This window comes from Saccostrea cucullata, unplaced genomic scaffold (genome assembly GCF_032062105.1).
Source record: "Saccostrea cucullata isolate Sc308-1 unplaced genomic scaffold, CSIRO_AGI_Scuc_v1 ctg2174, whole genome shotgun sequence".
NCBI lineage: Eukaryota > Metazoa > Mollusca > Bivalvia > Ostreida > Ostreidae > Saccostrea > Saccostrea cuccullata.
In genome coordinates this window covers 2423-74511 of record NW_026919847.1, presented here as the reverse complement: position 1 = coordinate 74511, position 72089 = coordinate 2423, and the positions used below count along the sequence as shown (strand labels likewise).

Here is a 72089-nt window from a genome sequence, read left to right as displayed (position 1 = left end):
TAAATGTTTTAATTTTAAAACGCTATTCTTCATTGACTTGATAAAAAAAAATGAATACATGTACTTATGCTCATTCATATTGTATTCATGCTTAGCTATCAGATTTCTAATCGTGGCTATTTACGTACACATATGAAAAGATACAGACCACATATCATTTCAATTAGCATTTAGCATAACAACTGATTTAAATTAAGCATGTGGAATTTGACAATAATTTACGAAAGCCCAATGGGCTCATTTTCGTAGGTTAAAAAAAATAAAATTTTCGCGTTATAAAGCGAAACCTTTGCGAATAAACGCGAATCTTTCGCAAATAAACACGTTGATTTTGCGTTATAACGCGAAACTTTCGCGAATAAGCGCATTACTTTCGCGTTGTAACGCGTAACATTCGCAAATAAACGCGAAACTATCGCGTTATTTCGCTAAATTATATGCATTTATCAATGTTTTCCAGAAGCCTTGATCTTCACTGACAGATAAGAACATGAACGCTGACATGATCTTTCTTGAATTTATTAATAAATTATCGTTTCCTTAGAAGATGTCCTAGAGAAATGACGCTAGAATGGTTCGATAATAGATTAGATTAGTCATCTTTTTTATTATTATTTCAAAACCTTACCAATTAATAGGGGTGGGACGATACACAGATCTTGCTATACGATATGTATCTCGATATATTAGCACGATACGATACGTATCTCGATATTATGAAAAATAATAAAAATATTTTTAAAAAGTATTTTATTTCATTTTCTGTCTTGACATTAAATCAACTGTTACATGATAAATTATAAAACTATTCAAAAGAATAAGTATTTCATTTCACTTTTTATGTCTTGACATTAAATCAACAAATTATTCTTAGACTATATAAAATCATGTGTGCTTTGAAATTAATACTCGAAGTTCATCAATTTCATTGACTATAACTTTACAAAAACAATAATACATGTACATATTATTGTTACGAAATTTCTATTTACAAGTTGTTTACAAACATTTGTGTAGTTCATCAAAGAACACTGACTAAAATTTCATTAAAAAACATCACATTTACATTATAATCAATTGCTGAAAGTCTGTAGGCTAGTTGAGATTACAAAAAGGCACGAGATGGACTAACAATTTATAATATCAAATGTTCTGGAAACGATACCATCGTTTTCACATGGTAAAATTATTCTGATGGACCATTAATTGGAAAAGAAAATTATTTCACTATTCGTCTTCACTCGCAGTGCTGTGTGTATAGCACGCTTTACATACTGAACTTTTATTGTCCAATCCTCCGAGGCTGCTTAAAAGTAAAAACGTTTACCCCTAATCAACGACTTGTAGGTTCTACAGTATGTTTTTAATATCATTATCATCTCTTCGCTTCGTACAAGCCGCCATTTTCCAAGAACAGTACTTTCATTTTCAATTTTTGGATAGGTCGTTCGTATATCGTTTCGTACCGATATTTGAATGCTTGTATCGTAAACCGTATCTTAGAGGAAAATATCGATATGTATCGGTGTATCGGTATATCGTCCCACCCCTACCAATTAATAAAGTGAATTTCACCTTCTTGTACATGTTTTTAAGTTGTTAAATTCAAGAAATTCTTTAGACTGATTATTTTATTGAATGAAAGTCTCCACTTGACATTTTCTCAAGCATTTTTTATCAGTAACATTCACTGCAATTGTAACACTAATAAATTAAGCAATCCATCATTTTTAAATAAAAAATTATACCTTGTAGAAACATAGCGTAAACATAGCTTAAAAGTGATTGAACAATGTATCATTTCATGAGCTTAACGTCATATTATGTTTTTAAGTAATAAATATAAATGGATATTGTTAATTAGAAACTGGTTGAGGAGGAGGGGTCTACTTTTTAAAAAAAAAAATTCTCGAATATTTATATATCTGAGGGGTATTGAAAAGTTTGCGGACTAACGCCATAAATCAAAACTATTAAGGATCTACAGCAAACAAAGAGTTTTTACACTTTGAATTAATTGTGAATGTTTTCGTGAGCAACGGAATGACAACGTGGTGCAACCTCAAAATACGATGTCGTATATCTACAGTGAATCTAACGAAGATAAATGAAAATTTCACATCCATTTTTCACCCATGTGGTGGGACACACACAATTTTACCTTTGGTAATTTTCTGAGATCTTAATCTTAACAATTTTATTTCAGATTCTCTTGAGAGTGTAAAAAAGACGTCTGAAAAGGTTGGATTCAATAGCAAGAAAACTAAAAATTGTAGCTTGTGATGGACCAAGATCAAAATGGCCTTTTGCTTTTCTTTGTAATGAATAAACTAGATCACAAAATCAAAAGAAAGACTTATGCAAATAAATATCTTGGTTGAACAGCAAAAGTTTCGCGTTATAACGAGAAACTTACGTGTTATATCGCGAAAGGTTCGCGTTATAACGCGAAAGCTACGCGTTTATTCGTGAAAGTTTCGAGTTATGAAAGGTACGCGTAATATCGCGAAAGGTATGAGTAATTAAGCGAAAAAATATTTTTTAACCAACGAAAGACAGATCATGGGCTTTCGCAACAATTTGAAGGTAAAAATTCTATCTGAATATTTCATACAGTAAGTAAGCACTACCCTCCACACATTTCAATTTCTTTTAAGAAGCAGGTCTTTTTACACTTTTTTCTAAAATAAAAATTTTCCAGTGATGTATATTACACATATTTCTAACTTATTTCTATCCCCCCCCCCCACACAAAAAAAATAAGATGTTAATTCAGTTTATCAATAAAATCATAAAACCTGATTGCTGAATAAGTATACGTTGTCACAAATGCACATCTCTTTATCCCTGCAGAGAAAAGTTTTTTCCTAGAAATCATTGAAAGCCTTAGGATAAATAAACTTTTATCAAAGTATTTCATAGTATGTCTTGCTCCGGACTTTTATTAGATGAGTGAAAACAAATATCAAAAATAAATATTGATTAAAGTATTAAATTATATCATACACTTGTAACATTAATCAAATACTATTGTGCACAAAACTGCAGTAAAATACTAATTTTATTTGTTTGTTTAAAATATCTTTTATGCATTGAATTGGATTAAACACCAGGCATAAATATCTATGATCGTTCTCTCCGTAATTTTATTTGTTCAGAGTATTATTTGCTTAGTGTCGGTGTCAATGACTGTCGAGAGCTTTTTAAAAATCAATTCAAATGTAGACCTGTTTGTGTCACCTTGATTTAATCGCTCTGACCACTGGATCAGTTTACATTTCAGTTGTGGTTATTCTTTATCTCCTGTATCAAAGGGAATTTACTATTTATGCTTTAATTTGTGTAATCGCCTTGTTATCATAAGACATAAACTCATGTGTTTTCCTTTGACTGCAATGTCTGATGAGTGGGACATCAGGATGTAAAAAGTATGCACTCATCTCTTGAAGTTGTTGTAATAAAAAGAACTTAAACCTAAAAATCCAACACCTTGAATTTATATTTATTTAATTTACACTTGATAAATTGTATACTTCTATGATCAAGCTTTCTTGCGAATTTTAATGAATTTTTATTGTATAGGTACTCGAGAGTAAACAGAGTTCTTCAAAAACATTATTTTCTTTTTTTAATTGCAGTGGAATTTTATTTTATCTATTGTTAATGGAAATTAACACTAGAGCATTGAAGCCATCATCTGATTTAAAACTTATATAAAGAAAATGAAATGGACGCGACATGACAATTTTACTTACTGCAACGTATAGAGCCAATCGCAAAACCCCTAAAGGATTACATTGTTTGTGACGAGCTGACGCTTTGCTTGTCGAGAACTTTAAATTCTACGTCACATTCTCGCCACATCAAAGGAAGTAGCCAAGATAGCGTCTCTCCCACGCTAAAGTCGGTCAGCTGCAATACACATCGCCGACGTTTAACGAGTTTACAAAAGGGGACAGAAAACACAAATCTTATTAAACAGTTTAAAAAGAGCATTATTTATATTATATGCATTTTTTAGAGTCCATAATAAATTAAAGCCTTGAAAATTTAATTTTATAGCATTTACCATTTGTGTATATGGCACGGTATACATGCGATATAAAAGGATGTACATGATCAATTTAAATTGCTGGATTTTAAGTATTCGTCCTGGTCATTCTTGGATTATGTAGTATTTTAATTGTTTCAAGTCACTAGTACTGTTGATGTGAAATGATTTTTCTGTGGAAAAGAGAAATATTCCGTTTAAGTATCAAACCATGAACTTAAGAACTTAGTATACATAGATTTTTTTTTTACACGTATATCCCAAACAGCCGTATTATATCAGTATAATATGTACTTGTACTTTAAGTATCCATATATAAAAGAACATTTCTGTCAAGAAGAGAAGTATGTCTATTCACAATTGTCAATAATTATGTCAAAATACTAAATTAGAACGGGTGCATAGTTTTGCTTTAAAAAATACACACATGAATAATAACTCTCTCTCTCTCTCTCTCCAGGAAACGTTTCAGTGGATATATATGTATTTCACTGTTGCATCAGTGATGTTTAAAATATGATCAGGTATTTTCGTTAATTTAGCACTCAGTCTCTGATTTTTTAATTATCAGTAAGCACACATTAAATCCATTCTGATTGATCATATACGACATACATGCACTGCTGCAGAGTTTTTTAAATACTGTGCATTATGTAGAAAAGTACTCAAAAGCACATTTTTTGCAATCCTTTATAAAACTGAGATTTCTATAAGAACATGTAAATACCCATAACAGGGAACCCATACTGAGCACTACGTACGCAGAGTTTTTTTAAACAGCAACATATCCTCCATATATGGGGGGGGGGGGGGTGTAGCATGGAAAAAAAAGCAGGTGCGATTTCAGCAACTGTGGGACAACTTTATCAAATGCTAAGACAACTTTTAATAATTATGCGATTCAATGAATATTTATATTGTACTAACGCAGTGGAACTACAAGAGGCCCATGGGCTACATCGCTTACCTGAGCACCGTGGCTAAGAAAATAGCAGTAATCAGCTTAGTATTGAAAGTTTAAATCCATTAAATCCATAAGTGGTCCCAGGGAGTATATGTGAACAGACTTTAATCTTCACTTCTTGAAATTTTCTTCCATAAGTTTCAACATTCTTGGCACTGCGTTTCTTGAGATGATTTTTAAAACATGTCATCAATTGCAAATTTTCATATTTTCTGAATTATCTCCTCTAAGAAGTCAACCTTCATTTGAAAAGACTTGAATACCGTTTATTGAATACCGTTTACCAAAAAATGCTTTGTTGCAAGTTTGCTTAAAATTGGCCCAGTGGTTCTAAAGAAGAACTCGAAAATGTGAAAAGTTTAAAAACGGATAAACGGACATCGGGCAAAATGTGATCAGAAAAGGTCACTTTGAGCTTTCAGCACAGGTGAGATAATAAAGACTAATTGATATCAACTTTGTTGTGTTACATACAGCACAGACAAGTAAATTGGCGACAAAAGTGTAAGGGGGAGGGGGTATGCTCTCGTTTAAATCCGATTCGTTTTTCCCTTCAAATACGTTAGATCTGACGGGCACATAACATAAGGGCCAGCCCTCTACCCACCCTACTTTTTTTTCGTTTCAAACATATTGTTCGAAAGGTTCATTGAAAGGCTTAACGTTTTAAGATACTTTACAACCGCTTAAGTAAACAGTTTCATGTTATTTTAGTACATGTATATACTAAAAATATCAAATCGTGAAAATTATTGTGCATTTATTTTTAATTTTTTTCGAGAACAGTCTATTTATTTTTCAAAATCTGCAAGGCCCATCTCTAGGAATTAGATTTAGGCTTTTTGACATAGGCGTCGAAACCGGCCAGCTGAGAGTGTGTGTGTGTGTGGGGGGGGGGGGGGGGGCTTATCCAAAGTTAGACTTAGTATAGACATTGAACATTGCTGCGTAGGTATACCCACGAGTTTTGTGTTTTGAAAATACACATCCCTTGTTTTTGTTTGTGTGCTGGTTTTTTTTTTTTGCTTCTCAGGTTATTTTGGGAGGTCTAAAAAATTTCTTAGCCCCCACTTTAATTTGCTTCCGACGCCCATAATAATTAGATATTTTCCGTCGTTTGGTATTAATTACCTTGTACATACAACATTCGTTAAAACTTAAAAATAAATTGAACTTCAATCGTTAAAATTTGAAGATAAATAGACACGTCTTCCCAGGTCTTCCCTCTTTATCTTTTCTCTCGAATATACGCATAAAGAGGGTATCAATTATTCACCAGTATATTTGTACCAAATTGCAACAATCTCAGCATGCATGACTTGGGTTGATACGGGTAACTAATAAAACTAATGATCAATGAATCATGCACTACTCGACTTTTATACTTGTTCGCAAATATGAAAAAAAGTAAATTTTGCGATAATAGAATAAAATAATCGACCAATGAAATATTCGTAATGGACTGAAAAAAATCTTTACATTTTTAAATTCAAGGTTTAAAAAAACTTTTTGTTTAATTCAAGGTTAAAAAAACTTTAAACTTTGCAGGTAACATTCAAGAAAACGACATCGTGACTGTCTACTCCATTTTTTGAACCCCGAAAACAAGCTGTATGTTGCAGCTGACCGACTTTAGCGTGGGAGAGACGCGATCTCGGTTACGTCCTTTGATGTGGCGAGAATGTGACGTAGTATTTAAAGTTCTCGACAAGCAAAGCGTCAGCTCGTCACAAACAATGTAATCCTTTAGGGGTTTTGCGATTGGCTCTATATACATTTACATAATATGCATTTCAAAATTACATGTGGTAGCTATAAAACTCTGAATAGGATAAAAAGTTCAATGAGATGTTCCTTATCTAAAAAGGGGGTAAACCAAAGCTTGCTGCAAAATATCTCATTAACCTCATCAAATAAGCCTTACGTCGCGGGTTCGAATCCCACTGTGGGACGTGGAGACCGGTCCTTCGGATGAGACCGTATAAACCGAGGTCCCTTGTCGCAGTAGGTGTTGGCACGAAAAAGATCCCTCCCTGCTCAATGGCCCTGAGTGCCGAGTATAGGACAAAATTTGCAGCTCTCCACCGGCAAGTGGTGGCGTCTCCATATGAGTGAAAAATTCTCGAGAGGGACGTTAAACAATATACAATCAATCAAGCAATCATCAAATAAGAAGGATTTTGAATTTTATACATGCTTAAATCACGGAAGTCACATCTGTTTTTATATTTATACTATTGAATGGCACAAAAGATCAACTATAGCCAGCCACCATTTGCCGGATTACATCTCTTCAATTCCATTCAATGGAAAGAGATTTTGTTAGGATAGGTTGCATGGTGAGAATAATAATAAAAAAAGTATGACATTCAATTTTCAAAATTAATCTGTGGAATAAAATATGATGAGAACAAACAGTAATAAAGCCAGCAAAACAATACAATTTGGAAGCAGAGCAAACACGGACCTCTAAAAGCATCAAAGATGTGATCAGGTGGAATGAGCAGTCACACTCATCGCGTGTTCCCTTTTATGATCGGCGGAATGGGGGAAATCGACGTCAATTCCAATTTACAACTCTTCATCTAATATAACTGCCCTAAGTTTAAAAATATTAATAGGGCAGTTTTGTTAGTTTAAGAGTTGTTGTAAATTGTACTTTCTAAATAAAATTAATTTCATTACAAAGTGTATTGGCAACGATCCTCTAGTAAAACTAATTTCCTAATAACACTGTGATCTTGTTTCAATTATCACAGTGATATATATCACATAATTTTAAAATATCTATCGGGCTCGAGATTAATTATTATATAACCCGGGTATGTTATTGAAACAATTAGATAGAACTGGTTCTCTGCCCTTGATTTCGGGGCGCTTGTCCTGGTACTAGCTAGTCTACGAAAGATATTTGTTTCATTTTTCTCTCTTAAAATCTTTGCAATTGTGTAAAATACGATAATAAAACTGTGAAAATTATTGATACTGTGCAAATGCATTCGATTTTTCAAAGTGATGGACATTTATATTCATAGATTGGATTAGATTGAGAACACGTGCTTAGGTTGAACAATTCAGAATTAAGTGTTTCAGGAGAACATGTGCGGTCATTTTGGTATGCAGAACTTGACGGAAGAAAGTGAAAGAAATACTGCGTCAATGATGCGGTTTGAGTGCATGAGAATTGCTTCCTTTCGTAATTTTCCCGATTATCTTCTAGTCAGCTCATTCCGTCTTGCCAGAGCTGGGCTTTACTACACCGGATATGGCAGTGAGTGCCGATGTTACTTCTGTGGATTTCGTCAGGATGACTGGAACCGCCGGATTTCTCGAAATCACTGCGATCATTCTTTGGATGGTACACCGGGTGCCAGCGAATATAGTCCATTACAGCTGCAGAGAAATGATGAATCGGCAAATAACTCAAATGTTGCTCTTAGTAGATCGGTTCTTCTAATTAACAATAACCGATATAGAGACAGATTAGATAGTTTCAGAAATTGGCCAAGGCAAATTACCCTGAGGCCAGATGAGTTGTCTGCGGCTGGATTTTTCTACTCAGGGTGTGGAGATAGGGTTCAGTGCTTTTCCTGTGGTGGACAACTGCGCGGATGGGAACGAGATGACGTGCCTTTTCATAGGCACCTCCGTTGGTTTCCTGATTGCTCATTCATCAAGCAATGTTTTCAGCAGGTATAGTGATGATTGTTAGCTTTGATTTAGCTTCGCTGCATTTTCACACATGTAATACAATATATTAATGTTTACAGTTATAATGTCCTCTTTCAAATAATTTTTTTATTCAAACAGAAGAAACGCGTATCTTTCATGTGAAACGAACATAAACATCTATTTATAGATTTATATTATTATAGGGTTTTAAAATATTAGTCTAGATGGTAGGTTACATTGTAAAGGAAGACTTTTTCGTATTAAATTACAGCCACTAAGCTTTGCGCCTACAAGTGTGCCGTCAGGTGTCGACCAAAGAGTAATTAGAGAGGTATTACAATGTGGATTCCACCAGACAGACATTGAGAAAGCAATCTGTGAACTTAGCATCAGAATGAGTAAGTGTAATATCAAACAAACTAAAGACTAAATATGTTTTAATTCATTTAGCCATGAAAATTAAACTCCTTATTTTACATAAATGAAAATAAAGCCTGATTTTAAGTGAATTTTTCGGTGCTCAGTGATTAATTTAGATTTTCCAACATCTGCTGAGAGAGAAATGCATATGTTATTGTTTAAAATAAACCTCAGTTAAATTTTGAAAAAGGCAGACATTTTTATTAAATGTACATTCGTTATGGTTCTTTCAGAATAGTACAGTACATATGTATCACTTATTTTAAAATAGTCACTGAAGAAATCACTGCCATGGAGATTCTGCAGTTTCTCTATCAGGGAGAGCAGGAGACTGAGGACTTTCATCATTCAAGTGAGAAAAGGCTTAATTATATTGATGATTAATTTCTACTTGTATTATGAAAAATTTCCTGATAGTGAAACACCCTTTTTATGTCTATTTTTCCTTATAGTTGTGGGACCTTGTGTTGTGTGTGTCAGTGAAGAGAGGGGCACGCTGTTCTTACCTTGTACTCACATCTGCTGCTGTCGTGGTTGTGGACAACGGTGCTATCTATGTCCACTTTGTAGAGCCAGGGTAAAGGCGCGGATCCAGGTTTACATTTAAGGAAGTAATACCATATGCATAACTATACACCTCTGATGTTACAGATTTTCTATTTACAGTGGGATATTCCCTTAATGCTGTGTATATATCGATTTATAAATTTTATAAGATAACTTACCATTTGTTTACTTTTTTACAGTTTGTATATCTAGTCATCAAACAAGATTGATATACAAAAAACGATGAATGGATTATATTTTTCTAGTCCTGTTATGTTAATTTCTGTATAATCATAATTGTTATATATCTTGCCCCATAAGGCTCTGTTATAAAAATTTATTTTGCCTTTTTTCCATTCCAAAGATTTTTGTTAATTTTTGCCAAAGTTATGTATATCTGTAATTTTACATTGTTTAAATATCCAAAGAAATCCATGTCTTTCTCACAAATTTTATACATAGGAATTGACTTATTTTTTGGTACCTATGAATGAAAAATGTTAATGTTGAACATATATTGTATGTTAAGTTTCATTTGTTTCGTTTAGGAGAAAAATATCGTAATTTTTAGCCGGGCTTATTGCTCAAAGAGCAATTGCCGGCTTATGTGATCCTGTTCAAGGCAGGATGTTGACCCCATAGTCGCCATTTTAAATTTACGTGCAAAAATATAGTTCTTACTCTCAACCGCTTTTGAGATAAAACAAACACTAAATAAAGCAACAAAAATAAAACGAAGTTTTATCTGTATAAAATAAACATTAGTAGTAATGACTTTGAAAACTTCAAAAGTCAAAGAACATAGTTCATTAGCGTAAGGATTTTTGATAATCAGTATTACCGTAGTTCTCTACACATACGAGGTAAAGCAGGAGAGGTAACCAGACTGGCCTGTTTGTTTACATTCAGCTGCGTTACCAGATTAATTCTGATTCTGACAAAATCGGACCGTGGTAATAGGATTGAAAAACTCACTGTCAGTGTCTTATCATTTATATTGATAGTTTCAAAATAATTTTTTAATCAGAATATAAACGTGATTCATGTAAGAAATCCATTCTACTCTGTAAATGAGCCCGGCTCTCTGTACTTCTGAGTACTTTGATTTATTCAATGTAGTACTGTTGTGTAGTTTTCTCATACTCAGGTTGATACTGCCAATATGTTGTAGTTGTTTAATTGCTGACTCAATTAAATACAGTTTGTTGTTTGTTCAACAGTATATAAAGTTGTGGGGTTATGCAATTAAATGACTATATTTACAAACCAATTGTCTTTCAAGGCATTAATTATACGCAATTTTTAATTGTAGTTTAATCCTGTTTTGAGTTTTTATTCAAATGTACGGGATTTTTTAAAATACATTTTTATGGCAGATTAAAACTACATTTTATTAAATTTGACAATCCATGTTGTTGAGTTATTTATTTGTTCAAATATTAAATGCACATTATTTTATCACTGCTTGAATCTAACCACTTATAACAGTTTGTAGCATTTAATGAGGATATGTGAAGATAACGGATAGTGCTCAATAGATGAAAAAGTAACACATAATGCAAATCTATAAACAAGGCATAAAGATCGAGTCCCTTTCAATTCCAGAGATAGGTTTAATAAAAATGAATAAACAGAAAACATTTATTAATAACAAATAGTTTATTCATATTCATTTAATAAACCTTTGAGGAATCTACATGGATACAAACGACAAGGGATGCTTACTTCTCCATGGCACCTGATCCCACCTGTCTGTGGTGTTTTAGAGGTCCTTGTTTACTTCGTTTCTGATTTGTTACCTTTTGATAGACCTATGAGCTTGGTGACTGTTCCTTATTTCCTCTTTATGTCAACCACGTTTTAAGACGGGGCTCTTACTAAAAATATTTAGCCTATTTCTGAAGTTTTGCAAATATATAAATGTATACATAAACTTTCTTATAATGTCGATAATCCATAGAAGTTTTAAACTACACTACGGTATATTTATTTATGTGTGTTGGTTTCAGATAATCTCACCTTGGCGAAAAGGAATTAGTATACGGTGGTCAGATTTAGGTAAAATGCAAACTTTGACAGCATAACTGATAGTATTTTTCCCATTTCTGCATCATACATTTAAGTTTTAACAATAAAGAACTTGTCCCAGAAAAGTTCTTGTTACTCATCCAGGAAATGTGTCAGATTCAGCACCAAAAGCTATTATGAATATATATATATATATCATTTAGATAGATAGAAATTATTTAGGAATGGTCCTGCTGAAAAATCTGTGTCGCTGACATCTGCACCAAAGATACCTGGTATGTACACCATGAGCTTTTATTATTTATTAGCCCTATCTGGACCGAATTTACATTGATACATGGTATAGTTTAAGCTTATTTTATACCTTTACCTGGACCATATTTGCACTGATGATGCATACTAGGAGTACATATTAGAGAGCTTGCATCTGATACATAATCGTGATGTTATCATTTTGGACAGCTGGGTTTTTAACAAATTAACATGTCTATTTCCAAGAAAGAAAATAAGATCTATCTTGATTTAAAATACATGAATGCTGCATTTAGGGATGCAAACTATCAATATTGCTATTTTAAAATGCTATATATGAGTACATTTTCCGGTTAAATGGCAAAGTGATTATTGTTAAAGCATGTCCACTTTCAAAAAAATTGTAAGCCCTATAGCGACCAAATATTTATAAAGAATGTACTATAATTAGTGAAAGGCCTGGAACTATGTCATTTATACAGTTGATCGCATGACAATGTGTCTTCCAGCAATCAAATCCACTTTGGATACTAAATTTACAATTCCTTTGATGAAAAAACATATTTTGTGTGAAAAAGTCTTCAGTGCTTAGATATCGAACATCTGATACATAATTTTCACATTTGTTTATGTTCATTTTTATTCTATACATGTAGATCTAATTATAGTCCTGCTGGACATGTCAGTACAGGTGATGTATAAACATACTGAGTAGTTAATAATAAGGACCTTTAATCCCTTATTTGAAAAGGAAAGAAATTTAGAGAACCCCGTTCTTTCAACTGGCGTCATAATTCTATAAATTGTGTGATGAGTAAAAAATAGAATATTTAATGTATTGAAGGAGAAACTTCAGGAGTATTGTACTGCACTATATTTAAGAAGTAGTGTAAATCAGATATGGATAATATACTTAAGACTCCAACATGTCCAAATTTTTTAACTTTTAAAACATATGAAATCACCATAGTTTTTACTAAAGTCAGCATCATCAAAACGACCGACTTTTGAACACGTTATACAACCATTCCCCACGAAAAATTAAGATCCTGGCTTTTTGGCATCACAAAATCAGCTGCATGCTCTTTTAAAAATATAACTCGTAAATATACCTTCCTCCCCAATGGTCATTTGCAAAATTATTTTGTTAAAAAGCATTCTGGTTGTACACATAAGTTGACATCAAAAAGATGCAAGTTTGAGTTTCTGATTCTCAATATTTATGTAGCTTTTGGAAATCGATCAGTTCTTCCTACAATCTGTTATCCAGAAATCCTATCATGTACCGAATGCGACCCGTTATTAGCAGACCTATATTTGTATTCATATGAAGTAGAATTTATTCAAAAACCTATACAAGAAGAAGAAAACACTTGCTGTAGCTTTCAACTCCGCATTTTGATTTATCGACGACATATTATCAATTAAGTTACAATTCTATTCATATGTCAACTTGATATATCACAGTGAGCTTGGAATAAAAGATACCATAGAGGTCAGACACATCTGTTTCATAATTAGATATTTTACTAAAAGACAAATTAATGGTAACCTAACAACAAAACTTTATACATGATTGTAATAAACATGAAAACTAACTTCAATTTTTCAGTCATCAATTCCCCTTCCTCATGTAGGAATAAACCCTCATCAGCTGCACATTGGGTTTATATCTCTCAGTTGATCTAATACGCAAGAGCATGCTTTATGCATGAACAATTTCTAAAACAAGTCAAGCTATTGAATTCAAGTTAATAAAACAATGATATCACCAGTCCCCCTTGAAGTTTTATCATTTTACAAGTTTTATGGTCTATACAATGACCTTGTCAGCACATACAAGTACAACCTATCATTGAGTTCAATACCGACTGACGTTTTCATGAAACATATGGAGATAACAAACAGTATTCAAGATCAAAAGTCCATAAAACAAACAGAAAGAGGCAATCAAAATGATTTGGTATTACAAGAAGAGCAAAAGCTTTCGAAATTCGACAAAGATTGTTTTTTATGTTTTCCAGTTCAAGTACGATGAAACATGTGACAATAACGAACAGTTTTCAAAATCAAAAGTCCATAAAACAACACAAAACAGAAGCAGAGCAAAAGTAAACCTCCAAAACATCAGAGTTGGGATCAGGTGCCACGGAAGAGTATTTTGTAATAAATAAAAAATCAGAATAATCTACAGCTACACACACATTCGTTTCTTCCCTCATAAAACATAGAATTGAGAAACAATTGAAAGTATGACTACGTCAAAGAATTCGAAATCTCATGTCATATTTGATGGAGGTATTTTTTATTTTGTTACGGATGAAAAACGTACAATTCATTTCAAGATTTTCAAAACTTAAGCTATGAATTGGAGCTGTGAAATTCGTTGAATACAGTAAAGTCACAGAAAAACATTTGTTAACTTGGAAAAGAGCCGTCATGGGAAAGAAAAAGAATCCTACACCAGACAATTCTTTTATATTTATTTGGAATGCCTTGAAAGAAACAGATTTGTCACCTTATCTATAGAACAAAAATTTTTGAGAACAACAATCCTCGTTTCAAGGAAAAAAACGCATGCAGTTTACTTCAATTGTCAAACGGAGAGTCAGTATTTATGGCAGATATTGGGGGATATGGTTTGAGGATTCTTGCTGTTTTTAAGATAATTTTTTAATTAGCATTACTAGAAATTCTGCTTCTTAGAAATATCAGTATAAGTTAATACCAGTAGGCTATTAAAGAGGTCCAATATAAAGATACTGCCCTGTTCACGGGTTTGTATTATTTGCAGCTTGTTTTGAGATATACATACTACAATCAACTTTTTTCATAAATTCCGATGGGACGATGGCGGCTGCAGACTATATAAATGCAGTGAATTTATTGTGTAAAAGAAGCTCGATTTCAAAAGTTCTTGAAACTTTGAAAGACAAGTTTAAGAATGTCTTACATATATGTTCAAGAGACATTTTATGTATTATTTAGAGTACGAGTTTCCTACTGTATCAGAGATACAGGGCGGGGCTTGAGGCGAGAGCGATAGCTCGAGCCGGGCCCCGCCCTGTATCTATGATACAGTAAGAAACGAGTATTCTAAATGACTTGTGACATGACCTTTCCAAGGACCTCACTAATTTACATGCGTATTTGGGTACATACCTCCCAACCAATCAGATGATTTTGCAGAAAGTTGATTTAGTATCCCATTTTAAGCATTCGCAACTGAAATGCAGAGTGAGATGGACGTGCAGGTATCTATCATTTTAAAATAATTATTTAAGGGATGCATAAATTAATTTGTTCTCCAAAAATTTTCTTTAGATTTGATTGCGCAGGGTTTTTTTTTCTCTATGCAGCTTTTGCTGACATTTTTTTTTCAGTTTAAGCTACGATTTAATGCAAAACATTTTGATATATAAGAATCATGTGGGAATATTTTTGAAACAAAAATGCTTCGAGAGATCGTAGATTCTGAGAGAAATGTCCGACAATGTCCTCCACCGGTCGTCATATACAAAATTGAAATAAGCAGATGAAAGGAAAAGGGGGGGGGTATTTTACGATCATGTTTTCATTAAAATGTAGAGTAACTATAAAAAGGGGAATACAGCACTCACTGGTGCCCCCATCTCACCTCCTTTGAGTTTTTTTTCTTTTTCGCTTTCGTAAATAATTTTTTTTCCTAATCTTGTATATATACGCTTTTTAATTCGTCAACAAGTAACGAAATGACGCACATAGGCGTTGGTTGATTATAAATATAACCCCACGGAATACGATTTTCCGTTTTTTTTTTTTTTTGGGGGGGGGGGGTCAAAGTAATAATTTGTGAACTTCCCCACTCCCTCCTTTCTAAAATTTTTGAATCCGACAATAATACCTTTACGTTGTAAATTTTTATTCTTAATTCACCTCAATTTTTGAGTAAATACTAACAGTTCTATGGCGAATTGAACGATTGGTATGTCTGTATATGGATACAGCTTTCCGTCATCGCTAAATATAAACCGTACTGTATCGTTGATATTTTGCAGATACAGTACAGTTTCTGCTCATTTGCATAAGAAACGCCCACAAAAAGTGTTCTGTATCGCAGTTACAGTATGCTTGACTTCAAAGGAAAACTCACTGGGTCATGTCACAATTAAGTGATAGATCTCGAGAATATAAAAACAGAACGATGTATTTTTCTACAGTGTTTGACGTCCCGTTAGTTAATGTAAATGCTGACAAATATACTTGAAAAGCCAATAGCTTTGTTAGGAACACATTATTAAAAATATTAAATATTATCGTCGCATTTTTCTTTATTAGTATTGTAGCCTTTAGCAAACCTTTGATACATTTAATTATGTACAATGTCTTTTTTATTACTATGTACATTCATCATAAAAGGAAAACAGCTTACATTACCCTCTTAAAATCAAATTAAATTTAAAAAAAAACAAAAATATTTATGTAATATATTTATTTCAATTGAAACATATTAACCATACGGGACATGTTTCATATATAAATCGACATAATTGCAAAAATGTTTTTTCATGTTCACTGAAAATCAAAATCTATAAATTGATTTTGATTACAAAAAATTAAAAAAAAATCAAATACAGAAAAATGCATAAGAATGAGTTTTTCGTTGGATTTTTTTGGTAAGTATATAACATATAAATAAAAATCCTCTAGTATTACACATATGTTAAAATTCAATAAAACCACTCGAGGGAAAATGCACACATTAAAAACTGCCTCAATAACAATAACATATTCTGAATCAAAAATTTCTTATTTTGACATTTACAATAGACATGCTTAAATTATGCTTCATTTTGTACAAATAACTTATCTATCAAAAGGCGACATGTTGAACATATAAATCTTTTATATAGATGCTACGACCCCAAAGTTTATAACTGTACATGTGCCATGAACATTACAGTCAAATTATAATTTTAGTAATGATTTATGAAATACTACTGAAATTTGAATTTGAGTTATCGCTCTTTTTATTTGGAGTGTTCGTTATCTCCATGAAACATATGGACATAACAGTATTTAAGTTCAAAAGTACATATAACAATACAAAGTATGAGCAGACCAAACAGGACCTCCAAAACATCAGAGGTGGTATCAGGTAACATGGAGGAGTGAGCATCCCCTGCTGACCATATGTTTCACACATAAAAAGAATAATGAACAGTTAGCAAAGAATTCAACTGAAAAACATTACATAAACTGTAGTTTAATATCTAGTGTTTTTTATCAATGCTCCGAAAAATGTAATTTACTGCCTTTAAAATGACATTGTTATTGACCTGATAAAAAAGATTTGAAAACAAATGCAATAATTTTTCTCGATGATTACATTTTCTTTTCCTCTTTTATGTATGGGGTTACTTTCTACCCAACATACACACGGTGCACGGCTTTGATGTACTGAGAACAGTAGGGACACTGCTCTGCTTCATGTTCACATTCTTCACAACATCCATGACGACATGGTAGGAACATTACACACACTACACGATCACAACACATGCAGCACACACAGCTGTCTGTAATATGTATTTATCATTATATTACAATACAATGAAATTTAGAAAGCTGATTTTTTTTTCATCAATTATGAGATATTTAAACAATAAAAGGTAATTTAGTATGCTTAAAATGAAAGGGGGGTCACTTAGTCATGTTTTTTTTTTTCTCCAGGTATTTAACATGAATATCGTCACATTTAAAGCCTCAACAACAAAAATGTAAGTTTGACAAAACACACCTCCACTGAAGGCTTCCTCCTCCTCCTGGTCAGCCTCAAAGAAGAACCCCAGTATGTCTGTAGACGTCAAATCTCGAATGTCTGAAAAAAGGGTTTTGAAAGGTCTTATGTAATATCAGCAAAAAAGTAGAAAATCTTAAATAAATTCGTGAAAAATTGGTGGTCAATAAGTATTATTTAGAGTACGAGTTTCTTACTGTATCAGAGATACAGGGCGGGGCTTGAGGCGAGAGCGATAGCTCGAGCCGGGCCCCGCCCTGTATCTCTGATACAGTAAGAAACGAGTATTCTAAATGACTTGTGACATGACCTTTCTAAGGACCTCACTAATTTACATGCGTATTTGGGTGTATACCTCCCAACCAATCAGATGATTTTGTAGAAAGTTGATTTAGTATCCCATTTTAAGCATTCTCAACTGAAATGCAGAGTGAGATGGACGTGCAGGTATCTATCATTTTAAAATTTTTAAGGGATGCATAAATTAATTTGTTTTCCAAAAATTTTATTTAGATTTGATTGCGCAGGGTTTTTTTTCTCTATGCAGCTCTTGCTGACATTTTTTTTTTCAGTTTAAGCTACGATTTAATGCAAAACATTTTGATATACAAGAATCATGTGGGAATATTTTTGAAACAAAAATGCTTCGGGAGATCGTAGATTCTGAGAGAAATGTCCGACAATGTCCTCCACCGGTCGTCATATACAAAATTGAAATATGCAGATGAAAGGAAAAGGGGGGTATTTTACCTTCACGTTTTCATTAAAATGTAGAGTAACCAAACGGGGATACAGCACTCACTGGTGCCCCCATCCCACCTTTGAGTTTTTTTTCTTTTTCGCTTTCTTAAATTTTTTTTTCTAAACTTGTATACATACGGTTTTTAATTCATCAACAAGTAACGAAATGACCACATAGGTGTTGGTTGATTATAAATCTACCCCCCACGGAATACGATTTTCCGTTTTTTTTGGGGGGGGGGTCAAAGTAATAATTTGTGAACTGCCCCACTCCCTCCTTTCTAAAATTTTTGAATCCGACAATAATTCCCTTATGTTGTAAAATTGTATTTTTAATTCACCTCAATTTTTGAGTAAATACTAACAGTTCTATGGCGAATTGAACGACTGGTATGTCTGTATACGAATACAGCTTTCCGTCATCGCTAAAAATAAACCGTACTGTATCGTTGATATTTTGCAGATACAGTACAGTTTCTGCTCATTTGCATAAGAAACGCCCACAAAAAGTGTTCTGTATCGCAGTTACAGTATGCTTGACTTCAAAGGAAAACTCGCCGGGTCATGTCACAATTTAAATCTGGGAATACTGCTGAGAAAATATAATACCAAGTGCTTGGGATAACGTGTTGTAAGCTCGAAGAATGTCGTCAATATTAAAAGAGAAATCGAGCACTTCTTTTAAAGAATCCAGATGTTTTACATGATCCAGTGTAATGGTTTCCCTTGTTGTTTGTTGATTTTCTAAATCCTGAAATTAACGAACAAATTATGACAATTAAGTTAACTCAAAAACCTACGGAAGCGTTGTATAATTCAAGTAGATTGCAATAATTTCAGATTAATGTTATGCATATTCTTGTATTTTTTAAAATTAATTCGTCGTTGTACCTGGTCCTGTTGTCTTTGACGGTATTGCTGGACAAATTTACACTCTGGAGAATGCCTAGCGTGTTCCTCCAATGGTATATCACTTGACTCCCATTGCTTCAAACTGATGTTACAAAATGGACAACGCACACAATCAATTCGTCCTGTGTAATAAAATCCAGAGTCCGCCAAATCCATCGGGCGCTGTCTTAAGTAGGGTGGCCAGTTGTGAAATGTTGCCAACCTTTCTGTAAATGTTTGTGGTATGTCTTGTGTATTCCTCACAGATCGGCTCATTGGAGGACATTTTTGTCCTAGAATATCTTGGTCTTTTCTTCTAAGTATTCCATAATCTGACAGATTGTTAGACTTCCTCGTGCCATGATCTAAAGAATCAAATGAACCAGATATATCAAGACTTTGTCCTTGATCAAAACCACTTAAATCAACCGAGTCTAGACTTCTTCGATTTAGCCCATGCTGCCGCAGGCTATTTGCATAATCCTCAGATTCTGATTTCATATGATTTGACTCTTGTGTAGATGTAGAACTATGAGAACTATTGCTAGTTTCAGATGCAGCAACTTCAAGTTTATTTTCAGATTTATTCTCCATCTGTTTAGGCTTTTTTCTTGAGTTCTGTATTAATAACGGTTTATTGACAGATGGATGCAAAACCCGACTTGTCTGTTCCTGTGATAACTGGTTATTTTCTTCCCCTGGAGAACATATACCATTGCCTTCATTTATGGGAATTTTGCTCTCTATCATGTCCCTTGTGGATTGATTTGAGGTAACATTGCTATTTTCTGACGATAAAAACCGAGAGTTTGTCTCTTCACAAATTCGTAAATGTTGGTAAATGGTTGAATTGCTTTCTCTGAAATGAGGCTGGTGACCGGAAGTAAGAGAGTCTAAGGTTTGTATTCTGAGCCAGGTGAAGACATCAGGATCGTTCTGAGGAGGGTTAATATTTAGAGATTGTCCCCGAAAAGAAGCACCTATTCCTTCCCAGAGGCGATTAAAAGAATGTGTACTTGCTGAAAAAGAAATACATTCTGCCTGGGATGAAGGGGCTTGATTAAATTGTGTTGATAAATCATTATCAGCAGAAATATTTCCTTCGAGGTCATGATAAATCGGTTCGTTCGTTTCCCTCCTAAAATTTTCATCACAATGAAATGGAAAATATTCTTGTGTCCAGTTACTTTGTTCATAGCCACAAAAAGTACAACGACAAAGACTCCCTCTACCTGTGTAATAAAATCCCGACCGGGCAAGGCGAATGGTACTCACTGATTGGTGATCAGGAAAAGTATCAAAGCTCAAAACTCTTCTCCACTCATTTCGCATAACAATTTGATCCTCTTCAAACTCAAAATCAGTGGCGGATTTAAGGGGGGGGGGCGCACCCGGCGCGCGCCACCCTAAAATTGTCAAAGTTAGCGTAAATCAAATATGTCTACTTGGTAGACCTCATTTTTACCCTTCAAAATCTCTAGAATCCAGGAGCTTCCGGGGGCTTCGCCCCCTGGGCCCCCACCAGGGCTTTGGTAGACCTCATTTTAACCCTTCAAAATCTCTAGAATCCAGGAGCCCCTGGGCCCCCACCAGGGCTTGGCCCTGGACCCACTGGGGGCCTCAAGGCGGCCCCCAGACCCCTTGCCTATTTTGGCGCCCCCCTAACTCAAGATCCTGGATCCGCTCCTGAAAATGTTCATTACCGTCGGCCATCTTTGAAGATAGACAACCCTTTTCTGTTATTATCTAAACTGTCTATTGAACATGTTAAAGAAATAATCTCGCAAAACTGTCATATTAACACGTTAGGCAAAATCAACTTATTTACGTACTAAAAAGCTTAAATCTTTGAAGACGTTATCGAATAGTTTTGTTTTTTCTTTAATTCCTCTTTCTTTATCCTCACCACAAACCTAGCTTCTTTACCGTATTCTCTACTGTTCACTGTTTGTTTACAACACCTACACAAAGAAAAAATAGTTTTTAATACACTATAAAATAAAAAACTTCATATTTGTTTAAGCCATTTAGACAATGCTTAAAGTAAAATGTTCATGAAGAAAACTTTATAAACGTTCTGTTTTGTTTGAAACACATTTTTCCCTTTTGATTGTTGTGTATCAAAAATAGTTCATGTGTATTGATATTGTACTTGACGCTTGACCTACCAGTGTATGCATGTATAGCGATACGTTTGTATCACTGAGCGACCTATTGCGGGAACATTTAACAGAGGCCTCATACTTAACATAATTAATTTGAGGCGGGTTTTGTTGTGGGGTTTTAATTGCTAAATTTATTATACTTGTTAATAAATACTGATTATATGCTGTTCTGAACCTTTTTTCAGTGCGTATACTCAAACGTATAACGTACCCCAATACTTTCAATTTACTTCTCATGATAGGAAAAACTGTTGGCAAATGCCTTTAACTATATCTTTAACTTAACGTTTTGCAAAAGACTTCGAAAATTTATGTTCAGAGGGAATTGACGAGAACTTCAAAGTACAACAAAGATGTATGCTCCATGTAAAAAACTCGTTACTATCAAATACTATATCAAGTTAAACACTCTTATTCAGGAAACATCTGATACTTAACGGTCGAAGCGTGGCGAGGTCATATTTCCTACTTAAAACACAACAATGTATTTTAGAGGAACTTGGATTTCATTCTACAAGCCAAACAACCAAAATAAATTATAAATACCATATCTATAATGAATTCCGAAAATTCATACAAATTCTTACAAAGATACATAGGGGATTCCAGTAAATGTTCAACCAAGCCTTTTTGAAAATTTTCAAATCCCAAAATTTTACAAAAGTCAACACCTTTAAGACTGATTTTTCAACTTTTTACACCGCTATTCCCGACGAAAAATTCAAGTCCAGGTTTTTTATATCATTTCTATAAAACATATTCGAAATTCACTTATCTTAAGTTGTCATTGGCCATTTGCAAAATTATTTTGTTAAAAAAACATTTTGATTGTTCACACAAGTACTCTGAAATTGACATTAAAAAGGTGCTTGAGTTTCTGATTGACAATATCTATGTGGTTTTTGGAGACCAGGTCTTCCAACAGTCTATTGCGATTCCTATGGGTACCAATTATGTCCCGTTATTAGCAGACGTATTTTTACATTCATATGAAACAGAATATGTCCAAAATCGTATGTGAAAAGAAGAAAATATACTTGCTGTGACCTACAACTCGACATTTAGCTATATTGACGACGTCCTGTCAATTAACAATGATTATTAACATTCTCATGTCGATACGATATATCCCAGTGTGCTTGAGATGAAAGATACTACAACATCTGACACATTTGTTTTAAATTGGATATTTTACTGCTCTAGATTTGTATGGTTTCAATGACCCTTTGAGCTTGATTACTGTTCTTAATCCTTATATTTCATCTATAGTTTTCTTTATTTAATTCATTCCGTCCAATCTTTAATTCAACTGTACTTATAATCAAATCATTTGAAGAGATGAAAATATCTTAATATGAACATAGGTACATTTTTTTTTTCAATTTGGCCTTCCACATTTTTCCAGAGTACTCAGTAAATAGTCAATGTATGGCTGAACTGTACTTGCTTCATGTGGGCCTGAGTCATTTTTCAAGTACGATCAAGTTTTGAACTGAGGGAGGCAATTGACAGATAATTATAAATTGATGTTACACAGGAGTTTCAGAAATTCTGTGGTCGCTATTATGACATTGTAAGCAAATATAACCTAACCAAGGGTCGAATTTTGCATGACGTATATCGTACATTTCTTGTGTTTTTTCTTAAGTTTTCTCATTTGATTTTTTTTTTAAATAAAAAAAGTTCTGAAGACCTTTAATCTTTAAACCTTTAAATGGTATAAGGCATCAATGCGCAATTTCATACATATATTTTAGATCTATCGATATCACTTTTCGTCATCTTCTTCCTTTTTTAATGGTATAATAGCCTATGCAAATGTTAAATGTCTCATTTTTGTACGCGGTGCTATCTATTTCCTATGCTGTTGATTCTATGATAATTGTTTAATCTGATGAACCATTTGCTTTTAATGATAATAATAACTGGGGAGTTTTAATGTAGGAATATTTATGAAAGATTTTTTTCAGGAGGCCCTCTTTAACAGAACGAAGATTTTTTTTTATTTAGATTTATTTAATTATATATTTTATATTAAAACAAATTTAAAGTTTTTTAAACATCTTTTACAAAAAAAAAAAATGAAACAATTTGGAAAGCATAACACGGTGTCTAAATCGCAGTGTTTCTGTGATATCATGTATGTCATTGTTCATTTAATCCCCCAAATAAATTTAGACAGGATCATACCACTGGAGTCTATTAAATTGCCACTTTGACATAAAAACGATAAAGCGCTCTCATTACCTACTTGTATCTGTTTACATAAAGAAGGATATGGAGATAACGAACAGTATTCAATCTCAAAGTCTATTAAACAATATACATTTATTAAACAATATACATTTATTAAACAATATACATTTCAAACATTCAGATTATATGGCTGGCGTATATTAAACATGTATATGCAGGATATGTGTAACCACTTTATCATAAAACATTGTGCAATGTTTGTGTTGGTCAAGTCAAATTATATATGGCGCATATATCTTAATTTATCATTATCGAATCATGTAAACTTCACACATCTTTGTTTATGCAAGTGAATATAATAATAGACTGGTTTAAAAACAACCTCCTTCAAAAAAGCCTGCATGGTCCTTGTCATGATAGGAAATACTGAGTAACGGAAAAATCCATCGACAATTCTGTGTTTAAATTATGGTGTAACAACTAGAATGAAAAACATCAGTGAGCATTTGACTTCACGATAGATTGTATTTGATGACAAGGTCAGTGAATCAACCAACAGACTTGCCATATTGTGACTTTAAACTAAACTGCTGATATTCTTGTTTCACCGACTTGTTTGTCAATAACTTACCTCGTTTAAAAAATTGTTCATACATACAGATTCACTAGCATATCAAATCAACAAAGAGATATAATCCCTATGTTTGCATCTGATAAGGGTGTATATTGTTGCATAAGTAAGGGAAGTTGACGATTGAAAAATTAAAGCCAACACCTTTATCATAAAGCTTGGTTCTTCGATTACCATTAACTTTTTTTCTAGTAAAATATCCAAATATGAAGCAGATATGTCAGAATCTGTGGTATCTTTTATTTATGCTCACTGGGATATATCGTGTTGACATATGAATGGAAATAATTATTGTTAATTTACAATACGTCTCGATGTATCTAAATGTCGAGTTGAAGATCACAGCAAGTGGTTTCTTTTTCACGTAACCTATAAGACTTTGACTTTCTACTTCATAGGAACACAAAAATAGGTCTGGAAATAACGGGACACAATTGGTTTCATGGAAATTCCCAATAGATTGTTAAAAGATCTAGTCTCCTAAACCCTACATAGATATTATCAATCAGAAACTCAAGCAGCTTTTAAATACCACCTTAAGAGTATTTGAATGTACAATCAAAATAATGTTGCAAATGATCAATGACAAAAAAAGTTAATTTACGGGTTCCATTTATATTGAAAAAGCAAATCTCTATGATGTCAAAAAGCCAGGACTTTAATTTATAGTTGGGAATAGAGTAGAAATAAAATACATGCTCGGATTTGTGGTTATGGATATTGCAAAGCAAAGGCTTTTCGAACCGCGCTGTTTTTAAGTGAATGCAGCTGAAAAAAAGTTTTTCTTTAGAATTCAATATGCCATTAAAGAAATTCACTCGGTTAATATACGAGGGCTGTTCAATAAATAATGTCCTGAACTATATGACATACATTACAGATACCATATGACATTAAACTTGACTTTCTCTCATTATTGAATCTTTCATGAATTTAAAACAGTTTATGTGACCACTTTTCATCACATATTTTCATCGTGAGAAGCTAAGAAACAAGGGCTTTTCGAGACACTGCATTAAAATTGAATGGTAAAGAATCAGTAAACTAGAGTGAAAATAAAAGCTTCATTAAAGCTGCCGTAAACTTGTTAAAAATCCCAAACAAATATTCGCTGAAATATGTGACATTTACAGCAACAAATGCCTGTTTCATAGACAAAAGAGCAGGTAAATTTCAATGATAAAAAATTATATAATGGGCATTAAAAATGGGTACCCTCCTTGCCAACAAAAATTATAACAACTTATGTACTGTTCGCCAAATTTCAACAAATAATATTTGATGATGCATGATTGACTTTAAGACACATAGCAAATTTGATAGACATCACATCGGGGGTAGTTTACACTGTATTTAAGAAACTTTTGACGGTAAAAAAGCTTGATACCCAAATGTCACCCTATATTTTGAAAAATGAGTTAAAAAGACAGCGTGTACGAAATTCTTAACAATTATTTTAAAATATCAGTAATTGTAGTTATCCACGTCTGTTTTATTTTCAAAAAGATATTGGAACATGAATATATTGCTTAAAGCCCTAAAACCAAAACTTACCATAAGATGTACTTGATAAAAACGGCGAATGTCTGATGATTGCACAGGTATGCAAGAGCACAAATACAGATTTATATGTAATTTTCTTAAACATTAGTGGTATTGCTGTTCAAAACCGTATTCGGAGAGACAGTTTAATTTCTGGAGGAGTCTAGAAAGCATTTTTTGGCCAAAAAATCAAAAGGTTTATTAGAGGAAGGACCCAGAATCAGGAATCCACTACACTGAATTTCTTCAAGACAGCGTCCAAACCCGCATACCCAGAAGAGTAAAGGGGTTTTCGGGATAAACAGAAAGTTAATGTTTTTTCACATAAACAATATTCGCTAGATCTTTGACCGTTTGACTTGTTTCTATTTCCAAGCTTGGAAAAAACACCTTTCAGAAGGAAGAAACAAGTCCGGGAAATCATTGGATCTGCCATTTTCCAGTATACTAAGGGTCATACCCAAAAATGAGTTCTAAAAACGACCAGAAATTGGATGAAAAATGTTACGGACATATATTTTACTTAAAAGAGGTTAATTAGTAAAATCATGAAGACTAAATCATTGAAAAGCGTCTTTTGCTTCTTTCTGAGCACCGAGGACATTATTTATTGAACAGCCCTCGTAAGTAATATTCTTGATCACATTAGGGACCAGCCTTGTATTCCACCAAATTTCAAGTAGAAGACTACACCTACAAAAATACATAGACTATATTTCTTCTAAACTATTCAATTGCAATAAAAACTTTCATAGCCTGGATATTGAATTTCTGAAACACAATCCATCATCGTGTTTATGTTCTTCTTCAACCTACAACTAAAGTCTTGCTGGATACGTCCTTACAGGTGAAGTTAATATAGTTAATCAATGAGGACCTAAAATCATTGATTTGAAGAGTACCTAAATTAAGGGCACCCCGATATATTAATAACTGGCGTCATAATATCATACATATATCATGAATTCAGTGGAAGATTACATCAGGCAATGGGCAAGATATGAAAAAGAAGACATTGATCGACACTTTTTCAAAATGGATTCAAAAGTTTAAAGGTTCCCTAAATTTTGGCCTTTTTAAAATAAATAATTTAAGGGGGTCGACTGTGGTTTGCATTGCACAATATTTCGCGCATCATAGTAAAATGAAGCGTATTTACTGTGATAAAGCATTTTTAACTATATTTGCATCCATAACAATTGGAACTTACTTAAATGTTTGCTTTAATAAACCCGTTGTGAATTGACTTCATCAGGGACGTATACATACATGTATACACAGCAACTGTATACTGTATAGGCTTCACTTTCCCATGCTATGTAATAATAATAATAATAATAATAATATGTGATAATAGAAACAAACTAGTGAGACTGCAGATGATTTAATCTGCATTCATCATCAAAGTTAATTTAAATTTAACATCTGAAAATTTCACAACAATTCTAAGCTAAAAATTATATATGAATTTCAGAAGAATCCATAATCAATTAAGTCGTACGTGACCACTGCTATGTATTTTAAAAGCAATTTTTTTCATATAAATACTTAATACATACATGTATTTTATGATACTTTCCATACATATACATATACTTATTCCATAGGAGAATAAAATAATATCAAAACTGTACAAAAACTACTTTCGATCTGTGACCCAATCATCTATCCTGAATACCAGAGGGAGTCCGACATAACCGGAAGACTTCGAATTCCTGGACTTATTCTTCATAAACCCGGAAATAATTCTTAGGTAAAAGGATTAAAAGTAATGCTTTGTATCAGCTTTGTATTGTTAAAGTGCATGCACGTTTGTTCAAAATAGCATACGTAAGCATTAGTAATTTATAATATTATGTAAATTACATATTAATTTTATCGTAATGGGTATTCCAACTCACCGATGTCATTGGATAGAAAAACACGTGTTCAAATACATGTAGAATGAAACAATGTTTAAAGTGCATATATTCATATATATGTACAATTATTGAGTGGGTTTGAGGGTAACATTGATTAGGTAATGAATAAAATATCGCCCAATGCCGAGCATGAAAACGCAGACGATATTTGTATTTCAATGTTCATTGATACTCTGATAAGAGAGATAACTCTTAATGACATAAAGGCTATTATTCCTTTCTAAATTTGCCAAGTTGAAGTGTCTTTTTTGTCCAGATGTCCCGCAAGCTATGCTAGTATCTCGCACTGTTTTTTTTTTTTGTTTTTTTTTTTTTTGGGGGGGGGGGGGTATAATAATGAATTTCCTATAATTGCAACGGTGTGCACAAGCAAAAACACGTGTTAATGCATTATGGAAATGTTTGCTCACACAGTTGCAGTTATATATAATGGAACTATGTCGTTAAAAAAATATATTTACAAGCATATTTAACTCCTTATTTGCTTAACAGCTATCATATTTACCATGGCCACTCAGCATGGCTTTCAGGGGTTAGAAGAAATTCTTTGCAATGAAAGCACCTCCTCAATGCGGTTTGAGTGGATGAGGATTGCTTCATATCACAATTTTCCCGGTGGTCTACCGGTCAGCACACTCCGTCTTGCCAGAGCTGGACTTTACTACACGGGGAATGGAAGTGAGTGTCGGTGTTACTTTTGTGGTTATAGTAATTGTGATTGGAGTAATGGGTATACCACACACTCACTGTGATCCTTTGGTTCCCCATAGAACATGTAGAAATGTACCTATTTCTCGGGTGGATGCATATGACTCCACGCCAACACAACAAAATTCTGGAGCAATTGCTTTAGTAGAGCCAGAGGCAGACAGCTGTGTGACATCGGAAAGGACTGGACATCATACAGGGCAGAATCCGATTGCTGATCTCAGCAGGTCGGTTCTACAGACTAGCGATGTTAACAGTTACATAGACAGATTGAGTACTTTCACAGACTGGCCAAGGCAAATGTCCCAACAGCCGGAGGAATTGGCAGCAGCTGGATTTGTCTACACTGGAGTTGGAGACAGAGTTCAGTGTTCTTTCTGTGGGTTACAATTGCACAAGTGGGAACCGAATGAAACAGCTTTTCACGAGCACCTGCGTTGGTTTCCTCAATGTCCATTCATCACAGAATATTTCCAGCAGGTAACGGCATTTCAAGAAAGGGAAATAATTTTGTATAATGCAATTATTATTGTATTTTAAAAGTATTCTCTCTTTTTTGAGGGATTTTGAAGATCCTTCGGTTGAGACCTTAAAAGTCAGCGCTCCTTGTCATAGTTAGTAGACGTTGGCATGAAAATGATTCCTTGCTGTACAACGGCCCTAAGTGCTGAGTAAAGGTCTAAATTTGAAGCCCTTCACCGGTATACGGTGACGTCTCTACATGATTGAAAAATTCTTGAACCGGACCTAAAACAACAATCAAACAATTAAATTCTTAACTTATTTCTTTGATTGTTGCAGTAAACTTAGAAAAATTCTGAAGCTCTGATGCAATCGATGAAGTTTATTTCTATTTTATATCATAATTGAATGTTCATGTTGAATTACATGTACTTAATTTACAGCCTTTAAGCATCATATCAACAAGTGGGTCATCAGTAATTGTTGATCCAGCGGTGGTTAGAGAGGTCTTGCAATGTGGATTCCAGCAAAGAGACATTGAGAAAGCAATGAGTGAACTTAGCATCAGTAAGTATAAAACATCAAACAAAGTTCTCAATGGAAGATATTCGAAATTCCTAGATTCTTAAACTTGCTAAAACTTTACATTCAATATATAAAATTATAGAGAAATTTTGAGTAAAATTGATAAAAATCATTCAGCTAGAAAATCTTGTTTGACGGCTTAACATCTTTGAATTAAAAAAAATAATACGAAGACAACTCTTTTTTTTCTTTCGAATTTAAATACATGCAAAATTGTTGAGTCAGGACCCGTGCGTTTCACCACCTTATAATTAATCATTTGCATGTGTTTTCTTCATTGATTTAGGTAATGAAGAAGAAACTTCCTCGGAAATTCTGAAGTATTTCTTTCAGTTGGACCACATGCAAGAAGTTGATGATGTTCATTATTCATGTAAAACGTTTCATTTTGTCGAAGATTTATATTTCGCTACTCTACAAATCTTGTATAATAAAAAATCATCTTATATATAGTCAGGAAAACACCTCTTACCTTAATGTTCGTTTTTATTTTTCAGATAAGGGGCCTTGTATGGTTTGTGCCAATGAGAGTAGAGGTACGCTGTTCTTACCCTGTACTCACATCTGCTGCTGTCGTTGGTGTGGACAACTGTGTTGTCTATGTCCACTTTGTAGAGCCAGGGTTAAGGCGCGGATACAAGTATATATCTCTTAACGAAGACATTCCAAGTTCTACAGACCAAAGATATTTTGCCAAAATTATACATAATTTATTATTTTTTTAAAATTGTTTCAAATATTTAAAAGAAATCTCATCCATCTTACAAATAAGTTGGTAACATATTACTTGGCACATGCATATATATCTTACGAATAATTTCCAAGTCTACAGACCAAAGATATGTATACATGTGTATTCTGCTAATCTTATAACTTTATATATATATATATATATATATATATATATATATATATATATATATATATATATATATATATATATATATATATTTTAATTGTATCGAAATTCAAAAGAAATCGCATCCATCTTGCAAATAAGTTCTAAATATATTGTTTGTCTTAGGTACATGCTTAGTGTACTTGAGATTTTATTTCTGTTTTGACATGTACAGAATTATTACTTAGTATTATGATTTGATTTTTAATGTGAAAGAAATATTTTGTTATATTATACTTTCATGTAAATTAGTTGAATCTGATTGGTCGAGAAACATTTGTTAGAAAACACTATTATCCGCTGAATAATGAAGCCACGCCCTCCAGCGTAGTAACAGTGAACAGTGCTTGACGACAGGTGATATTCCAAAAAACAGCGACTGCGCAGAATTTATTCGCGCACGGTTCACTGTTATATGCATTTGTATAAAACATTCAGTGTAATATAATAGATATTGCATGTAGTTGAGTGTAACATTGAAAATTTTCACCCCAAGAAAACCATTGTCAACAGGGGCGCAGCCGAGGTTGACAATGGTTTTCTTGGGGTGAAAATTTTCAGTGTTACACTCAACTACATGCAATATTTATATAATATTAATTTGACTTTACTTGTGCTATGTGGTTAAAATGTTGTTTTTGTTTAATTGCATAGACCTACAGTTGTGATTCCTTTGTGTATCTATATTATTGAACTGTATTTATAACTGTATTTATATACTGGTATTATGCAACATGAGTATGTTCAAAAACCAATTGTCTTTCAATATGCTGTTTTAAGAATTTTTAGCTCATTTTTAAGGAGCAAATTTGCATATTTTTGCTTTTTGTTTTTTATATTTACATCTCTTTTAAAATGAAATGAGGTTATGTAATACAACATTATGTGTGTTTTTTATTTAAAAATAGAAAGGTGCATGAAGGAGAGAGGGAAAGAGAAGGGAGAGAGAATATAAAGATAATACACTGCATCTTTTCCTCTAACTTTTCCTTTCCACAATTTTTGATATAGTAAAGTGTCTCATAATAAAAATTCTTAATTTTTGATATTGCAGCATTTATATTCAATGGCTTCTCGATACATCTTGCTGTATAAATATAAAATGTAAAGCCGAAGGATTATAGTACTTTGAATAGCATTGTAATACTGGAATATTGACACTCAACTTGAGTACATTCCATAAAGGGAAGAAGAAGAATTGCATTTTTTAAATTTCTTAGATCCGCGTCGTATGTACTCTGTATACGGCGCGGATCTAAGAAGTTTGATTTTACGTTAATCACTTGCGTTTGATTTATTTATTGATTTTTTCATTTATTTATTTTTTTTTTTTTTTTGTATATTCTTAAAATAACAAAAAGAACGTATTCTTAAGGATTAATTTATATCGATATCTTTTTTTTATTCTGGACTAAACAAATGAAAAGCTTTCCGGATTCTAACTTATAGTTAGTTTGACTATTACTAGTTTTCCGGTTTGATTTACGCATGTCCAAATTTTTTTTACTACACGTGAGTTTTGTAATAAAGTGCCGATCGCAAACAAACACATCAAATAACGATGTCATGGCTTTTTGGAATGGGAGGTGGGGGACAGGGACCCCCACAAGTCCCCGTACCCCCGCCAGGAGGTGATGGGAAGGGGGGTTCTGAGCCGCCGAAGCAAATGACGAAGTCTGAGATGGAAGCCTATAGATTTGACTCTGCAGCATTAGAACGGGCAGCTCAGGCTGCTAGAGAGCTAGAAAAATCAAGTAAGTGTCTCTTATATAATTTTGTGGGTTGTAATATGATTTTCTTAAGTTTTTAAGTGGAAAGAATGCATATTGTTCCAAAGATTGTGGAAAAATATTTTTCTGATGAAATGGTTTCACTCCTGTCAAACGGTTCAAGGTTATCAAGTAATTTGCGAATCTTTATGAGACTTTAAATAACATTAAGTACTTTCATGACTTAGGAAATGCCAAAGAAGCATTGGATTTGTCAAAAATGCAGGAAGAAACAAAACAAGTCGAGGCAAAGGCGAAAGCAAAGGTAAAAACTAAGTACTTATGTCTACATGATGAGTCCATGTGGACAAGTTGGTGTCAAGAAGTGCAGTGGGAGAGCTGTGTGATGCAATGAAGGAAAAGAAGTTCAGAATAAACATGAAATACTTAAAAAAAAAATACAGTTGCTTTTAGTAATTCAAAAGGTGACAAATAAAACAGAAGTAGTAGAATAACATGTTTAATCCGAATTTCCTTAAAGTTTTTATATCATTTTGATGCAACTGAAAACGAAACATTATGAAAACGACAATATAGAAAAATAAAAAAAAAGGCACATAAAATTATGCAAAAACAGCACATTCATACTATACTATAATCATTTTCCATGTTGAAGCCAGTTAATAGTAGTGTATGGAAATGTTTGATAAAAGATGCATGATCTGAACTTTTAGGAAATGGAAGCTCATATTGAACAAATGAAACTTCAAGCAATAAAAGTGCAAGAAGAGGAGAGGAGAAAAACAATGTCAAAAGAAGCAGAACTTCACCAACAGAAAGCCCAGTACCAGGATCAACTGGCTCGCCGGAGATACGACGATCAACTCTCACAGCAGGTAATTACCATCTTTATAGGGAACAAGTATTTTTAAGGAAACTGACTTAAAAATATCTTAAAATTTGTGTTAACCAGTGCTCCAAGTTGCGACTAAAATGGTCGCAAATAACGGTCGCATTTGCGACCAAAAAATTGGTTTTGCGACTAGAAATTAAAACTAAGTCGCATTTTCGCGACTGAGAAAATTTGGGCTGGCAACATCCATCTTTTTATGATCGGGATCGAGATTTACGTTTTCAAGATTCTCTATTAAGACAATGTTTGAAGATATGCACTTTAACACACTTTACAAAGCGTCGTATGGAATTGGATCACATAATGTTATGACAGCATGCTGTAATAGTAAAGTTTGATAGAACCAGAAACGTATATACATAAAGTCTCTGAGAAAATGGCATCCAAATGTCGTAAACTTTCTAGAGTTTCTCTGACCTGGTTATTAAAGTATTTGGTGAATGGCTTGCATATCACAATTAATTAAGTGTTTTGGCGGCATTGATAACGACTGTGTTATGGGTGAGATACTTAGTAGTAAGTAAACAGGTAATTAAAACACGATAAACAATTGGCAAAGTCCTGTCTCAACAACTGTCAAAGTTTTATTTTCTTTTGATTAAACTTTAATTCTAGGATCAGATTACCTGTGTTCTTTTGTGTACCATACAAAGGTTGGTTGTATTTAATAAAAATATATCCTTCAACTAGCAAAAGATTTCTAGTCACAGTAATCAATTATCTTTGATTTAATAAAAACATAACACATCTGGATGTTAGTCCATTGTTTTAATTGTGTTATTCACATGTTTTCATCATGGCGAGTGAAAAATTTGTTAATGGCGATCAAAAAAAGTTTTAGGTCACCATTTAGCGACCTAAAAGTAAGTGCAACTTGGAGCACTGATAACAAGATTATATAGTATAGAAAAGGTGTTTGGGACTGCAGTTCTATCAGGTATATCACTGGTGCTTGCAATATCACTTTTAAAGATATTGAAAATATATGTATTGCATCATTTAATTGTGTAAGTTGTAATTAATGGCACAGTAGAATGGTATGATTCATGTTGGTGATTATTTTCTAGGCAAGACTGCAGGAAGAAAATCTTAGAAAACAAGAAGAATCTGTAGCTAAGCAAGAACAAATGAGAAAAGGTAAGTATTGGAAAAGGATTTCTTATCACAAAGAATTAGTAGAACAGTTTCGTACCAAATGAAATGAGTGAGTAAGATAATCTGTAATCTAAAATTTGGAAATAAACTGTGATTAAATGTTTTTATGTAGCCACACTAGAGCATGAATTTGAGCTCAGAAGGAAAAATGAACAAGCCAGGATAGAGGCTGAGATGAAGGCTAGGGGTCAGATGGAGAGAGAGAACATTGATCTAATCAAGGAGCAAATCAGACTGAAGGCAAAGGAGAAGAGGGAGACGGTGCTAGAGTCCATCAAGTAGGACTTCAAAACAAAATAAAAAAAGGACTTCAAATGAAAATATAAAAATTCTGATTTAACAAAGAATTTTATATAAATTAATACCTGAACAATTTTTTATTGAATCAAGCAATTTCAACTTTTACAAAAATAAAATTTAATGTCCTGATCATAATGTCAGTCTTAATTTAACATCAGAACAGCTGGCTCAGTGCTTGGTACAGGATTTCAAGCCTTCATCACAGATAAAGACAAAGTGGCAGCTACAGTATGTTTATATTGTCATTAATCAACATACTGGGGGGAATTGAGATTTGTAATTGGGACAAGAGTACACAACATTTTATGTATGGATAAAGCAATTTACTCTAGCTGGAAAAAGGCATATTATAAACAAAGTTTATTTATTTTTGACTGCAAAAAATTTTGCAGGTGATCAAATATTAAAATTCAAAATGATAAATGCAACAATTATGAAGATGTATATACATGTAGATTTGCCTATAGTTTACATAACTCGAAAAGAAAAATTTAGTATTGCTTTCTCTCTGCAATATACTACCTCTAGTTATAAGTATGTAATTATTAGACTTTGCTAAACTAGAGTCCTTACCTATATTTCTAGGCTGTTGGTCTAACCATGGCAGCAGTGGGGATATATGCAGCCAAACACGGAACTGGTGTGGCCGCCCGTTACATTGAGGCCAGGCTGGGGAAACCGTCACTGGTCCGAGAAACCTCCCGACTGACCGTAGGAGAGGTCATCAAACACCCAATAAAGGTCAGAGAGATGACAGATCATTTTTATCACAAACTTTTCATCTAGTTTTGACTGGTGATAAATAACATGTAATAAGAAATAAACAGTGAGAGTGTTGTACTCTACATTTCTGCCAATTAATTTTATTTTTCAGTATAGACTTGTTTGTATTTTTCAGACAATCAAGAGAATTGTCAATAAACCTGAGGACGCACTGAAAGGAATTATTTTAAAAGTAAGTTAAAAAAAAATTACATTGGACAAAATAAATTAAAAAGATTTGTTTCTTTAATTTGTTTCAATTCAAAATCACATAATTATGTATTTTCTGCTGCAGCCAGAACTTGAAGAAAGACTTAGAGATGTTGCCATAGCAACAAGACATACAAAGAAAAACAAGGGATTTTACAGAAATTTGTTAATGTATGGTCCACCAGGCACAGGGAAGACAATGTTTGCCAAGGTATGTTTTATTTTACATGTATGTGCATTACAGAGTTATCTTTCTTTCATCTGATATTTGATCAGCATTACACATTTCAAGATGAAGTACAGTTGGAAGGTTTTAAATATTTTTGTTGTGGGTATTCAGAGCCTTGCCCAGCACTCCGGTATGGACTACGCGATTATGACGGGGGGAGATGTAGCCCCCATGGGCAAGGAGGGGGTCACTGCCATGCACAAAGTCTTTGACTGGGCCAAAGCTAGCAGGAGGGGGTAAGATAATTATAAGGGAAAATAATGAAAGGGAAAATGAAATGTGAAAATGAAGTTTAGAAATAAAGAATAATTGTCACAGCTTTTTTTACAATGATAAAGTAAATGTTTTATCATATAATTGTTTGAAGTATAAAAAAAGAATTAAAATTGATAAAAATAATAAATCTAAAATAAAAAATATTGGCAGGAAGATTTAACCTGATTTTAGGTTTGGTATTTATTATTTAAACATATTTTCTGATTTGAAGCCAAAATAGAAAGGCTGGTTACACAGTACCTTTTTGAACTAATGAAATAAAAATTATATTGATAGGGTGCTTTTATTCGTTGATGAAGCAGATGCTTTCCTGAGGAAAAGAAACAAGGTAAACATACAGTGATACTAGAGTAATACAAATAACAAGACTTATTGCCTGTATTGTTTTCCTGTAAACCATTGCACTGCTGTGCTGTATTAAATGAGCCTTCTCTTTATAGGAACTCATCAGTGAAGATATGAGGGCCACCTTAAATGCATTCCTTTATTGTACCGGAGAACAGTCTAACAAGTGTGTATCATTCTGATTTTGTAGTTGGTCTGGAAAAACACAAGTCTCCTTAAAAAAAATGGATAAAAAAAATTATATATATAAAACGAATTAACATTTAACTTTATTTAGGTGTGAAAATGACCTTGTCTTATACATGTAATCCCTCCTTTTACAATTGGAAAAACATTAAGAAAAAATCCATGTAAGAGTAGATAAAGTTGCTATCTTCAGTATTTTTGAGCAAAAAAATCTTGAATACTTACAGTACATAAAGAGCTAAGTGATACATAACACAACAAAATTTGATATCCAGGTTGATACATATTTTATACCACCACCCCTCTCCTCTCTTTCAAAAAAGGGAGGACATATTGCTTGCTGTTGTCTATCACTGTATCAGTCAGTTGGTTCACCAAGTTTCCGTTCCTTTTCCTTGCAGAGGTTGCAAGTACTGAAATGGAATTCGGTATAGAGAATTATCATAAGTTAGAATATATAGCTCAAGTTTTGTTTTGGCTACAATCGAGCCATTTTTAGCTCACCTGAGCCAAACGCTCAAGTGAGCTTTTCTGATCAAAATTTGTCCGTTGTCTGTCATTGTCGTCGTCGTTTTTGTCATCGTCGTCATTGTTGTAAACTTTTCACATTTTCATCTTCTTCTCAAGAACCACTGGGCCAATTTCAACCAAACTTGCTACAAATTATCCTTGGGTAGAGGGGATTCAAGTTTGTTCAAATGAAGGGCCACGCCCTTTTCCAAGGGGAGATAATTATGAATTAGAGAAAAATTAATGGCATTTTTAAAAAATCTTCTTCTCAAGAACCACTGGGCCAGGAAAGATGAAACTCATGTGGAATCATCCTCAGGTAGTGTAGATTCAAGTTTGTTCAAATCATGACCCCCGGGGGCAGGGTGGGGCCAAAATGGCCGATCAAAGTTTTACATAGGAATATATAGGAAAAACCTTTAAAAAATTTCTTTGGGCCAAAAATCTTGGAATCATTCAGGTAGTGTAGATTCAATTTTGTTCAACCAATGGGCCAAAATGGCCGATCAAAGTTTTACATAGGAATATATAGGAAAAATCTTTAAAAATCTTCTTCTCAAGAACCACTGGGCCAGGAAAGATGAAACTCATGAGGAATCATCCTCAGGTAGTGTAGATTCAAGTTTGTTCAAATCATGACCGCAGGGGGTAGAGTGGGGCCAAATGGCCGAAAAAAGTTTTACATAGGAATAAATTTGGAAACCTTTTAAAATCTTCTTTTCAAGTACTTCAAAGCCATGCTTAGTGATATTTATAGGGAATCATCCTCAGGTAGTGTAGATTCTAGTTTGTTCAAATCATGACCCCCTGGGGGTTAAAATTCAAGCCCCCTCCCCCTCCCTCAGTAAACTTTCAGTTCTGATCTGATATTTGCTTTTTCTTAGCCAATTGCTCAGATGAGCGATGTGGCCCCTGGGCCTCTTGTTTACAAAATTATGCCCCTTGGACTAATAAAATATCCAATCATTTGCAGTTTTCATTCCTATTCTTGGCATATATGTGTATGGGGAGGGGGGCACAAGTGTTTCACAAAAATCAATTGATTTACTGATTTATATAAAAATGTGATTACCTGGTATATATAGTAATAAATCTCTAGAGTATTAAGAAATCTGAAGTTTCTTTGGTGCTCAAAGATGCGACTTTGTTTCATATTCTATATACCTGGTAATTCTTTTCTAAATTTTGCATATATTTTTAAGATTGTGATTCATAAAGAAATAATTTTTGTCTGTTATGTAGGTTTATGTTGGTACTTGCCAGTAACCAGCCTGAACAGTTTGACTGGGCGATTAACGACAGAATAGACGAGATGGTAGAGTTCAGTGTCCCTACACTAGACGAGAGAGAACGATTGGTCAGGCTCTACTTCGAACGATTTGTCCTTAAACCTTCCATGGAGGACAAAAGGTATATTTCACAAGACTTACTATACTAAGTGTTCGAGGAGGGCTGTAGGATTCACCATTCTGTCTGAGTTTGTTACACTAGAATAATGATTATAATTCTTTTGAAAGGAAACCTTTTTCTTCATTTTGAGAGAAATCTTGGTAAATTTAAATATTTTACTGGAAAGGAGGGTGATATCTATATTGCTTATGTGGTTCTGAGAAAGATTGATAAATTTTTGTCAGTTGAAAGAGCACCTATTGTATAGTTCAAGGAAGACTGGACTCTTTTGCCTGTTACCTTTTATTCCTTATCATCGTCTGGACAAACAGTTGAAAAAAATCCCAATGTATCTATCTTACAATAGACAGAGACAATAAATAATATTTAGCTTTAGGGGAATGTGTCAATAGGAAAGATTTACTGGGGTTCAAATCCTGGTCTGGTCAATTTTATTTTCTGTAACACTCAAATGCTAATTTCAGAGTCTTGATTTTAGGTTAAAGTTGGCCGAGTTTGACTACAGTGCTAAGTGTACAGAAATATCATTAAAAACAGATGGGCTGTCGGGGAGAGAGATTTCCAAGCTTGGTGTGGCCTGGCAGGTAAGACACAGTTACCTTACATAAGTTCTAAAACTGGAGACCTCTGTCAACAGCTATTGTTCTAAACCTATTAATTATCAAATGTGCCTATGCAAAACAGGAACAACCGATAACATTAGCCAGCTGTAAGTTAACTTTTTTCAGGCTAGAAATGGCTTCAAACTTTCCAGAGCTTTCACTAGACACAAACTATTTATTTGATTGTGTATTAACTATTAATGTGTCTGTCTAATTTATTCTTTAATTAAAAAAAAAATAAATAGTTAACTTATTGAAAATCCACTGGTTCTACAGAAATCAACCAAGTTAGGCAACCCTTAGGATAATACAAGATCAAATCAAATGAATTCATTGAAACTCAAAAGGATTTAAATATACATCATATTAATTCAAGATTCTGGAATATACTACACTTAGATATGGAAAGTTTCACTGTAATATAAAGATTTCTCAGTTATCTAGAAAAAAATTCTCCTCCTGGTATTGAAGTAGATTTTGTTATGCAGAGGTGGAATGATCTGTAAGTATTAATACATCTATGATTAATTGTATATGTTTGTGATTATTTTGTAGGCCACAGCGTACGCCTCAGAGGATGGAGTCCTAACAGAACAGATGATTGACGACCGAGTGGACGACGCCATCAGACAGCACAAGAAGAAGGATCTCTGGCAGCTGGAACAGGAGAAAAAAGAGGAACTAGAAATCGGCACAGCGTACACGTCAGAGAAAGACATGGCAGCTGATTTAACGGCGCCACAGAGCAAGCCAGGGGCCGACCATAGTAAAAAATCACCGAAAACGGAAGACGACCAAAGTAAAGAACTGTCACAAGAGAAGACAGACAAAAGTACAAAACCCTCTAAACCCAGCTAACACCAGTATCACTGTAGAGGAAGACATTTATCTTAGAATTTATAGAGGGACAGAGAAAAAGCCAGAGATTTATAGTAACCGTAATCTGGTTGTTCTGTAATTTTGACAGAGTGAATGGCAACCTCTATTTAAGTCCAAAATAAAGAATATTGGCAAATATTCAATAAAATCAGAACTATCAATTAAGGTAATTAATGAATATTTGCCATACAGTATAAAAAAGCTATTTGATGTGATTATAACAGACAGTACAGACAATTAATCAATCAATCCATTGAACCTGTTACAGAATCCATTCTATTTTATGTGAAACATGAGTGCATTTTTTATTGAAGAAAGAAAAACCCATACAGTATCAATCATTCATGCAACTGCATTGATAGGTATATACATTGTAACTGCCAAGTGTTTTTAAGTGGTTGAGTAGATTTAGTTGTTTTGAAAGATTGGTTGTTTAAGGGCAGGCATCAGAAAAGTGTGCTTTTTAAAAATATAATGTACATGCATTATTTTTTATGCACTTATTAGAATTGATAAATAAAATGGTAATACATGTACTTGTATATGTTATCATATAATTGTAACACACATTGTTCCCTTATTTAATATTGAAACATCAGTACTTTGAATGCATATATATTTCTGTTGTCCTTAGATATTGTATGTATGACGGTGAGGTTATTCATAAAACAAATGAAACAGTCCTTTGTTTTTATCTCTTTACTGCTCAAACATGTATTTCAGAGGCAGAAATATGATTGTGAAGTTACAGCATATATGAAAATATTGCAAATAAGATTTAGATACGAGTATTCGTTTAACTCAATCTTGACTCAAACTGAGCTGAAACCTCAAATCAGCCTTCTAGTGTTCATTCATCTAAATACAGATTACATTTTTAACTTCCCCAAAACACAAGGCCAATTTTTACCAAAGTTGGCACAACATGTACATCTATAACAGTTTGGAACCTCTCGCCCAAATGTTATATAATAGCCTGTTTGGGTATAATCCCAAATGGCTTATAAATTTACAGTGCAAAAAAAAAAGGGAGAAAATTTTTATTAACACCCGTTATGCAAATTATGCCATGTTTCCCACTATCGTTGATGCCCTGGCATACTATACTAACTAGACAGTGATTCCTTATATTTCCATTTCATTGTGAAATAGAATTGTAGATTTAGATTTTAAAAATGTAGACATAGATTTAAATTACTCGAGGACTCCCATGCCAATTTCAATAGTCCTCGCCCACTGACGTTGATCACAAAGGCAGCCGCTTGAGATTTACATGCCCATTTGGCTTCCTTAGCGTCAGACACAGAGACAGATGCGCACGAGATTTGCATGCATGTTAGGCCTCCATAGCTCCTGACCTATCGACCTGCCTAATTTACATTCCGGTAGTATTATCAAGAAATCTACTCTAACTTTCAAAGAGTTATCACAGAGAAAAAAAAATTAGAAATGGAAATATTATGATAAGATGTAAATGATTAAAGATCTAGAAAACACACTCTGAGCCAACTGTAAAATTTCCCAAGGTAAATGAAAACCAAAGACAGGACAAAGGGGAAACGGACCGCTCACATACACAACAAGAAAATGAAATTTGTCCATATATTTACTCATTATTTCTTTACCTGTAATCTAATATTGGATGTGACAGTTTATAAATAGATCAAACGGAGAAATAATATTTCAAATGATGAATATATAAAGGGTTCCTTGTAATTAAACTATGTTGTTTTTTCCGAATTGTTGGTCAGGGTTATACAATGATGAAAGAAAATGTTTTGAACAATGGATTTTTTTCTTGAGGTTATATAGCAACAAAACATCTAAGGAGTGCTTAATTATCTGAGTTCAGTAAGTATGCATTATATTCTACAGCTTATCGAGTTAGAACTAGGAAGTAAATTTGAACAATAAGGTAAATACACAAGGCTTTACACAGATTTAAGAAAGCGTTAAAAACGGATAGTGCATAATAAAGCCAAGTACAGGCACGTAGCATCGTTTTTGAAAGTGGGGGGGGGGGGGGCCACATAGAAATTTTTTTTTTACTTACCTGAAAAAGTTGACAAGCAAAAAAAAAAAATGGGACAAAAAATTCAAAGTTATCAGAAACTCGAAAAACCTATTTACTTTCAATTTTTCCCTAAAATCCTTGATATCACTATACTATGGTTATAAAGCGCGGGGGGGGGGGGGGGGGGGACGCATCATTGAACATTTACTATAGTAAAGGTTATGTTGGGATGCTAAAAAGTGGGGTGGCCAGAAAAACCCCCCCCCCTGGCCCCACCGGTTGCTACGTCCCTGAAGTATGTATATAAAAAGCAGTGGGATGAAAATAACACAGGTTTTGTGAGTAATGAATAACAAATTGATTTTGACTTCACTTTAAAGTCTGGGATCGACATTGATATCTGGGCCCCAATGTTTCTTGGTCACCCTTAACCATGTTACATGTAGCCCCGAAATTTTGTCCACACGAATAAAATCTGTTAATCCAGGAACATAGAATCAAACGAATTATACTTTAGAAAATGATTATACAGTATTTAAAATAGTTTCCTCTTATTAATTTACTATCCATAAAATGTTTTGTGATTTTATGGATAAATTAAGAAAGACACCTGGCCTACTTAAGATCATGCGATTTTAGCATGTCAGTAGACAGTTTCCGGTCCTCCATTAGTGGAGCTCTTTTGCGCTACTTCCGGGGACCACTCAGCAGTTTATCACGGGCGGCATTATCGCTAAGACGCACAATCTCCTATTTCACTTCCATGAAAGATCTATAGAGTAATTCTTGAATATTTGTCTGATATTGCAGCAGAAATCGTGTTTAGCATTGCAAAACAGACGTTATTTTCCGTGATTGACGTGTTTCTTCTCTGTTAAAATTATAGTCTTTTTTAAAGGAACATTCCATGTTGAAGAGAGCATTCCATCTTGAATTTGCTAAATTAGGTACGATAAATTGTCAATCAAGTGTCTTTTAAATTGTATATATATAGATAGAAATTTACTGATCTGAGAGAGAACATAATGTAGGAACAAGCTTTCAAAATGGCAGGCATGCCGGTGCATATTGTCTTTTGAGTCGATGGTGTCAGGGTAACATTTATATTATAATGTATAAATGTAAATATATATATACAAATGTAGTTAGATTTTTCTGCCTTCATTCCTTCATGGCACCTGATCCTATCTCTGACTTTTTTTGGAGGTCTATGTTTCCTTTGATCCTGGTTTGTATTGCTTAAACGAACTTTTAGCTTGAGCACTGTTCATTATCCACGTATCTCATTTCACAAAGAATATTTTAGTGAAGTATAAATCAGCATGCCTGACACATTATTTTAACGATGCACTATAAACATGATAAATGCACTGTGCATGTAAATATGACATGCAACTTAGACGTTAGCGCAATGGTAACCTAAGAACAAAGCTTTTTGATAAACGTGATGACTTCAACTTTTAATTTATCGACTGCCCCCTTACCAAACTGATATGTGTGTTGCAGGACTGCAGCAAGTCTGCTGCAAGCTTGCAGCAAACAAAATTGTTCGCAGGAATAAAATTTTCTTGTTTGCAGATGATTGCCGCTAGCTGCGATCTTGCGGCAAACATTGCAGCAATTGCTTCAAGCTTGCAGCAAATTCGTAGGAACCCAAAATGTTTGCAGGAACATTGCAAGAAACATACACGCCAATGTAATGTTCGCAGCAAGTTCGCAGGAAACATTTCAACATTCGAATGTTTGCAGGAAGTTGGCAAGAACAGTAAACAAGTCAAATCAGCCAATGAAATGCAGATTGTACTGGGTCAACACAGAACTGGCCATTTTGAAATGTTTGAATTGAAGTTATACACGTTTCAGTATTTTGTTAGGAATATACCCCGTTTTGAATGATTAAAAGTGCCAACCTCTGGATGTAGGTGTTCACTGGCATCCATGATATCTAATTGGTAAGAAATGATTTTGATTTATTTTGATATTTGAAAGAATATTTCTTAAAAGCACGTTTGAGTAACTGGTGTAAATGCTGGGTCAAATATAAATCTGTTAATTATGAATTTCAGTCCTCTTTTTAATATCACATATGTATACTTTTTAAATGTATTAATGGACCCAAATCAGTTAAATGTTTTCTAATTAATTAGTAATTGTGTATTCACGATAATATTCAATAACAAATTATATGTAAAGTTCTTAAAGATCTATTCATATAAAAAGCAATCATGCACTTTAATTTAAAAAAAAAAAAGTATGAAAATTGGAAAATTTGAAAACCCTCGATGTTTTAAGGGGGTAAAATCGCTTCCCGTAACCTACAGAGCCAACAAAAAAGCGTTTCTTTGTCTAGGAACATAAAGAGGGCCTATCAAAACTTCATAAAAGTGTATCATTTCAGAAACATGTGGTGGATTTTCTCTAAACTTAACAGATTTAGGTCAGGGCAAAAGCTTTTTGTGAACTTACTGCTTGTACAAAGAAATGTGCCAAAACCATAAGGAAATTGTTTGATGCAAGTTAGCAGCAATGTTTGCTGCAAGCTTGCAGCAATGTTTAAAACCATTTTGTATTTGATTTGTATTTATTTGCCATCATAAAAAAATATTCCGGAAATAAAGTATTTATTTTTTGGTTCAGGTGTATCTTGCAGCAATGTTTGCCAAATTATATAATATTAATTGCAAGCTTGCAGCAAGGTTTCCATATTTGGAAAATCCAATGTTTGCAGCAGACTTGCAGCAAACCTCATTTGCATGGTAAAATGTTTGCAGCAAGCTTGCTGCAGACTTGCCGCTAACTTGCTGCAAACACCAAGGCTTTGTATAGATTGTCATGCTTTCTTTGGCTACATTGCCGGAAGCTTGCAGCAATGTCTGCAAAGGCAATATTTTCGGTAAGGGGGCCCTTACTTATTAGTACAATAGATCTTCATCACCTGTGTAAGGGGTTTATGCCTATATCTATCACGTTGATTCGATACGCAAGACCAAGTTCTACTTACATGTATTAACAATCTCTTAAACTAGATGAGTTATATATTTAAACAAGTTGATGAAACAAGAATATCAATCCGCTTGTTTAAAGTCATCATTTTGTAAGTTCGGTGGACGATTCAATGACCTTGTTAGCAAATACAATCAATCATCGAGTCAAATGCTGACTGACGTTTTCCATATTTATATAATTGTTCCAGACAATTATTTACAGGTTGAATTGTCTTCTTTTTTTTACCCCTTTTTCCCGATCATGACAAGGAGCACAGGGCATGCATGTGTGAGCGGTTGGCAGGCGATGCTTCCTTGTACGTGGCACCTGATCCCACCTCTGATGTTTTAGAGGTTTGTGTTTGCTTTGATCTAGATTTATATTGTTTGAATAGACTTTAGCGCTTGTACACTGTTCCTTATCTGCAAATATTTAATAAACAACAAAATGTCTACTATTAAGTATATTATTTAATGAAGGATAAGATTTACTTCGTGAAAATGACGGAATATGTGTCAATCGAACTTGCCCAAAATATGATTATTAATCTTCAGATAAAAGAAATTTATAAATACACTTTATTTGTATAACATTTCCCTGTGAAATACTTAAGCGTTGTATATTTTTGTCATGATATTAAACTGAAAATTTTATAAAGTATTTACTTCAAATTTATTTCCAAACCCCTTTAAATACTTACTAGTATGCAGTGTTACAGACTGTTGCCTGGTAAGCATTTTCTATAACAGATGAGCGAACTTTAACACAAACTTGATAATAATAGCGTGTATATATAATTTGAATGACTGTAATCGTAAAAAAAAAAAAATCTCAGAAAATACATGACGAAGCAGTTGCGAAAACAACCGTGAAATTAAATATCGATTCAACGTCAAACACATCATTAAACGGTGGTAAATGAATCTCAGATTTTCATTTATGTAATGTTTATGAGAATTTAATCAACAAAATAACTCAATTATCTAAATACAAATGTCAAAAGTTCAGCCGCCGCTGATTAATATCGACCAAGTTGTGTCAAATTTCTATCCAAAATCACCGTCATATTAGGCAACCAAAGGGGAAGAGTGAGATACGTCCCTTAAACTCAGATGAACGTAACAGATTGTGTCATGCGACGAATCTCTGGAACCGAGCGAAGATAACTTTTCACATCTTCTCGGTCCACTTTGTGTGGATTTTTGTCAGAAACTTTATGTCTGTTATCGAGATTTCGTCAGGCGCCATTTTGTCGATGGAAAAGGGGAAAAAATGTGATGATATCTCAATTTATTATTCCTTTGCAAAACAAAAAAAGTCAATAAATTGATAATTTCCGTCTTGGAATTAATTTCAGTTTTCATAGTGATGCGTTTGCTGTCTTATTTCTTCAATTTTACTGTAAATTTTAGAGCAGCAATGCAACTGCAGCTCAACAATGACTCGCATATTTCTGTTTCTAAATAGCGTGAATTAACAACATGTTAAAGGACATAGAGAACGTGATTGTATGCTTTTATGAGTCAGATAATTAAGCTTGAATAGTAATGGAATAAAAGATGATAACTAACAGTATTCAAACTTCGAAACAGATTAAACTATACACATTTTGTAGCAGAGCAGACAGGAGATGTGGAATCAGGTGCTAAGGAGGAGTGAGCATCTTGTGCCAACCGGTCACAATACAGATACAATATTATATAATTATAGCCTTTAATGAGGTCAATCCCTAGATATATAGACCTTAGAGAAAGCATATCGACCGAGCACGGAGCACGGAGAAGTTTAAATCAGAAACATCCGTTTTTTAACACTTTTTTTATACCTGATCATGTGATCAGTGAAGTCTGAGCCAATCAGATAGGTTGCAATATTAGAGACATATAATAAAAATCTCTTAAGTAGATTGAATATAGATTATGTAGAATATTGTGCACTTTCATTTGACTAATTCTTACTTTTAAATTCATTTTCATAATTAAAGTCTGATGATTAAAGTCTATCCTCAGTGACGTCATATGATCTGAAATCCCAGTCGATAACATGGGGTTTGAGAAAATATTTCAGGGGCCTATACTCTAGTACTTCACAAACTTTAAATCAAGATAACAAGAAATAGCAACGAATAATTTTTAAACAATATTTCTCTGACGCTGTTTTTTTTTATATGCGTAAAATACTTTGGTTTCCTATACCTTGTAAAATGTCATATTTTCCTATTATGTGAATAGTTTCAAATTTTTAGTGTGTCCAGATCGATAGATCTGGGGCGTATATTGTTTTTGTACTATCTGTTTGTCTGTCTGTCTATTGTCAACTTTAACCATTCGATTTAACTTTTGAATCATGAGAGATACATGTAGAGATTTCGTATTTGGTATGCATACTCCACTAACTAAGTTCTTTCAAATGACACCAAGGTTAATGACGTTGTGACCTTGATTGTGACCTATACGCTAAAGACAGCTTTTTCGAACTTTCGCCATAACTTTTGAACCATAGGAAATAGAGACTTCATATTAGGTGATCAAGGTTAATGACCTTGTGACCTTGACTGTGACCTATATGCTAAATATATCCTTTTTCAAACTTTGTTGCCGCCGGGCGCATAGTGTTTCATAAACACTTTTTTTTTTGCTGACGAATATCTTTTTATCTTCAATCCAATCATAGTTCAGTTTTTGATCCGTGTAACCTCTCAATTATAAAGAATATATGAAATCGTGTTTAAAAATTTTTTTAAAGGCATTAAATAAACATATTTGATCCTTCGGGATATTTTATTTTAAAAAGGGAAACTTCAGCACAAAGAATGACCTTGCATGAGTTTATTTGCTCTGAATGATTATTTGCATGTACCCTTCAGTGTATGAAATATTTTTGAAAGAAATTACACACCCATTGTTCTCTAGTTTGCATTGCTTTATTAGTTAGTAATTCAAACAACTTCGGCATAAACCCTTATAACAGTGTATAATGAATCGATGAACTAGTTTTATCCTAACAATGCATAATTGATTGAAATTCTTATTATATATTAGATATATTGATCTCTAAATTCTGAGACTTTCTATAACATTAAATTTGCTATACCAATCTGTACATTTTAATTGAAGAATGAGAGAATAAGAAACAAGTCGGAATTTAGTAAAATGTATAGAGATAAAGAACACTTTTCAAAAGTCCATTTCCTCTGCCAACCGCCATGTGCTCCTTGTCATGATCGGGAAATAACGAAAAAAAAAATCCGTCGATTCAGGATGTATAAATACATGTAATGAATTAACAATTAGTATGAAAAACGTCCGTCGCATTTAGATATTGAAATCATGAATGTATTAGGGTAATTTCAGTTCTTATTAAAATGAATTAAAATTTAACTAAAATGTTAAATGTATATGATCTTTATTATATCTGTCATTTCATATTGTTTTTATAAGTCTGTTTTTATAAAGATATATTTAAAAGAATATAATGACTGGTTTATTCTGTTTGATAGTTTCTGTGTAACTCAGTCTGACCTGCATTAAGAAGGTTTTACTTTATAGTAATATGAAGAACTAAGTATCAATGATTTTATTAAAAAGTCAATAACAACATGGATTAAATAAAACAGATTTCTCTGTTCTGGGCAGCATGATGAAAAAGCTTTGTATATGCTTTATCATGTTTATCGGAAGTAATTAACATATAAATGGTTTAAAGATTAGTTTATCGAACTTAATAGTTCATTAGCTACCTCAACAGCGTTATAGCTATCCTAGCTATAGCTATTACTAGAATTTTACAGCGGCTAACGGAAATTTACTGAATGTCCACCAACTCTTAACTTTTTATGCTAGGTTGGTTGACATTAAAAAAAATTTTACTCTAAAGTTAATCGTTATTTTGTTTGGATAGGTCAACTGACGTTTACTGAACAGTCAACCTTTCATTTGGTACGCTTTACTGAGCAGCTAGCCATTAATTTGTTTCTTAAGGTTAATAGGCATTAACTTAGCAATTAACCTATATATATGTGTGGAACAACACAGTTCTCTCATTTAGGCAACCCGTAGTCAAATGTGACTTAAGGTCAAAAATCTAGTAAATGACTTTAGACTAATTTTTTGGTGTTAGATCCATTATGACGTCATAATCAATTTCAACTTTCTTTTTCACGTACTTTACGGCTTTAGAAGAATTATGTAGAAAATGAGATATTTTCATGACATTCAATTTGAAATCATGTGAAAAGTAAACCGGATACCTATATTAAATTTGATATTATTTTAAAGAAGAGACCATGAACATACAAATTACCGTTTTCTGAGAGACTGTAGGCAATCTGGATACATTTCTTTTGTCGAATATGAAAAAAAACCTCCCATATTCAAGACTGGTTTTCTTAATTTTTCAATGAAAATGACAGTTTAGAATATGGTTTTTCATCTTGTTTACCTACAAATTATGCCCCGAAACACCTTATTTGACTAAGCTAAAGTTGTAAAGCATCAATAAAGGAATTTATTTCTCAAATTTGATAAATCTGTAGGCACCTTTCATTTACTAGATCTTGACCTTAACTATAAACTATATTTCTTAAAAATAAAATGTGTACCATTAAAAAATATTGGATTGTATTAAACATATTAACATCTGATAAATGTTGATTCTTACAAAAATTATTTCATTGACTTGTAAGAAAAATACAAACAAACGAATTACTTGAACTCGACATTTAGATACAATTGTATATCGACTACATATTGTCAATTAACAATGCTTATTTCCTTTCTTATATTTCCATTCAAAATATACTCATGCGCTAGAAATAAAAGATACCACAGAGTCCGACACATCTGCTCATATTTGGGTCATATCCCGCTTTGTGTTCGATCTTGTCACAATCTTGAAAAATGAAAAAAATCTGAAAATAAGTATTGGACCTAATGATAGAATAGGTCCTAATGAAGACAACATGGACCAAAGACGTCCATCCAATTGCACAAGGGAAATAAGAAGTGATCTACGAATTTTCCCTTTTTCGATCTTGACAAGGTGAATGTGATCGGTCGACAGGGGATTCATACTCCACCATGGTACAAGATCCTACCTCTGATGTCTTGTAAGGTCCTTGGTGCTCTGTTTGGAGTTTGGTGTTTCTCTTTGGTGCTCTGTTTGGAGTTTGGTGTTTCTCTTTGGTGCTTTGTTTGGAGTTTGGTGTTTCTCTTTGGTGCTCTGTTTGGAGTTTGGTGTTTCTCTTTGGTGCTCTGTTTGGAGTTTGGTGTTTCTCTTTGGTGCTCTGTTTGGAGTTTGGTGTTTCTCTTTGGTGCTCTGTTTGGAGTTTGGTGTTTCTCTTTGGTGCTTTGTTTGGAGTTTGGTGTTTCTCTTTGGTGCTCTGTTTGGAGTTTGGTGTTTCTCTTTGGTGCTCTGTTTGGAGTTTGATGTTTCTCCTTAGTGCTCTGTTTGGAGTTTGATGTTTCTCTTTAATGCTCTGTTTGGAGTTTGGTGTTTCTCCTTAGTGCTTTGTTTGGAGTTTGGTGTTTCTCTTTGGTGCTCTGTTTGGAGTTTGGTGTTTCTCTTTGGTGCTCTGTTTGGAGTTTGATGTTTCTCCTTAGTGCTCTGTTTGGAGTTTGATGTTTCTCTTTAATGCTCTGTTTGGAGTTTGGTGTTTCTCCTTAGTGCTCTGTTTGGAGTTTGATGTTTCTCTTTAGTGCTCTGTTTGGAGTTTGGTGTTTCTCTTTGGTGCTTTGTTTGGAGTTTGGTGTTTCTCTTTGGTGCTCTGTTTGGAGTTTGGTGTTTCTCCTTGGTGCTCTGTTTGGAGTTTGGTGTTTCTCCTTAGTGCTCTGTTTGGAGTTTGGTGTTTCTCTTTGGTGCTCTGTTTGGAGTTTGGTGTTTCTCCTTGGTGCTCTGTTTGGAGTTTGGTGTTTCTCCTTGGTGCTCTGTTTGGAGTTTGGTGTTTCTCCTTGGTGCTCTGTTTGGAGTTTGGTGTTTCTCTTTGGTGCTCTGTTTGGAGTTTGGTGTTTCTCCTTGGTGCTCTGTTTGGAGTTTGGTGTTTCTCCTTAGTGCTCTGTTTGGAGTTTGGTGTTTCTCCTTGGTGCTCTGTTTGGAGTTTGGTGTTTCTCCTTGGTGCTCTGTTTGGAGTTTGGTGTTTCTCTTTGGTGCTCTGTTTGGAGTTTGGTGTTTCTCCTTGGTGTTTCTCCTTGGTGCTCTGTTTGGAGTTTGGTGTTTCTCTTTGGTGCTCTGTTTGGAGTTTGGTGTTTCTCCTTGGTGCTCTGTTTGGAGTTTGGTGTTTCTCTTTGGTGCTCTGTTTGGAGTTTGGTGTTTCTCCTTAGTGCTCTGTTTGGAGTTTGGTGTTTCTCCTTGGTGCTCTGTTTGGAGTTTGGTGTTTCTCTTTGGTGCTCTGTTTGGAGTTTGGTGTTTCTCTTTGGTGCTCTGTTTGGAGTTTGGTGTTTCTCCTTGGTGCTCTGTTTGGAGTTTGGTGTTTCTCTTTGGTGCTCTGTTTGGAGTTTGGTGTTTCTCTGGACTTCTGATGTTACCTACCGTGTTTATCTGTATATGTGATCAGAGCAATGAACGGAGTTACCAGAAGACGTTAGAGGTGGGATCAGGTGCAATGGTTGAGTAATCATCCCCTCTCCAGCAGGCACACCGTGAGCATTTGTCATTCTTTTGGTAATTATGAAGCATGTTCTGATAATAAATCAAACATCAAAAATATCAATCACTGATATATACATGTACACCTTTCTATAAGAAAGATCCAAAATAGGAATTTTTTTCTTTCGCGTGTCTTTCTCAGTGCGTGCAGTTAACTTTTTTCTGAATAAAAAAAACGTACATGTAAATAACATCATCTGAATATTATCTGAAATTATTTTTTTCAATATTATGAAATAACAAAAATAAGAATATTAAAAATGGTAGATTTCATGATTACATTATGACAGAGGCGGCAAAAAAAGTTTATTGACATTTCCAATCTTAAGGTAAGTAATATATATAAAAATAATTTTTTCCATTAACTTCTTTAGAAATAGAATACATGTAGTATTTTAAACAAATTAAATCATTTGTATAAATTAAACATTGCATGAAACACGTTACATGAGCAAAGTTTTAATAAGGCATAGTTTATCCCTACAGGCCATTTTTAAATAATTCAGATATATAATCTTATTGTTGAGGACCTGTAGGGGTGCTCTAGGTCGTTCTCTCTTTATGTTACTTTTATAGCTGAAGCTGTGTGGGATATTGCTAGAAGCATCATCAATTTATGCAACGTTGTCAACATAGTGAGAATAATTTAACGCTGAGAGCGCTGATAGGAATATAATTCTCAGTAAAGGGTAGGTATATCAGGGAAGTGTTGGGTATATCGGCATTGTTACTGTGCGGTAGTTCAGCTTCACTTTATCAAAAAATAGCTAGTCTTATAATGCGGAATAATTCCATCTTGATAAGATTAAGCAGATGAGGAGTTCAGGGAAAAGAGACGCTTATTATGAACTAACCAGACCCTTTCATTAAGGTTTCTGTTCAAAAAATGGATTTTTATTCTAAAATGAACAAAAAATCATCATGCCACGAAAAGGGATTTTAAAAACCTGCAACAAATGTTGTGCCAAGGTAAGAACCGTTTGCATCTTTTGTTATCGCAGAATTTCTCAAATATGTCCTGTCAAGGATACGCAGCTCATATATTATTTACTACTTATCGAAACTTGTATTGTTTACTTTGTGAAACCAAAATGAACCCTGAGAGAAGATTATAAAAAATCATTAAACCTGTAGTATTTTCAAATTGATACAAAAGAAAGCATCACAATGCAAATGTGCTCATTAATAAATCTATTGATATTTCCATTTTTGAAAGCAAGGTATTTGTTGAAGTTTGTCTGATTTCTATCAGTCGTAAGGTTAATACTTTTAATAAGGAATATATATATTCACTATAACCAATGAAAGGTACTGTAACCAATCATTGAGACCGGACCTTTCAGGATCAGGTCACACATACATAACGAGTACTTCGCTGATGAACCTATTGTACTTTTAGGGTATTAAGGTTAATCTTATGTTAGAAGTGAACCACCCGTGTCAAACGGGGATAAATTAAACTATGGCTGATATTTCAGATGTAGTCATTAATAAAGCGTCTCCAGGCGATAGTTAAATCTGAGATATAGATAAATCATGGCCAGAAGTTGAAATATAGATAAACAATACAAATCCCGAGTTTCTCCTCCAGAGACTCATTATAATAAATCCTAATGAAGAGTATGTTCCATTCATTCAGAAAATTTAATAATGAAAGGGTGATAATTAAAGCTTTATTGATTATTATTTTGACTTGTTGACAATTAATGAAATTAACTCAGTGTCTTTCATAATCTATGTGTACTTTTAAAAATTCAACTTCTTTTTTTGTTTTTAGGCTTGACCATTTTTCACCATAGCACAAGATTATCTTCTAATGTTTCAAAACAATTTTAAATTTTCATATTTAATCGAAATATTCAACTTTGTTGGGAAAATATCACAGTAAGAGACATCCGGGTCTCAAAATGCAGTCATTTCTTCAGCTTCTCTTCAGAATATAAAGCTTAAGTCAACTGAAGTAATATTTAATGGGCTGTTTCAAAACGATAAAAGAGGAATCCTCTCTTCAAGGTCAAGTATGAATGTCAAAAATATTTAAATTATCGTTGTAAACAAAATTGTTGAAAAGATATAATCTAACATGAAACTACAAGTCCATTGTACGAGGGGTGATCAAAAAGTTCGCAAACTAATTGAAAATGTCCATACAAGAAACAATATTTGGTTTTAATGTTGATTATATTTTAAATTAATCCTCCCCGATTTTAATGCACATCAACCACCGTTCTGCGCATGCGCGAATCACGTGATATTGGCGGTCACGTGACCCCCTCCGTAGCGTTCTGTCACAAAAGTTAAAAGATTTTTCCGAGTTTTATATTTCTTTCCATGTGAGTTAATTTTTATGACAAGAACAGTTAATTTGTCAGAAATGGTCATATCTCGGCAACAGAATGGGTGGAAAATAACATCCTTTCCAAAAATAAGCATGGTGACCATTAAAACAAGGTGTTTTCAAAGTGGATTCAAAGTGGATAGAGAATGGGTGCATCCTTTTTATCATATCTAATATGTTTAAAATCTAAAGTAAACAATATCTTAGGTATTTAATACTTATATCATTGTTCAAATATTCAACTATTTTTCAAAGTGCTAATTGGAGGTCTTTGATAGCAAATTGCATGATTAAAAATACATATCTTTTCAAACTTGCTTTCACTGGGCAAGATGACAAGTATCATTTTTAACCATCAGCCTTCCTTCACTAAAACGATTAATCCAATCATTAATTAAATTTATAGGAACTCATTTATCTCAATAAACTGTGTACAAATTATCATATAATACTGTAGAGGGATTTCTAAGATATTACAATAAATTGTACAGTCGTTTGTTGAACGAGTTCGACTGAGACAACCATTTTTCGTCACAAGTGACCTAAATAGTGACGTCATTTTCACATTGTGACGTCACAAACAAGGAGAGAAACTTTATTCAGCATATGCTCTTTATAGACCTTATGTATGGCTATGTGTGTACCGAATTTCATTATAATCTGAATGGTGTTTTTGTAGATATAGAAATAGTTTGCGAACTTTTTGATCACCCCTCGTATTAATAGAATTAAGTTTAGACTTATTACTTTTATAGAATGAAACTGCATGCATGGAATTACTCATTAAAATACCAAAACTCAAGTCTTTGGATATGATATCTACAATCAAGAAAATATATAAATTTAAAGTTTACTTATTTTTTAGTTTAAATATGTACTCTAATAAAGACGAGGAAAAGTAAAATATATAGTTTGATATTCATTTTTATTCATTTTTATTTCATGTCAATATGTTGGAACATTAGTTTTGCTCCTTTATTTCAGGCGAAATATTATTTATTCCCATGTCGCAGCATTTATTAGACAAAACATCATTGAACTGATACATTTGAGTTTTTGTACAACATGGAATTCACTATTTTTAAAACAAAATAATTTCAGTATTTCTTCTTCAATATAAAATACAATTAAGTAATTTAATAATTTTACCAATATGAGCGAAGCTTCTCGTCTATTATATGTAGCAGACAACGTTGTGGAACTTGAAAGCAATCTGAATTATCAAGCAAGATAGTTTTATTCTTACTCAGATTTGATTCACTTACAATTTTTCTTAGTTTATCATAGTTTTTTGCATATACGAGTATACAAATACCAGATACATTTAAAAGAAATTTATAAAATTTGCATACTTAAGCTTTTACTCCTTTTTTTACGAAACATAAACTTGTATATTTAACATATTTTGAAGAATTCTACATGTACATTTTGGAATGCATATTATAGATGAATACTTATCATACTTAAAATAAAATGCATTATTTTTTCAACTGCTCGAGGAGTTTATCAATTATCACAATGTATGGTTGGAATAACATTTGATTTACACAAAGAAATGCTTATTTTGGTTGTTTACATGAAAATTAATGTTGCAGCTGTTCCCCTAAAAACGTGTAAAGTGATTTTGTTATTTAAAAAAAAACAATAACAGCAAAGTTAATTACCATCATGATTACTAATGCACTCACACAAAAAGATATTTTAGAAAATGTATAAAATTGACAAACAGACCGCTCTCAGTATAACATATCTATACAAACAAAACCAATCTGTTCACAGGGTATAAAACATGGGAACCTGCGAATTCCAGAGGTTGAATCAGGGGATGTTTGCTCGTCAAAGGCACCTAATCGCACCTCTGGAGATTCCTGGGGGTTAATGTTTCATGACATGTTCACAAATTCGTATTTTTTCTTTTTTTATTTTTAGATCAGTCGTTATTCGTTGTTTTGAGCATTTCACATTTCATTGGTTCAGAATTCTTGTTTCCACCAAAGTTAAACAACTTTGTAACGACATAAACCTAATCTGCCTTAGATATATGGTGACGATAAAAATTCAGTGCTTAAAAGGTATTTGTTATGCTTGTAATCAGTGTTTGACGTGTACTTTCAGTATTTCCCATTTTGAAAAAAGATATAGGTAACAGAAAAATGTATTATTGATGCTTCTCTATTGAAAAGAAAATCGTGAGAAAACTACATTCTGCCGTTTTCTGCACATTCTTTCCCTTCTGTAAACCCAGAACAAAACAATTTAAAGATTTCAATTAATAAAAGAATTCATGTAATTTTTTATTATATCATTATTGAACTGAACAAATGTTTTTTGGAAGATGAGATGCAAAACATATTTACACATTTATCCTTCAAACTTATTCCTTTCCGTGTAAATATTTACAATTAATGTAACCCAACTACTGCGTCTCTAATTAACTTAATTAAAAACGCGAAAAGGCTATAATTGTAAGGCTAACATAAAAATTTAAAACACAAAGAATGTTAAAATTCGTGTCAAAACATAGCTTATTTACATTCTTTTGTCAATACAATATATCCCGTTAAACTTGAAATAAAAGATACAGTAGAGTCTGACACAACCATTTCATATTAAGATATTTTACTAGAATAAGACGTTAATGGTAATTAAACAACCAAGCTTTATGATAAACGTGATGATTTTAAATTTTCAACCATCAACTTCCCTTACATATACAGTAATATATCTTCATCACCTGCATACAGGGTTTACAGCTGTAATATCTCAGTTGATTCGATACAAAAGAGCCCATGCTTTACGCATGAACGATTTCAAAAAAAGAGGTTAATTATTGACAAACAAGTTGACGAAACAAGAATATCAGCAGTCTCCTTTAAAGTCATAATTTCGTAAGTTCTATAGTCGATACAACGACCTTGTCAGCAAATACAATTTATCATTGAATCAAATTCCGACTGTCTGTTTTCATACAAATTATTAGACCATTATTTACACACTGAATTGACAACAGATTTCCCCGTTATTTCCCGATCATATCAAGGAGCAAATGCGGTTGTGACTGGTCGGCAGGGAATGTTCACTCCTCCATGGCACCTGATCCCTCCTCTGATAATTTGTAGGTCTGTGTTTGTTCTGCCTGTATTGAATTCTTTTATGATCTTTTGAGCTTGAATACCGTTCTTTGTCTCCATGTATTTCATTAAAAAATGATGTAAAAATTAATTATTATCACAATGCTTAAACATCTCATTAAAACAACTTTTCATTAAATTTTCATGGAGGAAGAGCTCAAACGATATGTATTTTCCGCTGTATTTTTTATAGCTCATCATATCTTTGCTAATTTAAGTTGAAATTAATTAGGAAATTACTCATTGGAATCTTATATAATTTATTTTTTTTAAAAAAAGGGTTCAGTATATTTTACATTTGTCATATATTTTAAAGGATCTTCATTTAATTATGTTAGGTAATCCACTATGTATAAAAATATGTAGATAACGAACAGTATTTAAGATCAAAGGTCCATAAAACTATACAAAATAGGAGCAGAGCAAACACAGACCTCCAAAACATCACAGGTGTGATAAGATCCCATGGAGGAATAAACATCCCCTGCCGACCGGTCACACCCGCGGTGTGCTCCTTATGATTCAGCTGATTATCTGAAGAAAAAAAAAAGGATTTGGGTGATTTACATTCCATCGATGTCCTAATGTCTTCTATGTTACCAATAATTTTACTGAAACATTTACTTCTCATATATTTAAGTTTACACTGTACCCTATGATCTGACTTACATACATACATGTATAAAACCACGCAAGAAATCATTTAAAAATCATTTCATTATCACAAGTCTCTATCATTTCGATTTCTATAGCACCCGTCTGACTAATCAAAACATCCATATAAAGTTAAGAATACAGGTAGTTCAAAAATACGGATAGTTCAGATGTCACTCAATTTGCCTGTGGGAAGGCGTGTACAATGTTGGAATTCATTGGTAAACGTATTGCTGTCAAATACTCTTTATATTTGATGATACATGTAAAGCTTTAGTTGATTCAAATATCCGGGAAAATCTAAAGACCAGCAAAGCAAAACAGTCACCCGTGGTCTATCCCGTCGGAAAATATACCCAATGAACTTAGAATTACGTTGAAATACATAATCTTTTGATTCCATAAAGTGTTTAGAATTCTTTTAAATGGTTGATACCATAGGGTTGGATATAAAATACATTCTCTACGGTTCTTTACCTAATATGACGAAGTAGGAAATTTTGCTGTATATACCAATGTGTACCTAAAGCACGCTTCATCGAAAATCCGATAGACTTTTTGAAATTGTACTTATATGCGCTTCCGAAAAATGACCGTTGCCGATCTCTTAAAACAAAACTTGCCAATCTTTCTCAGACAAAATTGTTTTTGATGTATGAGAGAGAGAGAGAGAGAGACAGAGAGAGAGAGAGAGAGATGCAAAAAAAAAAACCAATTGATCGATAACTGTGTATTTCAAGCACCACTGGCTGTCAAATACAATTGGCATTAAGGACCATCAATTCGATTAGAGACTGTTTATTCTACAATAGATAAGCATCAAAGAGCTTTAATTTTCTCTTAATATTCTACTAATGAGGAGAGAAAGTAGCAACAGACATGCATAATTAAGCAGCTTAGCGCCACTTTGTAAGTTTACGCACCATCTTTCTGACTGGCATTAAGGACACTTTATAAAGACAAAGAACCTACAGGATTCTATTTCTTCCTGTTTACGTCACGGACTTTATAATGTTTATATGTCATTAAAGGATATGCTGCACTGATTTTCACACTTCCATTCACATATGATTACATTATTATTTAATGAGGACTATTCAGGTTTAATATTCAAACTTAACAAGCTAATTTGTACGGATACATAGTTTATTTCATATTAATATTGACTTTGATTTCTGATTTAAAGATTCACAATGCCATATTTACATTTCATTCTTGTCCCGTGGTGAATGTATTGTTAACTGTACTTTAATTGTGTTACAAACTTCAACTTTCACAAAAAATTATAATAGACTATTATTAAAATTTTGATGCTCTGATTTACTTCCAAACTTTTCACTGGTTAGTTTTTGAATATATTCATGATCAAAATCTGTAAAAATAAACATTAAGATTAAAACTCATAATTATAAATGTAAATATACAAGTAATAGTTGTATTCAATATATAAATGTGCATATACTAATTGCAAGTATAAAAATTGTTGAAAATGTTTTAAATAAATTTAGAACACAATAGATTTAATATTGTTAAAATTATGAAATAATTGTTAACTATAGTGCTTTTTTGTTTTGGAACTCTAGATCAGAAATCGTCTTAGACCTGGAGACGCACCTTAGAACTCTGAACAGGATACGAACCTTTTATATCATTATATTTTCCCTGAAGAATAATAATAAAGAACAAAGTTAGAATAGTAAACAATGATCAATTTTATTAAAATTATTTATCCTGTAAATAAAAATAAAAGGGAAACATTCAGTCTTCTGGAGACAACAAAGGTGAACAGGGTGACACGCCTGAGAGGTAGGCGTCTGTCTACAGTGCAAACTCGCCCTTAACCCTGTATGTAATGATGTATTATTTTTCACACAGTACTATATTGTATATCAAAGATGATATGATTGATAATCATGTTTGAGTTTTATTATGTATTTTCTTTTACATCATCGACAGCTGTTTTTTCAATAATTTTCCTCGTTATTTTATTAATCTATATTATATTGTTACTGAGACAATACTTTTGGATCAACCCTCGTAATACAATTTGATTGTTCACATGTTCTCTGAAATTGATAATAAAAAGATGCTGGATTAATTGCTGATTGACAATATTTGTGTGGTTGTTGGAGATCAAGTCTTCCAACAATCAACTGGAATTCCCGTCGGTACCCATTCGGCACCTTTTTTTAAAGAAACTTTTTAAAATCAATACATGTATGAAACAGAATCAATTTAAAATAAAACTTTCTCAGGTAAAGAAGTGATATTGTAGTTCTCAATGCATGTTGACATATTATCAGTCAACAATGATCATTTTAATTGACCTTCGTTGATTCGATATATACCCTGATCTCCAAATAAGGCTGTCAGAGAGTCTAACATAACTGCTAAAATGATTGATATTTTTTGTAAAAATACGTCAATCGTAAAAGACAACTTATAATGATGAGAAACATGAAGACTTAAACTTTCTTTAATGTTAACTGCCCCTGAAATCTGAAGCAGTGTACCTTTATTACCTGCATATTGGATTTTTTAATGATAAAATTTGTTACGCATGCTTCACTTAAAAACAATGTCTTTAATGAGGCCATTTTCTTTGTCGATACAACAAATCAAATCACATTTAATAACAAACCACTATACAGATATAAAAATGTATGAAATAATAATATTGAACGAGTGATTGAAATCCCTGTAACATCAATTCATTTATCAGGTACTTGCATTGGCTTAAATTCGGAGGTCTTGGAATGTGTTTCGAGATTTCCCTCAATATATATGGAGGGGAATATGTTTTCCCCTCCAGCTTCAGATGGAAGACAAAAAATTCAGGTGATGAAGGAATTTTACTACATGTTCATTAAATAAGGGAAATCGACTTCTGGTAAATGAAACATACGGAGATAACGAACATAAACCGATTTCATCCAGTGGTCATCAGTAAAGCGAACAAACACAAATATTGAATTAAAAAGATGACAAAAAATTCGTGATGTTTTTTGTCGAATACCAAAGGTATAATTTGTTTTTGATAATTAATTAATGTACATGGAACCAGGTAAGCAGCAGGTATTTGTCAATGCCAAATGTATTAAAACAAAGATGACAATTTGTTATCTTGGATATTGTTTAGATTCTAAATTTTAAAATGATTTGGAGACAGCTGCTATTTTCCTCGCACAGCAGGAATATTAAAAAATTAAAAATTGTGGAGAATTATTTGCTCTCTTCATGACGATAAAATTGACACAAAGAAATCGATGAACCTTTACTTGAGAGAAGTGAATTATAATAAGAGGATTTAAGAGTCCATTTTTGATCTTTTTTGTATTGAGTCAGTTAAAATAAGGATAAAATTCAAATTTCACTTTTGATTTTAAGTTAAGTCCTTCAATTGAAATAATAGATATAATGTAAATGTAACTCAGCTGAATCTTCCAATATTTGCATTCAAAATTATTTGTGTGAAATTCATGGATTTGAACTGTATGACAAAAACTGAAAATAAATATTCCCGCAATCCTCAATATTTCCTGATACTTTTAACATTTTAATATCATCGACATTACAAAAATCATGGCCCAACCATCCATCGGTCTAGGATTGGGATTTTAGAGTCCTGCTAATGTCTGAAAAAACTATATATTCTGAATCTGTTTACTTTCAGTCATCTTTCAGAAAAAAAAAACTGTTTTCATGATAATGGTATCTTTTGGACTTCTTACAAATATTTTAATATTCTTGTCTTTAGAAATTTAATTAAGTTGTTCTTTTCACCTATGCAACGACTATTCCTTTTGTCCATTTTATACACTTTTTATTATATATGTGACACTAATTATTGGTTATCGATTTCTTTTCGCTTCCCCTAGGTTGGTAACGCAGGTTTACCGCTTCACTTGTATGAATTTATCTCGTAAAGTTTATCACGCAACAACGCTGCGGAATGCACAACCTCCAAAGGAATCATATTGACAGAACGATGTCTAGTTTTAGTTGACTCGGAGAGTTTTTCCAAATTAAACATCATGATTTCTTTTGTATATTCAAAAGCCATTTTCAATTTGACAATATGAATCTATCGATGAATAATTTACCAGAAGTGGACAGCAATTCATCTCCCACAGTCGAGAATATCGTGGAAGGATGCATCTTAACAATATTATCTCTGGGAGCCATTCTAGGAAACACCACCATGTGGATCATAATCTGTAGGAATCGGGAGCTTCGGACTATCACTAATGCCTTCATTCTCAGCCTTACGACAGCGGACCTATTTGTGGCTGTCATCAACATTCCAGTGACGGTCCTCAGTCTGTTTCATGGCAGTTGGCCCTGGAGTGATAGTGTGTGCCGATTCTTTGGTTTTACAAATATGCTAACGTTAGTGACAAGTGTTATGTCTCTGTGTAACATCAGTATTAATAGGTATATCATGGTATGTAAGCCCGTCTACTTCAAAAGAATATACACCAGAAGAAATGCTGCTCTTATGATTTCGGGTGAGTTATAATTGTTCCGTCCAATTTTTTTTATATACCTTTGCATTATCCCCTGAGTCCCAGCTGATAAGAAGATAACTAATAACATAATCAAAAACATGCTCATCTTGCATTGTTTTAAAAAATAAGTTTGGGAGAAGTAATTTAAAATAAAAGATGAAATTAGTTCTTCATTGTCATTTTGTTATGCTCTTCAATTTGATTAGAAAAGTCCTGAATAATCATTTCATCTTGTACAATATAAAAAAAAAGGCATGCAGTATATTTTACAGAACATGCAACATACCATTATAAATAATAAAAGCAGTTGATTACATAAAATAGGAATTATCGTTAGAATAAATAAAATTTTTCATAAAAAGAGAACAAATGTATATTTCTTGTTTATTTCAGCTTGTGTACTCATCTCGATGTTCCTGTCGAGTTTTCCTCTCTTTGGCTGGGCAGAATATGCGTTTATAAGGAAACAGATGTTTTGTTTTTGTGACTGGACTACGGCCCCATCCTACGCTTTCTTCATGATCTCTGTTTGCTTTGGGATTCCCTTCAGTGTTATGACAGTTTGCAATGCTTTCATATTCAGAACAGTGAGAGCAAGCAAGCGGCGAGTAACTGCAGCTTCTGGTAATGTGGGTTCCTCTAAAGTTGATGACCAAGAACTTAATTCAAGCACTCCAAATACAGTGACGAAAGATGACGTATCAAAACCTCATGACGTCACAATATATATCAACGATCGATCATCCTTTCATCAAAGCGATAATAATCGTGCTGATAATCAATCAAGTATAAACACCAATAATAACGGAAAATATTTCAATAGAAAAAATACTACATTGACCAACATGAGTAGAAAGAAATCAAGAACAGGTAAATCGAGGACAGAAGAGGTACGACTAGCAATGGTTCTAGCTATTGTGGTGCTCCTATTTGTTATATCATGGCTTCCTTATTGCGTCAGCATGTTGCTGGAAATTTTTGCAAAAGACAAAGTTCACAGCGCGTTTCATATGGCCACGATTATGTTGGGTTATTCTAACAGTGCTATTAACCCTATTGTTTATGGCGTCATGAACAAGAAATTTGGAGATGGCTTCAGACGTCTTTTGTGTTGTTGTAAGAAGTTTTAATTCAAAGGACCACACTACCATCGAATTATTTGGAAAGATTTTTGTGATCCGTGGAAATCTCTAATGGTTTATTCAAAACGGGCACATTATGTATGTGAGCAATGTATATAATATGTATTGTTTCATAAGAAAAACAATATAATTGTTCTGGGTTGTGCAATCTGTAAATTTCGAAAATTAACCTATATTTTTATAAATTGTTTTTCCTCATGTTGACTTTTTTACTTACAATCTATGAGTCTTTGAGGTGTATAAAATGAGACCAAGCTTTAATTCACAATTTTCAGAGTCTCATTTACATCATAAAAGAGAATTGGTATTCATTGTGTAAGTAGAACTTGATTAATTCACTCGTCATGCCAAAAGGGATGGATTAGCAGTTGTATTATTTTCAAGACTTATTTACGTCATGTTTTTGCTAAAAACAAACTGACGCAAAATCTAAACAATGTCCTGAGACGTTACATAATTTAAGAAAATTGACTAACTGCAAAATCAATATAACATATATTACGCAATTTTGGTTTTTACCCATCAGTTGATTACACCAGTAATCGTTTAAGTCGTTGACCTGCCACTACTTTACAAATGAAATATATTGAGATATAACAAACAGTATTCGAGATCAAAAGTCCATAAAACAAAACAAAATAGGAGCAGAACAAACACAGATCTCCAACACATCAGAGGTGGGATCAGGTACCATGGAGAAGTGAGCATCCCCTGCCGACCGGTCACAAAACCCGTTTGCTCCCTGACATGATCGGGAAACAACGGGAAAATGTGTCGTCAATTCTGTGTATAGATAATGGACTAACAGTAAGTAAGAAAAACGTTTTTGATTCAATGATAAATTGTATTTGCTGACAAGGTCATTGTATCGACCAAAGAACTAACGAAATGATGAACTTAAACGAGAATGCTGATATTATTGTTTCATATATTTTGTTAGTCAATAAATTAGCTCGTCACCTGATCCCACCGCTGATGTTTGGAGATCTGTGTTTGCCCTCCTATTTTGTACTGTTTTATGGACTTTTGAGCTTGAATACTCTATGTTATCTATATATATTTCATTTTACAACGTTTGCGTTCATCAAGAGCTTGGATTTAATTTGTATTTTTTTTATCTGAGGCAGGCTACTCAGAGATAAGTTGATGCTTCGGGGATTTCAACAACGTCGTCTAAAGCCACCCGTTATTCATAAATTTGATGGCCTTCTAATGTTTTTTTTTGGCATATATAACATTTGAGTCAGCTTATATTGATTGACCTCAAAATAATTCAAAACAATCGTAAGGCTTTCTTTTCTTACTAAATTCTAACCATGAAATGTTTCGTCTTATGATCCACACATAAAACTCATGGGGGCACATGATCCCATCCAAAATCCTATCGGTTGGTAATCATGGCTTTTTTTCAGATTTGTATAGTTTTTATATTTCATTGAGATTGGTAACTAATTTTATCCTTTTGTGGCAAAGTTATTACATGAGTTTAGTTTTTTCATCTTTAAGAATAATGAAACTGTTTTAGGTTGACGTTTTTCTTTAATAAAAGCATAAAAAGATTCAAATCAAATAGTTAACTTATGTTTATATTTCATTTTGCTGTCCCCACTTTTTTGATTAATTAAAAAGCAAATTTAAGTAGTGTTCTCTTTTATTTGATTTCAAGTGCTCATGCACCATCATCAAAAAATATAAATAAAAGCGAATACATTTTTAATTAAAGAATGCCACATTCCGCCAGCAGAGGGATCTGTTAAACAATTGAGCGCGGTTTATAAAATGGTGTTAAAAACTTCCTCTTCAAATCCTCTTATACAGCAGATATCACACATTTTTTTTTGTAGCTCAACATTTAGAAATAATTGTCAGTAACGTGATTTCAGATTCCGTGTGATTATATGAGGCCTTGATCTTGACACCTTTTCATGTCTTTGCGTCTTATATATAAGGAAGTAGTTAATTTTAATGTAATTAACACTTTGATAACTAGTTATATGTTCCCTCTAATCAATTAGCTTGTAATTTAGATTTGAACATTCATTAGACTGAAATTTTAACATTTAGAGAAAAGTCAATTATGAATAGTATTTTTTCCCTGTAAATTTGACTATGGAATGATCTGGTCACCTGATTAATACATGGGGCTTAATGCATTAATTAATTGATTAATTGTGACCGGATACAGTAGGGGGTGCATACTTCTCCTATACACTATCTTCGGGGAGTCCATTTTCTTATAGAATGTTTTAGAATAGATCAGTTTCAATTATCTTTACCTTTTTATGCAGCATGCCAAAGTTGTTTGATCTTTTTTGTTTTGTTCCATATGATAAAGCGTTTTCGTCACACCGATCTCAAGGTACTGCTATTGTTGTATAATGACAATCTTAGACTTCGAGAAAGTTTTAAGCTTGTAATATCTGCCATTATTTTAGTTCCGGGTCATGTAAGATACAAAAATGTTAGACTTAAATTGAACATAAATTAGTGGAAGAAAAGGAAGATTGCAGATTTTGGATAAGTATAATGCTCGTCATTTTCAGTAGAAGCAGATGAACTCACGTGGTCTCTGAGGTATGTGTCGTGTTTAAATCTCCTTTTATATTGTGCGAAAATTTCCTTGTCATCCTTCTTAAGACATTATGTTTCACGGATGAATAACTTGATGCTAGTGTTAATGGAGATCTTATAAAGCAACTCCTTTACATTACAAATAAATCAATGAGAAAAGATTTCTTATGTACACATGTATTCAACAAAGGAATGACAAAACTTGTACAAAAATAAAACACAGTTATGAATTCGGTCACTCGTTGGTGTATCTTACGACACTGATTACTTGTTGGTGTATTTTACGACACTGATCTTTTCTTTGTGAGAAATCCAGATTCGTTTCAGGCAATCCACCAACAGTATGGTAGGATAAAGCATATTATCTCTTTGTGAAATTACAAGCGACTGGAAGTGTCCACCCTCGGTCAGCTGATGGACGCTATTGCCTTTCCAATTCGAGACTAAGAGCGTGTTATCAAAATCACAGAACTTCACGTCTATTGGGATGAAATTACTGCTTTCTGGACCCCCATCGTATCTGAATCTACAGACATTGTATTTGTCAATTGAGATTACATTTTTGAAACCTAAATCAGTAATGTATAATGTACACTTTGAGGGGTTTTCTGCAATTCTATTTGGTTTTCTGAATAAGATTTCACCATCAGCACATGTATCTATCGTTTTTGCCACTTTTCCATCATTTGACAGGGCATAAACAAGACCACTTTTGTCCAGTTGGCAGCAGACATATAAAGTTTCGATGTTTCGTGAACACAGCACACCAAATGTTAAATAGGGTGATGCATCAAAGAACAGATTAATGTTTTCACTGTTTATTTTCATGATTCTTGATCCTTTGTTTTCAGAAGCAAAAATATCACCGGTATTTGTTGTTGTCATGCTCTGAACATAAAACGGAATTTCTCTTGATTTCTGTCTTTTGGCATTTCTATCGTAGTAATGTAAAACCTTATTTGTAGAATAACCTATGATGACGTCATTAACGCTTGTTTGAATAATGTCAGACACCTTGTGACCAGATCGAACCGGAAGAGCGGGAAACGCGAGCTTTGTTTCGACAAGTAGCTTCACTTGTTTTTTATCACTCTTATCGGCAAATTTCTGTTCCCTGCTTCCACGATCATATTGAATACTACCGTACATTGTAGCAATCATTTTTGACATATCATCCTCGGTGATATTAAACTTGAGCTCCGGAACATCTGTAGGAGTACTTTTTATGATATTAGGATATTGTTTAATTTCGTCCGCTAATCTCATACAATTGTTTTCAATTTGTAATGCATCACCGACCTCACAGATATTATCGTCACTGCAACGCCGCCGAGTATCTTCTATAAATCTTATTTTACCCTGAATATCCTCTCTCGTTATTTCACCAGTTTTCTTGACATTTGTTACAAAGCTGTCCACTTCCTGGCAAATTGTTTGGTAATGTTCCCTTAGTTTTGTTTGAATTAATTGGTACCTATTTTCAATTTCCCCTTTCAGAAGCGATACCTCTTGTTCCATTCGTTTAGTCTGTGTGTCAATCTGCTCCATCTGATTTTGCAGATCTGGGATAATGTTTACTGCTTGGTCGATGGCAGATGGTAGTCTTTCTAAAGTTTCATGTAGTAAAGATTGTACCTCTTTGATAATGTGTTTGGAATGTTCTTCTAGAGATTCTTCCCAAATTAAACTTTTGCACGGGACACAAAAGAAATTGGTACCATCGTTTCTATCTTTTGAATTATTTTCCTTATCTTGAGACATCTAAAAAGACATTTATAAATTTCATAAGGCTAGTTTTTTTTAATCTGTTCTTAATTTATAGATATTTCTCATGAAATTTTCTAATTGCAATTGTAAAATAAACTAGATCTTGATTTCAAAGTAAAAACCAGGTTATGGCTGGTATATTGCCAATTCCTTGTTATACAATCACTAACAAACACTCCTAAACAGATATGCAATTTAGATATATGATTCCTTATAAAATTTTCATTGTATATCCGTAAGTTTAACCACATCCTTTTACAGCATACATTTCTCATTTTTCAAACTAATTATATTAACTTTGTAAAGACGAGACACCAGCTATTGTATTTTTAATGACTCTAGTCGGTATGATGCTTTGTTCCTTACTTCATGTTTTTGAAATGTGTGAATCATTCTCAGAAATATTATCATTCATCATGTATTTTGACAATTATATGATATATGAATATATGTAAATACTCTTTTGCATCAATTTCCGAAACACGAGAAAAAAGTTAGCAATTCCTTAATATTCTGCAGAGAAGCATTCATTTTTATGACCAAATATGCACTTTTTGTCAACATTTATGAATAAAAAGATAAAGAAAATATTAAAGCTTATCAATTTTGCAATATACACGAAAAGGGTAACAATAAGACATGCCACTGTTTTTGCGTTATTTGCGATATTTAGGAAGGTCTAAGTCATGTTCAGTTTCTGAAGAAAAAGTATATCTACCCTCTGTTATTTACTAGTAAGTGTCTTAATTTACTTTATTATTCCAGAAATATAATTTTTACAATTTAACATATATACATTAAATCTCTCAATCTTTTTTCTTATTTTACTGATACTAAATAATATTGACTCATACCTGGTCTGTTTGCATACGCAGATTTACCTTTAGAAGAATTGTTATTTAATTGTACGGCTAATTTTTATTAATTTTTACTCATCGGATTTTTCTGTTTGTCTGATCATGTCAAAATACAGACATTGGGTGAAATCGGTCTACTTCGGTACTTGTTTCTCATGGCACCTGGTCCGGTAACAAATATTTTAGAGATCCATGTTTGTTTTACACCTGATTTGTTTTAAATGACATTTCAACTGTTCGCCATGCTCATGTTTCAATAATTGATTGTTTTCTTGAGTTAGAAGAAAAACGTATTGATTTTAAGTTTAATTTTTAATGTATTCCTCCTTTTCCTTATACTTTTGTAGCAAACTGTGCCAGTAAATGAGGCATTTCTCTTTTGTATATAAACCAAATAAAGCTTTTCCAAAGTCGCGCAAGGGACTGGATAATTAAACATGTCGCGGTCTTACCTTTACTTTACAGACCGCTGCAGCAATAAACTGTTCATAGACTGTCTGTACAGCTGCACGACTTCCTTCCTAGCTCTATTACAGCAATAAGAACGTCCACGATATCAGATATCACGGTGGGCGTCGTTAGTCGTACTTTACCCTTTACTTAATAAAACCAGTACAGATAGAATCTCCTCATATTTATTTGTTTTTATTATCTTTATGAAATTTTTATACTTTATCAACACACGCAGGAATGAAATAAAATTGTTTGATTTCTTCTCTCAAAATAATACTGTCATGAATTTCAAATCACGTTAACTTAAGTGTTAATTTACAATAAAGATTCAATAGATCTAAGATATTTTAGATAAAACAAAAAATAAATGAATAAAAAAATGATTCAAAAGTTAAAAATGTCTTTTATTTTATTTTAGCATGAAACACAAAACTTACAATAGGGAAATAAAAAAAAATGAGATAAGAAATAATTAAAAACCTTTAAAGTCAATTGAAAAATACAAATCGGCAGAAGTCAATATAAAAGCAACGAATGGTTAACGTGTCGGAGATAAAGCGTACAGTAAATCTAGACAGACACAAAGCATAACGGCTAACACACACTGAAGATGAATGACGGCAAAGATAATTAATTTCCTTATTGACAATATCTATTTAGTGTTTGAAGACATGGTCTTTTGATTGGAATTGGAATTGGAATTCCAATGGGTACTAACTTTCATGCTCTATTATAAGCATACCTTTATAATACTCACATTAAGCAGAATTTATTAAAAAAAAACTCTATATAAGAAGTAAGGTTGTGACTGTTGCCCTTCGCTCGACTCAACGATATATCGACGAAATTTTATCAATTAAACAGTATTCCATTTATTCCTACGTAGACCCAATATATCTCGAAATAAAGAAAATAGGGGAGGATGACAATTGTTTTGTTTTAAATTTTTTTTGTTAAATATTTATATAGATACATTTTTTTAAATGTTATGACTTCAATTTTTCTTGTTCAATTACACTGTACATTTATTATTGTAGTGATATTTCTTTATCACTTTCAGATGGTGAATAAAACATGTTGGTCATTAAAACATGTTGACTGGTGTTAGCAATCAGTAGTCCTGAGATGATCACTCCTTCATGGCACCTAATCCCAGCTGTAATGTTTTTGAAGTTCTTGTTTGCTCTGCTGCTATTTTGTATTGTTTGATAGACTTTGAGCTTGAATACTGTTTATTATCTTCATATATTTCATTTCAACGATATTCTATTGTACTGATACATGTATGCCTTAGTGCGCAAGTAGAAGAATAACAACAGGTTGAACGTTCTGTATGCTGAGAAGATAGATTCTTATCTATTATACTTTAAGGCATTGCTTACTAAATTATTTGAAATAATTAAAAGCTTATTGATGTAGATTATGATATGGAAATAAAATTGAAGGTAAAGCCTATCTTTAAGTGTATATTATGAAGTCTAAGATCGGATTATTTTTTAATTATCACTCGATGCACATCAATTCAGAAGATTCAATAAAAGTGTGAAGATAAAGAACGATGAACGATCTATGAATTTTGTAAACAATTCGATTCGTGGAGAGGCAAAAACAAGGACCTTTGTAAATACCGATGATAGAATCAGATGTCAAGGGGAGAAGAATTCGCCTGTCGATCCGTCACACTTACAGTGAGTTCCTTGTATTAATCATGTAGATAGAATAAACACAGACCCTGAAATGAAAGTCTTGCTTTCGGCTGGTTTATTATGATAATTTTCGTTTTGATTTTATCAAATTTATTGCACATATGTTGTTACAAAATATAAAGATAACGAACAGTAATCAACCTCATCAGTCAGTTTGAACAACATAGATTAGGAGCAGAGTAAACACTGATCTCTAAAACAAAAGCTGGATCAGGTATCATGGAGGATAAAGCATCACCTGTTGACCGGACATGTCTAAATTGAACCATCCGCCAACCAAAAACTATATGCATTTAAAAATAAAGTGATAGAAACTCAAAAGTGATACAAAAGCTGAAAGTAGCAAAAGAATAAAAAACCTCAGTGTTACGAGGAAAAGTATTATCTTTTTGATATCTTATGATAGAAGTGGTAAAGGCAGGTAAGTGCGTTGGGGAGGGGGGGGGAGTGGAAAAGTAATCCAAATGTATTTAATGGTGATCTAAAGGTATGTGCGTATAGGAAAATGGAACAGTTCCTTACCCTTAAGATAAGTCTCACATGACATATTAAATGATAATATTGATTTAATCTAGTTCAATCGCTTACTGATATTGACACGTTCTATATATTGATTGTAGAAAAATGATAAAAGTCAGTCAGCACTTGACTTATGATAGAAAGTCATTGTTTAGACCACAGAACTTGCGAAAAGATGACTGTAAACGAAACTGTTCATATTCTTGTTTCATATAGTTGTTTGTCAATCAATTGCCTCCTTCTAGGGAATTGTTCGAACGTAAAACACGTTTGTATAGAGTCAACTGAGAGATATACATTCCATATATATAAGTGATATGTACATTGCTACAAAACTACATTGTAAGATATCAAATTCACTCCAGGATCATCCTAGGAACAGATTGTTTTATCTCCTAAAGATGTAAAAGACCAACTTACAACTAATAATAACATATACAACACAACTTTTAATTGTCAACTAATAATTCAGACTCACTTGCACGTTTCTCACCCAATTTTGTTCGCAAGAATATCTTAAATGCATTTTGCTTTGAAATTAAAGCAGACTTCTGATAAATAAGCCAACAATACAGTAAAATTCAGCATTCCGAAAAGTCCATGGTCATGTATGACCTCAAATCGTATTGTTAATTATGTCAACTATATTTAACTGGTTATTATAATTTTAACTGTAACTTTTATGCTAAATCTATTATGGATTGCCCAAATTTCTTTAACCAGATCACGTGAGAAGGTTCAAGACAAATGTTTACGGTCGACATGACTTGTTTTTTCCTCCTGACCAAACTTCTGGTAGTTCGAGAATAGCGCTTGAATTGCTATAGTTGCCATTTCAAAGCAATTTTTACACTCAGGTATAG

At 33.1% G+C, this 72089-nt stretch overlaps 7 protein-coding genes across 8 annotated transcripts; 4 read left to right on the top strand and 3 right to left on the bottom strand.

Moving 5' to 3' along the window:
* Positions 1-7900: 7900 nt before the first annotated feature.
* Positions 7901-9888, top strand: LOC134239222 (baculoviral IAP repeat-containing protein 3-like). Its single transcript, XM_062721387.1, has 4 exons — positions 7901-8708; positions 8959-9085; positions 9379-9459; positions 9560-9888. The coding sequence occupies exons 1-4, from the start codon at positions 8115-8117 to the stop codon at positions 9712-9714; spliced, it is 957 nt and encodes a 318-aa protein (XP_062577371.1). The 5' UTR covers positions 7901-8114; the 3' UTR covers positions 9715-9888.
* Positions 9889-16129: 6241 nt separating this feature from the next.
* On the bottom strand, positions 16130-20695 carry LOC134239213 (uncharacterized). Its single transcript, XM_062721382.1, has 4 exons — positions 19345-20695; positions 19063-19204; positions 17713-17793; positions 16130-17491 (listed from the first exon to the last, which is right to left on the bottom strand). The coding sequence occupies exons 1-4, from the start codon at positions 20674-20676 to the stop codon at positions 17337-17339; spliced, it is 1710 nt and encodes a 569-aa protein (XP_062577366.1). The 5' UTR covers positions 20677-20695; the 3' UTR covers positions 16130-17336.
* Positions 20696-27581: 6886 nt separating this feature from the next.
* LOC134239234 (death-associated inhibitor of apoptosis 2-like) lies at positions 27582-30411 on the top strand. 2 transcript variants are annotated; one of them, XM_062721398.1, is made up of 5 exons: positions 27582-27631; positions 28293-28988; positions 29414-29537; positions 29842-29928; positions 30053-30411. In XM_062721398.1, exons 2-5 carry the CDS (start codon positions 28473-28475, stop codon positions 30208-30210), a joined length of 885 nt encoding a protein of 294 aa, XP_062577382.1. In that variant the 5' UTR covers positions 27582-27631; positions 28293-28472; the 3' UTR covers positions 30211-30411. The 2 variants fall into 2 exon arrangements, with proteins under 2 accessions (XP_062577382.1, XP_062577389.1); XM_062721405.1 differs by lacking the exon at positions 29842-29928.
* Positions 30412-31922: 1511 nt separating this feature from the next.
* LOC134239202 (ATPase family AAA domain-containing protein 3-A-like) lies at positions 31923-40622 on the top strand. Its single transcript, XM_062721375.1, has 15 exons — positions 31923-32207; positions 32411-32487; positions 32897-33058; positions 34143-34212; positions 34343-34508; positions 34689-34758; positions 35116-35271; positions 35429-35485; positions 35588-35713; positions 35843-35967; positions 36284-36335; positions 36448-36518; positions 38291-38458; positions 38937-39042; positions 39616-40622. Exons 1-15 carry the CDS (start codon positions 32015-32017, stop codon positions 39916-39918), a joined length of 1902 nt encoding a protein of 633 aa, XP_062577359.1. The 5' UTR covers positions 31923-32014; the 3' UTR covers positions 39919-40622.
* A 9324-nt stretch (positions 40623-49946) lies between these two features.
* Positions 49947-51588, bottom strand: LOC134239136 (triadin-like). Its single transcript, XM_062721301.1, has 3 exons — positions 51507-51588; positions 50766-51459; positions 49947-50382 (listed from the first exon to the last, which is right to left on the bottom strand). The coding sequence occupies exons 1-3, from the start codon at positions 51586-51588 to the stop codon at positions 49947-49949; spliced, it is 1212 nt and encodes a 403-aa protein (XP_062577285.1).
* Positions 51589-52506: 918 nt separating this feature from the next.
* LOC134239157 (D(2)-like dopamine receptor) lies at positions 52507-63483 on the top strand. Its single transcript, XM_062721323.1, has 3 exons — positions 52507-52549; positions 61582-62211; positions 62605-63483. The coding sequence occupies exons 2-3, from the start codon at positions 61782-61784 to the stop codon at positions 63339-63341; spliced, it is 1167 nt and encodes a 388-aa protein (XP_062577307.1). The 5' UTR covers positions 52507-52549; positions 61582-61781; the 3' UTR covers positions 63342-63483.
* A 2618-nt stretch (positions 63484-66101) lies between these two features.
* On the bottom strand, positions 66102-67759 carry LOC134239147 (uncharacterized). Its single transcript, XM_062721312.1, has one exon. It carries the CDS (start codon positions 67683-67685, stop codon positions 66189-66191), a length of 1497 nt encoding a protein of 498 aa, XP_062577296.1. The 5' UTR covers positions 67686-67759; the 3' UTR covers positions 66102-66188.
* Between the last annotated feature and the right edge of the window lie 4330 nt (positions 67760-72089).

Bases quoted from the DNA above. Each gene is read 5' to 3' on its own strand.
- LOC134239222 (XM_062721387.1), top strand. From the start codon at position 8,115: ATGTGCGGTCATTTTGGTATGCAGAACTTGACGGAAGAAAGTGAAAGA. The intron at 8,709-8,958 runs GTATAGTGATGA...ATTAAATTACAG, and splicing joins TCAAGCAATGTTTTCAGCAG to CCACTAAGCTTTGCGCCTAC. The intron at 9,086-9,378 runs GTAAGTGTAATA...ATTTTAAAATAG, and splicing joins TGAACTTAGCATCAGAATGA to TCACTGAAGAAATCACTGCC.
- LOC134239213 (XM_062721382.1), bottom strand. From the start codon at position 20,676: ATGCGAAATGAGTGGAGAAGAGTTTTGAGCTTTGATACTTTTCCTGAT. The intron at 19,205-19,344 runs GTACAACGACGA...CGTTAATTTCAG, and splicing joins GTCAAAGACAACAGGACCAG to GATTTAGAAAATCAACAAAC. The intron at 17,794-19,062 runs GTATTATATTTT...CCCTTTTTTCAG, and splicing joins CACGTTATCCCAAGCACTTG to ACATTCGAGATTTGACGTCT.
- LOC134239234 (XM_062721398.1), top strand. From the start codon at position 28,473: ATGGAAGTGAGTGTCGGTGTTACTTTTGTGGTTATAGTAATTGTGATT. The intron at 28,989-29,413 runs GTAACGGCATTT...CTTAATTTACAG, and splicing joins TCACAGAATATTTCCAGCAG to CCTTTAAGCATCATATCAAC. The intron at 29,538-29,841 runs GTAAGTATAAAA...TCATTGATTTAG, and splicing joins AATGAGTGAACTTAGCATCA to GTAATGAAGAAGAAACTTCC.
- LOC134239202 (XM_062721375.1), top strand. From the start codon at position 32,015: ATGTCATGGCTTTTTGGAATGGGAGGTGGGGGACAGGGACCCCCACAA. The intron at 34,213-34,342 runs GTAAGTATTGGA...GTTTTTATGTAG, and splicing joins GCAAGAACAAATGAGAAAAG to CCACACTAGAGCATGAATTT. The intron at 34,759-35,115 runs GTATGTTTATAT...CTATATTTCTAG, and splicing joins AAGACAAAGTGGCAGCTACA to GCTGTTGGTCTAACCATGGC.
- LOC134239136 (XM_062721301.1), bottom strand. From the start codon at position 51,588: ATGACAAATGCTCACGGTGTGCCTGCTGGAGAGGGGATGATTACTCAA. The intron at 51,460-51,506 runs GTAACTCCGTTC...TAAACACGGTAG, and splicing joins CCCACCTCTAACGTCTTCTG to GTAACATCAGAAGTCCAGAG. The intron at 50,383-50,765 runs GCACTAAGGAGA...AACTCCAAACAG, and splicing joins AACACCAAACTCCAAACAGA to AGCACTAAGGAGAAACATCA.
- LOC134239157 (XM_062721323.1), top strand. From the start codon at position 61,782: ATGAATCTATCGATGAATAATTTACCAGAAGTGGACAGCAATTCATCT. The intron at 62,212-62,604 runs GTGAGTTATAAT...TGTTTATTTCAG, and splicing joins TGCTGCTCTTATGATTTCGG to CTTGTGTACTCATCTCGATG.
- LOC134239147 (XM_062721312.1), bottom strand. From the start codon at position 67,685: ATGTCTCAAGATAAGGAAAATAATTCAAAAGATAGAAACGATGGTACC.